General features: G+C 35.5%; 5 protein-coding genes across 6 annotated transcripts; 2 read left to right on the forward strand and 3 right to left on the reverse strand.

Moving 5' to 3' along the window:
• Positions 1–13,569: 13,569 nt before the first annotated feature.
• On the reverse strand, positions 13,570–14,994 carry LOC141685289 (protein FAR1-RELATED SEQUENCE 5-like). Its single transcript, XM_074490400.1, has one exon. It carries the CDS (start codon positions 14,992–14,994, stop codon positions 13,570–13,572), a length of 1,425 nt encoding a protein of 474 aa, XP_074346501.1.
• A 22,456-nt stretch (positions 14,995–37,450) lies between these two features.
• LOC141683889 (putative methyltransferase At1g22800, mitochondrial) lies at positions 37,451–44,580 on the forward strand. 2 transcript variants are annotated; one of them, XM_074488681.1, is made up of 11 exons: positions 37,451–37,951; positions 38,920–39,000; positions 40,965–41,043; positions 41,728–41,869; positions 41,966–42,035; positions 42,111–42,175; positions 42,253–42,331; positions 42,767–42,854; positions 42,949–43,105; positions 43,515–43,579; positions 43,679–43,748. In XM_074488681.1, the coding sequence occupies exons 1-10, from the start codon at positions 37,847–37,849 to the stop codon at positions 43,549–43,551; spliced, it is 903 nt and encodes a 300-aa protein (XP_074344782.1). In that variant the 5' UTR covers positions 37,451–37,846; the 3' UTR covers positions 43,552–43,579; positions 43,679–43,748. The 2 variants fall into 2 exon arrangements, with proteins under 2 accessions (XP_074344782.1, XP_074344781.1); XM_074488680.1 differs by lacking the exon at positions 42,949–43,105 and adding an exon at positions 43,983–44,580 and having other exon boundaries at positions 37,470–37,951; positions 43,679–43,768.
• Positions 44,581–44,857: 277 nt separating this feature from the next.
• Positions 44,858–48,724, forward strand: LOC141683890 (psbP-like protein 1, chloroplastic). The gene is made up of 7 exons (XM_074488682.1): positions 44,858–45,202; positions 45,559–45,639; positions 45,778–45,860; positions 46,039–46,161; positions 46,303–46,374; positions 47,264–47,360; positions 48,292–48,724. Exons 1-7 carry the CDS (start codon positions 44,986–44,988, stop codon positions 48,402–48,404), a joined length of 786 nt encoding a protein of 261 aa, XP_074344783.1. The 5' UTR covers positions 44,858–44,985; the 3' UTR covers positions 48,405–48,724.
• Positions 48,725–48,797: 73 nt separating this feature from the next.
• Positions 48,798–50,209, reverse strand: LOC141683891 (germin-like protein subfamily 2 member 1). Its single transcript, XM_074488683.1, has 2 exons — positions 50,088–50,209; positions 48,798–49,462 (listed from the first exon to the last, which is right to left on the reverse strand). Exons 1-2 carry the CDS (start codon positions 50,197–50,199, stop codon positions 48,927–48,929), a joined length of 648 nt encoding a protein of 215 aa, XP_074344784.1. The 5' UTR covers positions 50,200–50,209; the 3' UTR covers positions 48,798–48,926.
• Positions 50,210–50,987: 778 nt separating this feature from the next.
• LOC141683892 (protein THYLAKOID ASSEMBLY 8, chloroplastic) lies at positions 50,988–51,751 on the reverse strand. Its single transcript, XM_074488684.1, has one exon. It carries the CDS (start codon positions 51,621–51,623, stop codon positions 50,988–50,990), a length of 636 nt encoding a protein of 211 aa, XP_074344785.1. The 5' UTR covers positions 51,624–51,751.
• Between the last annotated feature and the right edge of the window lie 20,338 nt (positions 51,752–72,089).

Below are 72,089 nucleotides of genomic sequence, written 5' to 3' on the forward strand. Positions count from 1 at the left end.
ATCTCAACTTACTGAAATCCAAGCCTCAGTGGAATTGATTGTCTCTCTTCTACTACCTGCTGATGCCAAAAAGGGGGAGAAAGTAATTAAGTCCAAAAGCAAGACTGACAAGACACTGAAAGGGAAGGATGATGAAAAGGATGATCAAGGAAACTCTGGAATGGGTAGAGGTCATAGTCAAGGTAGAGGTTTCTCATCAAGAAAAGCTGAAATCACAAGTCACAGGACAAGTTCTGATACTGGAAAAAGAATTAGTTCCGCTACTAGTAAAAGGATAAGTTCTGATGAACTTTTAGATCTTGATGAAAAAATGTCAAGACAGTTATTTCTTCAGGAAAATCCAGGAATGGACTTGGAGAGTTTAATGGAAGAAGAAGCCAGACTTAAATCAGAAAAAGTCACATCTAAATCTGAAGCTTCTGGTAAAAAGACACTTCCAAAACTCAAAGGCATTGTGATAAAAGAAAGGACAAATACTGAAGCAACATTGGTTAAATCACAACCACAGATAGATCCAAGATCCAAGGGTAAAGAAAAGGTTGGTGAACCTATCAAGGTTTATGTGCCTCCTGAGAATGAAGAAATCACTTATGAAAAGGATGATCTTGCTCTGACTTCAAGAAAAGTTCTTAAAACAACCTCTGACATGGCTCAAGTTATTCAGAGTCAAGAGACAGTAAGTTCTGATATTCTAAAGAAGCAAGTAACCTCTGACATAGCTCAAGTTAACTTGATATCAGAAGATAGACCAAAGACACTCCTACCAGAATTCACTAAAGCAAAACAGACTCAACCTTTGAAGACTGCTGCAAGTGGTTTTGAAGCAAGAGTAGTTACTGGAAAGGAAACAAGAGATAAAACTGGATTGGAAAGTGCTGATGAAAGAAGAATACAGAACACTACCAATGATCCAACTTCCTTGAGTGAACCAGGTATTGGAGCAACTCCTGAGAGATTGAATCAACTGGAATCTGTACAAATGGTTTACCATACCTACTTGAAAGAACACATCTTGTTGTACTTCATGACAGATGGTAGGGTTTATCATATAAGGCAAAATGCCATTCCATTGAAGTATTTTGAAGAATTGGAGCATGTACTATTCTTACTTCAAGTGGATGACAGATTGACAGGAAGTGCTGTAAACTATTTGAAGGATCAGATTCAGAGACAGAAAAGGCTTTATTCTGTTAAGTCTGACAACACATATGTTCCAAAGTACAGAGATCACAAGGGTGATATAGTTGAAATGAAGCCCAATACTGCTAAGATTATAACTACCTTTCTGGGTTACAGGGCTGTGGAATTCAATCTTGAGTCTGATAAAGCTTATTTGATCAGACTGGATCAGGATATAAGAAAAGAAAAGATTAATGATCTCAGAGCTGCAATATTTCAAATTGGTGAAGATAATGCAGAGCTTAAAGATGCTAAAAGGAGGATGATTGATGAACTTAGATATGCTCAGAGATGTTTGTTGAAGAACTATCTCAGAACAACTCCTGACATCAGAGAGATCAGAAGATGAAGCCAAGTCAAGATCTACAACTGATTAAATTCTGATATTTGTATAGACTGAAGCTGTTATCAGAAGTTAAATATTGGTAAAGCTTTAAGGACTGTAAGTTGTAGTTATCTAGTCTAATTCTCATGCATTTGTACTTAATGTTTTTGACATCATCAAATATCTGTTAAACTTGTATATTATGCTAATTTACAAGTTGGGGGAGATTGTTAGATATATTTGATAATGTCATGGTTAATATGATTTATGTTTAGTTTTCAGATCTTACTTAAACAGGATAAATCAGTACTTACTGGAAGTCAGGACTTAAGGATATCAGTACTTATATTATCAGGAGATAATCATCAGAAGATGGATATCAGAACTTAAGTGCTGAAGGATATTCCGATAAGGACAGTAGCTGATTAAAGGAAAGAAGATCGAGATAAACATAAGAAGAGATATGCATGAAGAAGGAATTCTATGAAGAATAGAATACTTGGAAGAAAAGATATCTGATTGATATATTTTAGGAAGCAGAATTATATTCCATATCAATTAGCGATTATCTTGTAACTGTTTAGTATATAAACACATACATAGGGTTTACACTATAAGTGTTATCATATTCGAGAAGATTATTCATTGTAACCCTAACAGCTTTCGTGATATTTGTTCATCACTGAGAGGTAACAGTTCCATACTGTAACAGAGTTTATTGTTTCAATAAAGTTTGTTTTCTGTTACTTGAGATATTAAATTTCGATTTGATTATACTTTACACTGTATTCACCCCCTCTACAGCGTGTATGACCTAACATCTTCCAATTCCAGAATGACTTGTTCCTGTGAATCATTGTTTTTTTGCTCACTTGTTGAGACAACCGGAATTTGGGATCCTCACTCATCATTAGAGGTCTAGCGTTCATTGACAATTAGAGCACTTCATCCATCTACAACATGCCCTTGACTAGTTCTCAATGATTTCTTTTGAATCATTTCTAATTCATATATTTTTAGGATTCCATATAGAACTTCCAGTGTTATTTTGCTCAAGTCTCTCCCTTCTCTGATTGCTGAAATTTTCTGTTACAAACGGTCAGGAAGTGTAAGCAAAAACTTCAAGTTCACTTCTCCAACTTCATAGTATTTTTCATGCAGCTACAAGTCATTTATCAGCTTATTGAACCTTTCAAACATATCAGTGATACTTTCTTTTTGCTTAGCCATGAAACCCTCATATTTTGAAATCAGTATCCTTCTTTGATTAGATCTAACTTCCTCAGTTCCTTCACAGAGTATTTCAATCTTTTCCTAGATCTGCTTAGTAGTGTCACAGTTGACAATGTTATTGTACATTACATTGTCAAGTGACTCTATCAATATTAGTTGCAATCTACTATCTAGGGAAACTTTTTCTTTCTCAGGCTCAGTGTACTCAGAAGGATCTTTTGGAGCATAATGAGCTGGAATGACCATATCACCATTTGTGGATTCCTGAACTCTAACCATAGAAGTGAAGGGCCCATTTTTGAGAATCTGAATGTATAGTGGATTGGCCATCCTGATAAACAGCAACATTTTTTTCCAAAGAGTGTAGTTAGATTTGTCAAAAGTAGGAATTTTGATGCTACTGATTTTTTGTGTATTCATTATTCCAAGATCTTGAATCTGTTTACTTTTAGATTTTGCTCTGATACCACTTGTTAGGTAATGAATTACACACAGAGGGGGGTGAATGTGTTTTAGTGTTTTTATGCTTTTCTTGAAGTATTTATGGTTGTGAACAAAGTGAATTAAATCTTGTAGTGAAATGTGTTAATACTGAAATTAAACAAGCAATGACAGTGTACACAGATCTTTCAAAACTCACTTAATTTTATATAAAAGTTAAGAATGTTTTGCTACAAAATTTATAGGTCCTTTGTTGATAAAGAGCTTAGTTTCTTCCTTGAGAGAAATACAAGATTTTCTTATCTTAGTTGTTACTCCTAACAAAGGACCAGTGTTAACTTTATATCACAGTTAACTAATAGTTTACACAGTGTATAATAAGAGATGCTATTCATTTTAGTAAATTGTCACTTATCATTTCCATTTTAGGAAAAGTATATCTTCCATTTCTGGCTTAGCATATCTTTGCAAATTGTGTTAACTTTGATCTTCCTTTGTCAATTAATCTTCACCCTTGATCTAGCACACTCTTCAAACTGCTTTTTGTAGACTGGTCAATCCAACTGGTTGGATTATTTGTTGATTGTTAATCTTGGATATTGAACTGGTCTGTAATTTGTACTTTGATATTTTACCTCGAGATCTCCAGTTAGGCATATAGAGAACTTGGCATCTCGATAAGTATAATGGCTTATCGACATCTCTAATCCTCCGTAGGTGATTTGACTTATAGAGTTCTCAGAGTTCTCTATAAGAGAATTTAGTTTGTCGAGATCTCTTCACTTCATGTCTTCACTTTGGCTTATCGGTATCTCTGAGTTCTCTAGTGACTTGTTGACTTGTCGATAACTCAGAGTTCTCTAGTCAAATTTAACTTGTCAATAACTCAGAGTTCTTTAGTGAATTTAGACTTGCCGATATCTCTGAGTTCTCTAGTGAAATTTGACTTGTCGATAACTCAGAGTTCTCTAGTAATATTTGACTTGTCGATAACTCTGAGTTCTCTAGTGAATAAATGACTTATCAATATCTCTAATCTTCATGTCTTCGATTTGTCTTGTCGATATCTCTGAGTTCTCTAATAGCTTTCCTGAGTTCTCTATAAGTCATTTTGGAGTTCTCGAATGACTTCTCTATAACACTAAATCTGTGACTTGTAGAGATCTTGACTTAGAACATTTTTCCCAAAACAAATTTATTCAACTCCAAGCTTCTTCATAATTATCCTGAGGCATGATCTTCTTGATCTTCTTTCAGATAGAATTCTTAGGCTTGATATTGTTTAAAGAAAAGACTCCAGTCTGCTCTTTTGACATTTTTACAAACTTTAAATGTTACAATACAAAATGCAAACTAAGATTACAATACAACTTACTTAGGGTTGTCAATTTGACTTAGTCTTGTTAAAGTACAAGCATGTCTTGCACAACAGGTTCCTTTAATATTTATATATTTTTATTTAATATTATATAAATTTTATTAAAAATTTGATGTAAATAAATATTATTTTAATTTAAATGTGTATAGTTTCAAAATTGTATTAAATAGTATAAAACAGTCAATGATTGAAATTTGAATTAATAACTTTATTTTTAATATTAGAAATAATAAAAATACTCGTTAGTTGTGTAATTCAAACATGGAAAGTATAATATTTTATCGTTGGAATGATTCAAACTTGGAAGTTTTGGGATTGCATTATTTTAATATTGAATAATGTTTGTTAGTTGGTGTGATTCAAAACTTGAAACTTATTTGTATCTGTGTGAATAATAATATAAATATTTGTTGTTAAAAGGATTAGAACCTATGAGTTTGACTATCATATTATTTTAATATATAAATCTTTAACAATATCTTCTGATTATTATAATTTAGTATAAATTTCAACGCTTTTAAGAGGAAGCCCAATGCAATGTTATAAGTGGTGTCATTTCCATAATTTGAAACCAAATGCTAAAAATTTCAACTCCAAAGGAGTTCTATCCTTGGATGCAAATATGGTTCTAAATTTGAAACCAAGGATGCATTTATGCATCCATGCCACATCATCAAGTAACCATAAATGACATGCATATTGGTAAATTTTAATTTAGATATAGGAGAGAAAGACAAAAATGAGTTAAATTTGGAATTATTTAGTTTCAAAATGCAACTAGGATTGGAGTTGAAGTTCTATTATAACACCTGATATGCCTTAATATTATTAATAACTAAGACTAACTTTGAGGATGTGTTTTCTTTACTTATTTTTCCAACCCCTTTACATGAGGTTGTTGTCTTATATTTATACCAAGTCCCAAATGGGCTTTATCTTACAAAATGGGCCTTCTTGGGCTTTACATTATGTTCCACAATTATCCTAATTATAACTCCTTTGGGTCGTCTTGTCTTGGTCCAACATTTGTCCCCCTCCTGGTTCGAGCAATTATCTTTTAGATTTGCGCTTTATTTGTTTCGAGACCTGGGGATTGGGAACCTGAGCAAAATTTTGAAATAAACACATATATAAAAAAGTGTTAGTAAAAAGCGGGAAAATAAAGATGAAGATAAAGAAAATAAGAGTGAATTTTTGTTTGCGTTGTCTGTTGTTTTTATTTATTTTTATTTTATTATTTTTAAACTGTATAAGTACTTGAGAAATAATCTTTTTGGCTTATTTTGCATTTATTTTCTGGGAATTATTGATTGGAGACTTGGTTGTTCAACTTCTTCCCCCTTTATCAAAACTGCAGCGTCTGCCCGGACAACTTCACTCAGCCTCTAAAACTTTCTGTTTTTGCATTTTATTCTTGATTAGCTGCTTCAATTTCCACTTTCATTTATCCATGGATCAATATAGTTTATCTTTAATTCGTACTATTTCTGATCGAGATCCTGGTAAGCAGCCCCTCGAGGAAGGTGATCAAAAATCCTTCTTGAATCTGAATAATTTGGCGATTCCCGACTTAGAGCAGTGTGGGTCTTTTGACTTTATGAACGAAGATGAGTTCTTAAGGGTATTCCTATGGGACTCCTTCCCTCGCCTCCCTTGAGGCCTGGAACGTTAGAGAAGAGGCGATGAGTTGTTGAGGATAGTCTTCGTTTGGGTATGGAAGAGTTTGAGGGTAAGACAAGTCTGAACTATTTAAGCTATTATATTACCAAGGACCCTCCGCTGAGTAAGTTGAAGTCGTATGTGGATTTGTCGAATGGTTACCGCTATCGAGTGCCGACAGCTGATGAGCGGGTGTGGATGATGCCAGAATTTAGGATGTACGGAATACCGATAATACTTTTCCATTTCGGACTCCGGTTGCCTACGCATCCGTTTTTCTTGGCGATGTTCGAGGCTATTGGATGTGGGGTTAGTCAATTGACACCCAATTCCCTTTCCCAGCTTAGTGGGTTCGTCGCTTTATGTTATGACAGAAACCTGGTTCCCTCTTTGAAACTTTTCTTCTCGATCTATGCTGTTAGGTATCACGACGGACAGGTTTATTTCGATTGCCCTTACAAAAGGATTAAGATCGTCAGTGTTCGATCCTCTAATTCGGGATATCATTCTAAGTGGTTGTATTTTGGAGGACCGGATTTAGAATTTGTAAAGCCATGTGGGAAAGTAAATCAGCTTATTATCGATTACTTGAATAACCTCGAAAAGTGCGATGCGGGGTATTTGAACAGGTTTCACGGATTGAGGTCGATGTATACTCATTTACAGTTAAAGGAACCTGATTTTTTTGGAAATGCATAATTGTAAGGGGGGATTTCCAATGATTGATCTTTTCCGTTATCTCTTATTATCATTACATTATTTTTGCTCTCCCCCCTTCTCTCTTCTTCTCTTTTTTTTTATATTTTTTTTGTTATTTCTTGTGTCGATACTTGTTTCTTTCACTATTTATTTACTTGCACTGAGCTTTTCTTTTCCCTTGTTTTGCATTAGTGGCGGGAGCCTCGTTGCAAAAGATTTTGAACAGCGGGGTTAAGGAGGAGATGGATAAAGCTATGTTATTGCTCGTTCAACATGCGTCGAGGAAAAATGCTGACGGCACACATGCCGGACCCTCGAGAGCTGGGGCTTTGGGTGTTGGTCATTCCATGTCGATTGAACTGTTAGATGATCAAGGAAATAAAGTTGTGGAAAACCCTGGGAAAGTTGTGCCTGATGTGGAGCCGGCCGGCCTGAATCCTCGCAAGAGGGGTCGTCGGGATGTTGAAGATGTTAACTTAGGGAGCAGCGAGTTTGTGGAGCCGGTCGTGACGGGTAGCGGGGTGAATAAAACCATCACCTTGGTTGGCAACAAGGCGATAATGGCTAATACGGTCAAACCTCGATCCAAGAAAGAGCCTGTGAGGGTCGAGATTCAGCCTAGCGAGTGTTGGACGGGAGGGACTACTGTGCCGTTAAGGGTTTTTGATCTGTTTCACCTTCCCCAAGATGCGGTTGCTTTCGATGGCCGATGTCGGGGCGATCTTGCTGATCGATGCAAGAGTCGAGCTGGGAGGGTATGTGAATTTTTCCTTGGTGTACCGTCTTGTTGGGTTGTATTGTTCTGTATTTAACTGTTCTTTTTTTATTATTATAATATTTTGAATTATGACTGTTCCTTGCGGACTTCATGCATATTGTGGAAGAATTCCGGGCTGATGGTAACGACGAGGCTCGGGCGAGGCTGGAGGCTGAGCTGACCGCTCTCAAGGCCGAGGTGAAGAAACTTGGGGTGAAGTATTCGGATTTAGAAAAAAGATCGGCGGATTTGGATAATGAGAATACTGCATTATCGAAGAAAGTGACTGAGATGGATGTTATGGGTCAATCAATGAGTACGAAGGTGTCGGAGCTTGAACGGAAACTTCATGAGGCTGAGAAGGAGCGTGATGACCTGAGAGGCAAATGTGAAAGTTGGGAGTGCCACGTCGATGGAATGAATTCATCGTACCAGCTGATTGTTAATGAGAATACTTCTTTGAAGGCGAAAGTTCAGAAGGGGGTTGAAGACATCGCGAACGCTCTCGGAGATGGCTACGAGCGTTATATCGCGCACATACAAGGGGCGGGATTCGATACTATGGCACATACTTTTGAGGAATATATTCATGACCTCGCGTCCTCTCAGCCCGATGATCCGACGGGAAATCCGTGAAGGCGGGGTATGCCTCGTTATTGATGTAACACTTTAAAATTCGACTTTGGAATTATGGTCTTTATGGTTTTGTGAACTTGGGTTTTTCTGCTATTGTTCCTTGAACCTGTGATATTCTTTGTTCATCATGACTCAGTTTTTATTTTCTAATGGATGATACTCTGTTTGTTGTGTTTAAGGAAATCTTTCTGACTTAGACATTAAAAATGCTTGTTTGATTTTTATAAACTTTAAGCCGTCTATGTTATGTTATCATATTTTTTGCAATTAAAAAACATGCTTTCCAGTAATGTATTTTGCCATGGTGGTATTGTTTAAACTGATCGAGCTACTTTCCTATTTAAAATGATCGAGCTACTTTCCTGTTTTAAGGAGCTATTTTCCTGCTTTCCAATAATGTATGATAGTTTGAAAACCCTGGGTTGTGACAGTTAAATTGTGTTCCCTTCATATACGCCAAGAGTATTTGTTTCATCTGGTAATTGCTATAACACTGAGTTTTTCACGTGATCGAATTTATTAAAGATAAAATATAGAGATAACTACACTTGGTGTTTCTCAAAATAACTTAGAGACTTTCATTATCATAAATTAAATATCCCTTAATGGGGATCTCATAACGACCCTCATTGCATCGAGGGTTGGTTTTTGATATGGCAGTTGTAGCCTTAAGTTTTAATCATTACACACAAAAGCTAATCATTTATAAAATTTCTTGAGGTGAATGCCATTTCAGGCATTTTTGATTGGTTGGCCATCGAGATGTGAGAGCTCGTAGGTTCCTGCGCTGACCACTTTCAACACTCAATAAGGGCCTTCCCATGTTGGCTTAAACTTTCCTGAAATGGTGGGCCGTGATTCCGCAGAGTCTCGAAGGGCGAGGTCTCCAACCTCGAAGCGCTTGTTTTTGACTTTTTTGTTGAAGTATTTTGCAGTCTTCTCCTGTTATGTGATCATGCATAGTCGAGATTCCTCTCTCATTTCTTCAAGCAAATTATTATGAAAACACAATCCCTCGAGCGCGAGGGAAGGATCGAAGAATTCTACCCTTGGGGAAATTAAGCTTATCTCGACGAGTAAGACGGCGTCGACACCATATGCGAGGCGGAAAGGAGTTTCGCTGGTTGCGCTTCAGGGAGTTGTCCTATAGGACCATAACACATTTGGGAGTTCATCAACCTAGCAGCGAGGAACTTCTTCAATTCTTTTCTTCAATCCTTATAGGATGGTTCTATTCGTCACTTCTGCGAGGCCATTGGCCTGTGGATACGCGACCGAGGACTTAATATGCTGGACTTTTAAATCGTTTAGAGCCTTCTCAAACTGTGCCCCCACAAATTATGTTCCATTGTACGAGACTAAAATCCTTCGGATTCCAAATCGAAATACTACATATTCCATGAAGAACTCAATCAGTTCTTTCTCTTTGATCTTGGAAAGGGGTTTTGCTTCGACCCATTTTATCGCATAATCGACTGTAACCACAATATATTGGCATTGATTCTTAGATTTCGGGAAGGGCCCTATGATATCTATCCCCCATTGAAAGAAGGGGCATGGGGGCGAGAATGGAGTTGAGCTTTGTCTTGGGTCGATGACTCACGTTTCCATGTCGTTGGCATGCCTGATATTTTCAAACATAATTTTCACAATCTTTTCGGAGTGTGGGCCAATACACACCCCGTCTCATGATTTTAAGAGCTAAGTTCTTTCCGTCGAGATGTTCGCCACATATTCCTGTATGAACCTCGAGGATTGCCTGTTCGGCGTCTTCAAGGCCAAGACATCGAAGAAGTGGTTCAGTTACGATGTGTTGATACAACACTGAGCCTATCATGCAGTAGTTTCTTGCTTTAAACATGACCGCTCGGGCTTCATTTTTTTCTATGGGATGTTTATTTTCCAGGAAATACTCGAGAATGGGCTTTCTCCAGTCAAGATTGTTCTGAATGTGGTGGATTGCTGGTGTATCGACGGCTGGGGATGTCAGGGTGTCAACATATACTGGGTCGAGATTGATTTGCAAATTAGACGAGGCTAACTTGGCGAGGGAATCTGCCCACTGGTTTTCTGCTCTATCGACATTCGATAGTTTCCATGAGGAGAATTTTTTGAGCATCTCTTGTGTGATTGCAAGGTACTTAGCCATGTTTTCATTGTGAGTTTTAAATTCTACACTTATTTGTTTAGCCACCAGCTGGGAATCGCCAAATATATCGATAATGTCGACCTCCAGGTCCGTTGCCAGTTTTAATCCTGCAATTAATGCCTCATACTCGGCTACATTGTTTGTTGCTTGGAATTCGAACTTGAGGGCTTGCTGGATCTTAAATCCTTCTTGGCTAATAAGAATTATTCCTGCTCCCCCCGAATTGGTGGTTGATGATCCATCGACAAACAGTAACAATGGTCTTAGCTGAACTTCATCGGGATTCGAACATTTGGCCTTGAATTGGCATTCTGCTACGAAATCTGAGAGGACTTGGGCCTTTATGGTGGTTCGAGGCTTATATTCGATATAGAATGGCTTAATTCGATGGTCCATACCGCGAGCCTTCCTGTCATATCGGGCTTGTGCAAGATTCTTTTGAGAGGTGCATTTATCAACACGTGTATTTCCCTTGCTTGGAAGTAGTGTCGTAGCTTCCTGCTAGCGATGATCAGGGCGTATATGAGCTTTTCAACCTGAGGATATCGAGTCCCGGCATCTCGCAACGAGTGACTAATGTAGTATACTAGAATCTCCTTTCCCTCGTCGAGCCGAACGAGGACAACTGCGACTGTTTCATCGGAGGCCGACAGTTAAACACGTAGAGCTTCGCCTGGTATGGGCCGAGTGAGGATGGGAGGATTTGTCAAAAATGCTTTGAGCTCTGCGAAGCTGGATTTGCACTCATTGCTCTATTCGAAGGGTGTTGATCTTGAAGCCTTTTTTATGATGGCAAAGAAAGGGATTCACCTTTTGGACGACTGAGGGATAAATCTCCAAAGAGCTGCTATGCATCCTGTTAGATTTTGTAGATCTTTGATGAATTTTGGATCGTCCATCTTTAGAATTGCCTTTGTCTGCGCGGGGTCAGCTTCGATACCTCGTTGTGTAACCAAAAATCCCCGAAATTTGCCGGCGGCAATTTCTGCCATCAACTCCTTTACCTGAGTTGGTCTGGCTGTTCCTGGATCAATCTCTTCAACAATCATAATCCGGTTGGATCTGTGAAGTAAAGCTCCTTCTAGCGCCAAATGATATGCCTTTATCTATACTATATTATAATAGCCGAAATAGAGATAATTTGGTTCAACGGTTTGGTTCAATGATAATTCCCTAATTTTGATTATTACAAAATAGATAAATAGTGTTATATACCTAATAAACTACTAAATCATTAAACTACTACTAAATATAGTATACCTATCCTACTAAACTAGGAATACAACTTATCATATTATTAAAAGATATAAATAATAGTGTTACATATCTGCTAGACTACTAAATTGTTAAACTACTAGAAATAGTCTATTTATTCTACTAAATTACGACCACATGTTATTTTATTATTTTTATTATAAATTTATAATCATTATATATTTATATAAATATTTTAAAAATATAATATAACTTGATAAATAAAAATTTAAAATATTAATAAAAACCCGTGGATCGCACGGGATTTATGCTAGTAATATTAATAACTAAGACTAACTTTGAGAAAATGTTTTCTTTACTTAATTTGCGAACCCCTTTAAATGAGTTTGTTGTCTTATATTTATATCAAGTCCCAAATTGGCTTTATCTTACAAAATGGGCCTTATTGAGTTTTACATTATGTTCCCAATTATCCTAATTATAACTCATTTCCGCCGACTTGTCTTGGTCCAACAACACAAAAAAAACACTTTTTGATGCCAAAATAGCAACGAACGCGTCATTTGAAGGAAGAAAGTAAGTTACAAGTGAAGCATATATAGGAGAGCTTATTCTATCCTGGCCCCATTGGGCTTGTATTTAAATACAAGCAAGTATTCTGTTGTGGGGGCCGGTCTACAACAAACGTTTGTTGTAGACCGGTATACAACAAACACTATTTCCACCGTTGGATGGTGGATCTAACGGGTGGAAACTAAATCTGCATAAGCGGGACCGCGGAAAATTTCAGCGGTCTGGTGTAATTACGGAAATATCCTTAGACACGGACCGCGGAAAATTTCTGCGGTTGGGCTCGTTTTTTGTATACCTACTCCCTAGCAAACACAGACTCTCAGCAAAACACAAACACAAAACACAGCCACACAGCCGCAGCAGTATATACACACAGCAGCAGCAGCAACACCTCCAACAGAAGCAAAACACCCACAACAATCAGCAAAATCATTCTCCTTTTTTCGTAATTAAGGTATATAATCGATTTCTTTATGTTATTTACAGTTTTATTGATATAAATTTATGCTTTTTTCTTAGTGTAGATCTGATTTTATGTATGCAATTCAAATTTTTAGGATTAATTAATGTATGAATCCTTGTAATGAATTTTCATATGAAATATAGTATGATTAAATTCGAATTTTTAAAATTTTTAGGAAAATATTTAGTTTTAGTTTAAATTAGTGTTTAGTTTAATTCGATTAGTTTAATTTAAATCGTTTTTTAGGATTAATTTGATAGATTTTTAGGATAAATTAGTGTTGATTTCGATTAGTTTAATTCATTTTTTAGGATTTATTTAATTAAAATTTAATTTCTATTTGTTTAATTCGTTTTTAGGATATATTTAATGAAAATTTAAATTCGAATTATATTTAGGATAAATTAGTGGTTAAAATTGAATTTAATTAGTGAATTAAATTGGTGTATAAATTTGGTAAAATCGAATTTGCATAATTTGGTAAAATCAAAATATTTTTGAATTAATTTAGTTAATTTCAAATTTAATGAAAAAAATAGTGTGAAATTCGAATTTAATGAAAAAATAGTGTGAAATTCGAACTGAATTAGTGTTAATTTCGAATTATTTAGTGTAAAAATAGAATTTATTGATAAAATTAGTGTTAAATTCTAATTATATTAAGAATTTATAATTTATGAAATTAGGGTTAATTTAGGTGATTATATATGTGGTGATTGTTTTTATTGTGTACGTTGTGGTATTTTTATTGTGGTGATTGATGAATTTTGTTGGCAATATTTTCAGGTATGGATAATTTTGATGATTTCGGGAATATGTTGTCGGGTCCTAACGCGCATTGTCCACCTATGGGCATGCATTGTCATGCATTGTAAGGCACACCATCAACTCTATTGGCATGCATTGTCCACCTCCGGTTTATGTAATACGGGGGAATTTCCGAAACTCGTTTCTTAGTGAAGACCGCCAATAGGTGTCTACAAGGTAGCCCCGAATGTTCAAGCATTCTACACGTACACATTCCCAAAGAGCTTGCTTTCTCGAATGCCACAAAATAAACATTTCTTCTCGTAGGCTCGGACATGGGCCTATAACAACTATAGTACGTATAAACATCCCCCATTCTCTCCCCTTCTTCACTAGCTCGTCGGTCTTTTTCAACAAAGTATTTTGAAGACTCAACCAATTCATCTTGAAATCTTCTAAACATTTTCTTAGTGTAGATACAAGAAGCATGATACTCCAATGTGGTATGCAATTTTATGGGACGCTTTAGATTAATGGTGACATAATCTTCTTCCTTCTCCCTCATGAATTGCCTTGCCAATGCTTTTTGGGCATTTTCAATGAATTCCTTCAAACCCGTTGCCGGACTCACATACTTATCAAATAAAGAATTCATCCCCTCACTCCTTGATGTATTATTTTGAAACACCGAAAATTTGTTTCTAGTATATACAGGAATCCACTTGTGCTTCAACTCATATAACCCATTTAACCATTTATGATCTTGCAAGTGATACTTTTCCACAAACGACGCCCATCTAGCTTCAAAAACACATTCGGTGAGAGATTTATAAATGCAATTGTTGAAGTCCGTCTTGAATTCCGGAAAAGCCGAATAATAATGAGCTAATTTCTCCGGGAATTTTTGACTAATGTGCCAAGAACACAATAAATGGGTAGTATTCGGGAGTACAACCGCAATAACGCTTGTCATGGCTTGATCTTGATCCGTGATTATAGTCAATGGAGGATTATTCCCCACACCTTCAAGCCAAGTACGAAGAATCCACTCAAAAGTCGACGCATGTTCATCCCGCATCAATGCAAACCCGAAAATTACCGATTGATAATGATGATTGACTCCGGTAAATGGGACAAATGGCATTGCATACCTATTTGTACGATAAGTGGTATCAAAAGCCATAATATCGCCAAAATTTTGGTAAGCCATTATATATCTCGGATCAATCCATACTAGACACTTCAAGCGATTCTCTTCATCGACTTCGGTCCTAATAAAATATTTAGAACCACTTTCTTCATTCAACCTATGCAACAAGTCCAACCCCGTTTGGGCGTCACTAATCTCAAACCTTTTCTTCCTCTCATCTCTTAACACATTCCTAACATGTTGAACATTGAAACCAACTTTGTCATTACCTCCATGAATGTTACCAATCACATTCATCACTTGACAATTACGAACCCCCGAACCATAAAGTGTTTTAATCAAACTACGGGTCGCGGTGTTGACATGTCTTTCTCGTTGTACCAAATTCATCTTACTAGGGGAAACAAGACCGTGGTTGTGTACCAATTCAAGGCTAGTTACCTCCCAGTGACGTTTTTTCTTTTGATAATTGACATACATCCTCACCTTGCACTCGCTTTTAGGAAGAACCTCTCTACGCCGTTTATTTTGACTACTCTCGGCGACGACACTTTTTCCATAAAGCCTACAAACATATAAACGACCATATATCTCGTTGTCTTTATTACGATGTGTAAGTCATATGTCATAGCCTATTTGTATATTCGAGGATTCAACTCAACTCAAATAAGAATGTAATAAGTAAATAGTGGATATACCGTCAAAGAGATCTCGCAAAGTAATATATGTCAAAGGATTCAGAAACAAGGTTCATCTACAGACTTGAGGAATTAATTCACTGGAAGAAGTTCAAGAAATTGATCATGCCTCAGTGATATAAATCAAGAGTGTGGATTTAATCAAGTGACAGAGATCTCGTCAGAGTATCATTAATTACAAGGATTTAATCTGAAGAAAATCAAAGTATCAAAGTCAAGACATGAAGAAATGTCACGGAAGTTAGTCACTCATGAACCAGACAGTACATCGAGTGTCAACGTTGAAGTGGTGGAATTGATTCATAATTCTCAGTGATTTTCAGAAGATATTCAGAAGATTGTTTGCTGCTCAGGGTTAGTATTAATTCTCTATTAATTAATTAAGTCATATAATTTAATTAAGAAAATAAATTATATCTGCAAAGATTAATTTATTGATTAATTGAATTAATTGATTAATTAATTCAGAATTAATATTAAGGTTTTTCAGAATTTTAATTGATTTAAAATCTGTTATTAATTCAACAAAACAACTGATTGTATTAGTATGACAATCGGTATGACAATCAATAGTCATACCGAAAGTCATGCTAATTCAGTTGATTGTCTTATCAGAATTATTATTAGATTAAAATCTGTTATTTATTCAGTAAGACAATCTGGTTTGAACTAATATGACAATCGGTATGACAATCAATAGTCATACCGAAAGTCATTGTAGTTCAATCAGATTGTCTTGCTAGTTCAACCCATTGTCCTACCGAAAGTCTTGCCAGCTGTAGGATTGTCATTCCAGTGCAATTCAATTATGTTGAATGAATTAAAAAGACAGAGAAGCAGCAGAAAGAAATTATCATCCAATCCAAGACAGAACAAAAAACAAGAACACAGAAAGAAAAAGCAGCCGCCTCTGAAACATTCCATTTTTCATCTGCTTAATTCAAGATCAATTTCTAGATTGTAAAGTTAAATCCAATCAACTAGAAATCTTTATCTTGTTCTTGTGTAACAATCTAGCGGATCAAAATCCCTAGAACTTAATCTCAAATTGCGTTTAGCATTTGAATCTTTTTATTACAAAAATAGAAAAAGTTCATGTCGAATTTATTCTAGATTTGTGATAATTAATTTGAGATTAATTCCTTGTAATTGATACAGTTGTTGTAACACCTTTCAAGTTTAATAATATTTTTATTTAACTTGAATTTTGTTTCACATTTTTTATTTCCGCATTTAATTCGATTATTCGGTACTGTTTGTATTCAACCCCCCTTCTACAAACACATTGGGACCTAACAATTGGTATCAGAGCCTTCTGATTAACGAACAAATCAAGATCCTAGACTTTTGTGATTTTTCAACTCCTTGAATTTTTATTCATTCAAAAATTCATAATGACTTCATAAAAAGTTGGAACAGTTAAAATTCCACAATTTGATAAAGAGAATTATATTATGTGGAAGAAGAAGATGCTCTTGTTTTTACAAGTGGCAAATCCCAAATATTCAAACTTGTTAAAGAAGGGGATAAAAACTCCGATGGTTATTGAACCGGAGGTGATAGTAGATGATGTTGTGATCACCAAAGCCAGAACCTATCCTAAAGATCCTGAAGATTTTACTCATGATGAAAAGGAAGAAGCCTCCTTGGATGCCAGCCTTCAATTAATTTTAATTGATTCCCTTGATCCCTTGATGAACAGACATGTGATGAACTGTAAAAATTCCAAACACATGTGGGAAACTATTGAGGTGATCAATGAAGGCACAGAGGAAGTTAGGGAGAACAAGTTGGAGATCCTAACCTCTGAGTATGAATATTTTAAATCAAATCCAGGAGAAGGAATTACTGAAGTGTTTGAGAGGTACAATGCGTTGATCAACAACCTGAACATAAATGGGAAATATTATTCAATCAGGGAGGTCAACAAAAAGTTCCTTTTAACACTGCCAACTCATCTTGAACATAGAATCACTGCCATTAGAGAAGCTAAAGATCTGAGTGAGATTTCTTTGGACAGGCTCTATGGAGTGTTAAAAACCTATGAGTTGGAGCAGATTCAACAGAAGGAAGTCTACGGGAAGGATAGAATGGTCAGCACATCTACTGCACTTGTAGCTGAAGGTCAACAACAACAGCAATCTCAACAATTGGATAGAATGGTACAGTGTTCCAAGGCTGAGGAAAATATGTTAGTAGCAGAATATGATCCTCCTACTACAAATCAATCAAGTGATGATTTTTATTCCTTGGAAGAGCTGGAGCAATTGGAAGACAAGTCAATGGCCCAAATTGTCAAGAGATTCTCCCATGTCAGATTCAAGAGGAATCCCAAGCTTAAGTACAAGTCCAACTACAACAAATTCCAGAAAGGTGGATCTTCATCCTCTAACACCAGCAGTGGTGGATATAAAATAGGGATGGTTGATCGGAGCACCATCAGATGCTATAACTGCAATGAGTTGGGACACTTTGCCACAGAATGTAGGAAGCCAAAGCAAGTAAGAAAGAACTCTGAAAGGGCTTATCTGGCAAAGGGAAGAAGCTGGGATGATACTGACAGTGAAGATGAAGATGAAGGAAATCTTGCTCTTATGGCTATTGATGGAAAAGCTTTATCGTCAAGAATAGAGGTAAAACTTTCCGATTTTGAAATGGTTTATCATCTAAGAGGCAACTTAAATAATGCACATCGTGATAATGAACTGTTAAGTTTACAGATCAAAGACCTTGAGAAAGAGGTCAATGAATTAAGACTTGTGCATATTAATCAAGACAAATTAAAAGAACAAGTATCTTTTCTAGATAATAGAGTTGACTGTTACAGAAAACTCGAAACTATTCTCAAAGACAAGATCACCAGTCTTGAGACTAAGGTTAGAGCCTACTTCAATTCTTGTTCGAAGGCTAAAGAGTTCTACAGTAAGCAAGCTGTTAATCAAATATCTGGAATAGGTTATGATTACAATGTTGCTATTGGAGAATTAGGCATAAACTCCCCTCCTCATGTCTGTGCTAAAGGGAGGGAAGTACCACATGTGCTTAAGGGTGTTGATGAACCCCTCTATAAACCATCAATTGCTAAACCATTTGATGCGACCTCTTCTGTTATTCAGGAAGAAATACGTGCTGAAGATCATGCTAATGAGAAGGTTGTTTCCTAGTCAAGTGTGTCGAAAGTTCCAGTCAAAGTTGTGAAAGCAACTGAGACTAACTCAGACACACATGAGTTGGATAACAAAAATGCCATGTCTGCCATGCATAAATTGCCTACTATTAATCACTCTCATAAAGCATGTGGTGTTTCTAATTGTATGTCTTGTGCTTTTAATATGATATATGCTTATTTTAATGGTAAACATATTTCTAATGATAAGACTACTCCTCGTCAGCATGTGAATAACAAGAAGCATGATAGGTCTAAGACTGCTAGTCCTTCTAAGGCTAGAAAGGAAACATTTGTGCCTAAGCTTAAACAGAAATTTGTTAAGGTTGTTTACAAGGTCAAATGTTCAGTCATTGAGAAAGTTGAGGCAATTAAAATTAAAAATGTTGTTTTGCCTGACAAAGGACAGTTCTACAAGTATGCCGGGCCCAACCAAGTTTGGGTTCCGAAGAAGGTCTAATCCATTTGTAGTGCAGGGCATTAAACAGGTGTAACCGGTAGTAAGGATTCTTGACAGTGGATCATCAAGACATATGACCGGAGATAGAGCCCTGCTATCAAATGTGGATTGAGAAAGCTGGCCCCCTGGTTACCTTTGGAGATAACAGCAAAGGTTTATCTGAGGGATATGGCTGTTTGCAAGCTGGGAATGTTATCATTGTAATTTTGTATATTGTGCTAGGTTATTATCAGGAAGCAGTATCCAACATATAGCACCAGTGACGAGACTTGGGAATATTACGACATATCAAGCACCTGCTGCACATTACACTTGGAATTGTACTCTAGTAAGATGTGTACAAGTGTACTCCTGGTTGGTGAGTTAAAAGAGGAAGTCAGTGCACCACAGTTCATGGACTTTGCAGCTGCAGATCTATTGGACTATGCAATCTCTTCTTCACAATCTCACTTCAGGTTGGTATGAACTAGTATACTGCTCAAGCAATCGTCAAGGACATGGTATGGCACTCTAACAGAAGTTATAATTTTATATGAATAAGTAGAGTCGTCATATTAATAACTATCTTATCAATAGGCACAATCATATTGTTTTATATGTGCAGTGGTATATTGATTATGCAACATAACAATTAGTATCTAAAGTACTTGACAAGTATCGGTCAATGATATGTTGTTAACATTATGTTGCAGATATTTGTAAGCTTTTGACATGAATGAGAATTACTTAGACTTTACCCTAAGTGATCAATGTTTTATCAAAAACTCATTCATATTGAAAAACAAAATCAAACTTCTTTCTACATTAGTGATTTCTTATTTCATGTAAAATCCTTTGAAATCACTATTGTAAATCATTTTCTCTCTATTACCATATGTTCTGTGTTACAGGTTCAGTCTCCAATGACTTTCTTTCATTGACAGTCATGAGGTTGAAAACCCACAACATCTATCCCAGACTGTAAAGACAAACACAGAAACAGAACCAACCAACACTCTCTTACCACTAAATGTAGTATGAATGAGCGTGAGGGAGATAGTGCCTTAGTGCACCACATAAGGAAGGTTCTGTAGTCAACCCAGTAGCTCTGTCTCCTACATAGATGAGTAGCATTTAAACCGAGACAACTGCTAGCCCCCATACATCTTCTCAAAAAGATGTAATGGCTGAAAAGGCACAAAAACAGTTACTAGATTCATTCTCTCAACAGGGTGCGTCTATTGAATTTTTCCTGTCGGCCAAGGCATCCGATGTAGTGTCACCACTTCAAATATAAACAATTCTTGATGCACAAGGAAAGTTTACACACACAAAGGATGAGTTGACGGAAACAAGAGTTTCGACCATTTTAAGGTCAGATTCGATTGTTCAAGGTTCGTTAGTGGACCAATTGCCTTTACAGGTGTTAGGAGAGGATACTGATCCAAAAGCCATATGTCAGTGGTCAGTGTCTACCTCCCCAGGCTTAAATCCCCTGGATGCATCTTCGGATAGTGGATCTGACATAGGTGCAGATCGGCAACTTGTTGACAATGATTCAGATATTACCTGATGAGTCAAAAGGAAATGTCTTCACAGACATTAGAAGGGAACTTTGATCTTTATGCTAAATTTGTTGGATCATTGTTTACCTTCCCAGAATTCAAGTCTGGAACCCTAAAAGGGAAACTAGCAACTTGTAGATTATGACTCAGATTCATCTGACGAGTTTAACAAGGATAGGGATTTGCGAACTCCCATTGCACCACCTGTGACCTCCTTAAGGATGGCTAAGGTGATTTTCCTTGCAGGTACAGCTGGAATATGGAGCTATGAGAGGAGTGATACACTTGTGAGAAAGAGTGTAAACACGAGTGGAGAGAAGAGTGAAACACATGTGAGGTACACTAAACAGAATCACACACTCACAGTGAGGAAGAAAGAGAAACTACTTGTTATTTCTTTTCCAACCAAGTGAAATATGAGAACTCCTTCAGACGATGGCATACATTCCTTCTTTAAGGGGAGATAAAAGCTTAAGTAATAGTTTGGAGGATTCCTCAACTAAGGGGGAGAAATAGCAGGGAGTAAGAAAAAGATCCTACATATGTACTTTAACACCCTCAGATCCGGGGTCGGGGATCCGGGTCGTCACGGTCTTTCTTTCCACAATATCACTTCACTTAATTAATAATAAATAACCTTATGCTGTGACCCCATACTAACACACACCACAGCCCGTTATAGTCTCAGAGATGAAATTTAATTAAGTACAAGTAATTTAAAAGTTATTACAACCCAAAATGATTACTTGATAAATTTACAGTTAATTGCCATTATCTGCCACAAGTTATAATTATACATAATTGATTCTCAAAAGTAGATGGTCTGATCTACAATAGATCTACCTCTGCAGTTATAGCAGCTACAACATCAACGGGAAGACGCGGGACGCTTCCCACGCGCTTGCGCTGGATCTGCTGGAGTCTGGCCATCTTTCCTAACTGTTGTTATGTGATGAAGAAATAAAGCAAGGGTGAGCAGCAAACCCACCAAAATAATATGTATAATGATTTACAATATATGAGCCTACTCATAATACTCATGAAAGTCTTGGTCAAAAGAAATGAACCAAGTTTGATATCTTAATGCGATGAAGTCGCAAAATATTCAGTATATATACATATATACTTTTCAAAATATTGGAAGTCCTCTTCCATGCATAATATACACAAAGTCCAGGTGTATAACTGTATAAAAAATTATCGTTGCAAGGTGATCTCATATATCTAACCTTGTCTCAACGTTTTTCTGAAAATCTTTGTCATGCATAAGATAATCATTTACTAGATATAAGTTAAAAAAAATGAAGTTACAAGATAATCCAATATACTTTATATCTTTCCCAATACTACTTGAACTACCACCGTTCAAGTTATAATCAGTTTCAAAAGTTCATCACATAGATGAGACTACAAGACAAGATTTGAATAGATTCAATCTTTGAAATATTATTGAATGAAATAAAGTTACGAGATACTTTATTTAGTCCCGATATATATATATCCACATATATATATATCTCTTAAACATTTCCTGGAACCTCTGTTATGTAAAGTATGAACAGAGTTTGAAACATCCAATGAATTTTGGAAAGGAAAAGAATTTTGGCATAAACCAGATATCTTGCTGATCAGGCAAAGATACCAATAAGTAACCTTTTCTACTAGTAGATGGATAAATCCCCCACCGGTCATCACCCTGGCCACATAAGGACCTTGTGCTGGACCGCCACCCGGCCTCTTACGCGTTGATGGACTGCCACCCAGCCACTTACACTTTCATAGACCGTACCCCGGCCTGTCGCTTATGCCGACTCAATTAGATGGGCTTACTTCCCGAACATTGGGCAAGTAATCAATTCATTTACCAAACCTGCAACCTCGTTGCGAATATAAAATACACCACAGAGCCGGATTCTCCAGGTTTTGAGCGAGTATTTAAATCCCCTTAAAAAGGAAGATCTTAAATATAAAAATGAGTTTTGGGATCCGCTCTGACTTTAAAAATCATTTTGAAGACTCGAAAACACTTTATAGAGTGTTTGGAGTAAAGCTGATTTAATGAAGTAAATCAGTCCCCAGAATATTTAGAAAATGACTGAATATTATTATTTAAATAATATTCCTATAAAGAATAATCTTTATAAAAATAATTGAAGTAGAAGTATTAAAACTTATACTTGAAACGAGTATTAAATAACCAAAGATATACTTATATGAAATTATTATCTATTTTTGAATAATCGAAAATAAGTTTGATTATTGACACCTTATTCTTTAATAAAATAAAGAATATACCTCAGCAAATAATCGGAGTCATAGATCCTCAAATGAATATTCAAATAATATTCATTAAATAATATAAACTGAGTCATAAGCCTTCGAATGAATATTCAAATAATATTCAATAAATAATATAAAAGAGTCATAAGCCTTCGAATGAATATTCAAATAATATTCAATAAATAAATAAAAGAGTCATAAGCCTTCGAATGAATATTCAAATAATATTCAATAAATAAATAAAAGGAGTCATACGCCTTCGAATAATATTCGAAATAATATTCAATAATAAAATAAAGTTAAAGTTATCGAATAAACCTTATTCAATTAATAGTTTGGAAAACTATAACCATATATATATATATATATATAAATATATATATATATATCCATATCCATATATACAAAATCTACTCGGGATCCTCGACTCCCGGTTTTAGAAAATATTTTCACCTTTGGGTCCCTATACTAAGGGTATATGCAAGTTACCGCTATTCTCTAGCATAGGTATTATCAACTGAACCAACAGATATATATATGGAAAGAATGCGAAACAGGCATGCATATATATATACCATAGCATCATGCTTCTATATATTGCATCATTTGCTAATTAACCAACATGCATCTATCGCAAGATAATGCAAATACATATATTCATCACAACAACAGTTATAACGGGTAGAAAACTTGCCTGAGCGACTTGGGGTGATAAAAGGCTCGGGACGAGTCTGGTAACCTATAAACAACAAGTAAGTTGGAATTAAACCAAAATCACTTGTAAATCTATACTTTAACTAACTTAGACTCTAACGCTTGTTTTGCGCTCACTGATTCGCTTAAGTCACTCGGGTACCCTCGGCTCCACCATTTTTAATAATTTAACCTTTACGAGTTTTAAAGCGATTCCTTCGCGAGTGTCTTACCAACTGCCTAACACACTTACCATAAATGTTTCATACATTAATTAACCCTTATTGGTCTTTAACCTATGTTTCAAAGTAAGGCGAGGGGAAAAGTTTCGTTCGCGAAACGCCGTTACTTGAAACGGTCGTTTCTCCTAAACCGTGCATCGGAATCGAACGAACTACATATCAAAACGAAGCTCGTAACATGAGCTATCTAAACATGGCAGTGGTCATAATCTAGAAGGGGGTTCTCGAGTCCTAATGCTATGCACAAAAACAGTCCAAAGAAAATCGGACGTTACGACGGCTATATTTACGCGATTTCCAATATTTTAAACCATTCAAAACCATTCCAAATCAACCTCAAATCCAACATACAACCAACATCCATCCTCATCACATCATAACAACCCCAACCAATTCAATTTTATCATTCATACTTATGCCTAAGCTTAACTTTAATCATACTTAAGTTCTTTTAATCAAAACCACAACATTTACCATTCCATTTCACTACCATTTCAAATCCCAAACTCTAATCACAACAACAAGCTACAATATCATCCTACTAATCAAAATCATCTTATAATATATAGGAATCTAGGGTTTGGAGATGGTATACCTTCCTTGAAGTGGTGGGAGGAGCTAAGAAGCCTTAAGAAGCTTTGAGAAGTCTTAAGAATGCTTGGATCTTCAAGAAAACAAGAAAAACTTCAAGTTAAAAACTTGAAAACACTATTCATAGTCTTCTTCTTTGATTAAATGAAGAAGATTGAGAAGGAATTAATGGCTTAAACTCATGATATAGCCCTAACTAAGCATGAAGATGATTAGGGAATTAACTCACCAATTTAGGAGGCTTGGATCTTGAGTTTTTGAATTCTTGCCCATTTGCAATAGTAAAAAGCCGAGAGCATGATGAACCATGCCTTGGTTTCTTTTTGATTTTGATGAAAATGATTTTGCTTGGCTTGGTTGGCTTGTTTTTGTGTTTGATTTAGTTAATTACCTTGTTGCCCTTGAATTTGTGTGGTTAAAAAGCCACCACACCTCCTTCCTTCCCATGTCATGCTTGTGTCACCTTGCACATATCATAATGCTCCCACTTGTCCACACCTTGTGGTTTGATGATGTCACAATCCCTGGCTTCTTGTACAAGCTTGTCTCTTGGTCACTTATTTGTTTTACGGTTCGCTTATCTTTCGTTCTCGTTTATCGTTTGAGGGATCATACCGGGGATCTTATTACTTAGGTTCCCTTAACCTTTCTCAATATATTGTATTCCTTCTATGATCCTCTCTTATAATCCTTTAATTTAAATCCTTTTTATCCTGTTACCTTATACTCAATTCTCTCCGTATCTTGTGGATTTCCGGGAAAAATCAAAGTGTTCGGAATTGGATTCTGACGATCTTTACATACACTTATATACCACATAGAGTACTAATAATATCCCATAAGATCAATAACAGAACCCCTACATAGCGTGGCATGAAAAGTTTTCTCGTTCAGCAAAAACACTATTCATAAGGGTTTCAAAATTTCTCCAAAATTGGGGTTATTACAGTCTCCCCTCCTTAAAAGGATTCCGTCCCGGAATCAGATAGAAAACAAATGGGGATACTTGCTTAGCATTACACTTTCTAACTCTCGAGTCAATTTTCCCACATTGTGGTTCTACCACCAAACTCTGCCTAGTTTGATAATCCTTCTCCTAAGCACTTGTTCCTTTTCACTCTATAACCCTTCCTGGTTGCTCCATATAGGTTACGTCGGGTTGCATATCTATGCGCTCATATGCCTCTATTTATCTGGCATCTGAATTACACTTCCTTAACATTGATACGTGAAACACGTTACGAACTTGCTACAGGTTCGGGGGTAGGGCTAGCTCATATGCTAACTTCCCAACGTCTTAATATATCCAAGGGTCCAACAAATTGTAGACTTAGCTTTCCTTTCTTTCCGAATCTCATCAATCCTTTCCAAGGGTTTCCAAGGGGATACCTTTAACAACACTAGGTCCCCTACTTCCTATTCTTTGTCCTTTCGTGTCAAATCAACATACTTCTTATGTCCATCTTGGGTTACTACCAGCCGTCCTCTGATTAGATCTATTATATCCTTGATCCTTTGGACTACTGCGGGTCCGAGCATCTTGCGCTCTACAACTTCATCCTAACATAAGGGAGATCGACATTGTCTTCCCTCAAGGATCTCATAAGGCGATATCTCAATACTGACATATGATCTATTGTCGTAAGAAAACTCAATCCGTGTTATGTGATCATTCCAATTTCTTTTAAGTCTATTGCACAGACTCTCATTATAGCTTCTAGCATTATAGCTTTTGCTTCTTAATACCCATTCTTTTCCAGTTCGTAATCGCTATTACCTTCCGTTCCTAATATTATACTGGTTATACTTTTGCTCGCTAGCGTTCTATAACCTTTTAATAACCACGTCAACCTTAGTATTACGAATGTGTTTCCATTCCGAATGCTACCACAACTTTATTACTCTCTTTTTTTCAGCTGTTTCTATTTCCCAAAGTTGATCAATCATATAGAAGTAAAGGAATTTGTTGAGAGATCACTATGATCATGAACACTTGTTATATCGCATAGTTAGTACAGAAGGTGGCCAGCCTTTAGTACTTGACAAGCAATTAAACAATAGATGGTATCCTACTAGGCTTCTATCACACAGATAGATAGTCATTCGGCAATACCTCCCATTTCTGGAAGGGTTGTTCTTCTCAGCTTACATGAAATGAAAAGAAGAGAAAAGAAGGAATTGAAGAGAATTGTATATACGAAAAATATACTGCCACAAAATATCTGGCTTGGAACTTACCTCTGAACTATAGAGGTTTGTCATAGGAGAACAAAACATAAACGTATTTATATCAACATCAAGTATTATAGCATCGTATTTCCCATGCCTAAATATTTTCGCCATTCCGTCCATCATTCTATGGACCCATGCTCTTCCTCGAGCTTATACATAATCACCTTTGAAACTCCTTCGACATCGAAAATCGAATCTGGGACCTCCTTCTATATATCACCGTTACTCGGATTCTATGCTTGCACTGCAACCTTCCTCGTATAGTAATACGACTCTCTATTGATAAGAAAGAATAAATATTCAATAGGTAGATACTCTACTTAATTAGTCTATCAATGATAACTTATACACTACCACGACCCGATTAGTGGTACTCAATCTCAACACCCATTCCAATACAACTCTCACGGTTGTAATCAGCTCATTACTCGCAGAATCATTGCTGCCTTACTATGGTCCACCACTGACCTACTGTAGTCATTCATTTTCCATAAAGTCTTAATAGCTAACCATACGGAGTCCATACATCTCGTATCTAATTCTCTTAAGGAGTTAACATAACCACCAATCACAATTCATGAAGAACACTCCAAACTCTGACGTACTTTCATGACATGAAGTAGATAAAAGTGCAGAAGAGTTTTAATCAAAGCAACGATAGCAGGTTAATACCATTCTTAATCATATGCCTTAAATAGAAGACTTAACTCAAAGGTTCGTCTAGTCCTTTTTGAAACATGGTCCTGGCTTATCTCAAGATAGGACCTTCTAAGATAGATAGCCCGTTCATGGCGATTACACGAATTAAACCTTTACCAACTACTATTACGGTTGGGTATTGCACAGTCATCAGAAGGAATGTCAATCTTCCAAACCATAATTCAACCTTCACATTTTTAACCATCATCACTGTATTCTTTTGGCACACGCGCCTATAATTATCCACTTACCTTTAAAGTGTCGGCCACCTCTTTGGCCTTTCCTGATAGTAAAATTTCCTTACAGTCAATGTCATTTTAACCACCTCCAAATAAATTTTCTACCTTATTTCCGATCACTGCTTGAGTGAAGATGTTTTCCTTAAAATCAGATGGGAAAAAAAATATCACCATTTTTTTCCATAAGTTATTGCCTCAGTCTTTAGAGGCTAATCACTGTCAAGACTGACTCTCAATCATACTTAGAACATTTTTTTTTTATCTTAAGTCCTAATTACCCTGAACAATTTCGACCATTACTGGTTCGATCCATAATTTCTCGTGGTTTAACACGTGCCCCACTTGGCATCATTATAATTACGTCATTTTTCTTTTATCAACATTTTTATTCTTGAGAATTTTGAATATTACCTTTCTCCTTGTAAAACCTCTAAGGTTATCCTTCAATCGTTCCTCCTGTATTCCCTAGATACAGGGCATATCAAAATACCATTCACTATTACTAGAACCATTGTCTATATACTTCTGAAAAAAATTCTCCACTGATCCTTAAAGGTTGTTGTTACCTTAACCCTTTCCAATTCATCCTGTCAAAACTCATACTGTCCCTATTAAGGGTGAAATGCCAACCTTTATGCATTCCCCTAGGATTCATTTTAAGTTACCGATGTTCTATCCTTAATTCCACCTTTAAAAGGTACCTGCATCCTTCCATGGATAAATCAAGTCATATATCCTTGATAAGGGTGTCTTATTCAATCATTCCCACCTTGATAGTATATGTCTAATTCCACCATAACATCTGTATTCAAAATGGGGTCAATCAATATGGCCTCCAAAAGATAGCAACGGTTATCCGCTTGTCTTGCCTAATTTGGTAACGATAACAAGGATGTTCTGGAAGATATTGGTCGTGTTCAACGTGAACCTCTTCTTAATAATTCCTTATTTACTTTCGTTGTTTATCTCAACAGTCACCTCAATGTTGGGATATCTCTCATACCTGGCGCCTCCCTTTCTGGGTATCGAGCCACCGGTCTTACATTTCACATTATTGAAGGTCACTTCCTTCATCCAATTTTCTTAATTTCTTACTTTCTTGTCTCCTCAGTCTATCCGCGTCTCATTATTTATCCTTCGAATTACCTCAAGGTTTCCTCGAATCCTCCCAACTTAAAGGGGATAAAATATATATAACTCTTATGCCTTCAACCATCAATTTTAACTCATGGTGAATCACCCTCATCCTGACGATTACATACTCTTCTATTTCTATTTCTACGAGTCTTTAGGGTTTCCTCATACCCAACTCCCTTATCATTCCTCAAACTCTCTTGCCTTTATATTCCTTTCTCTTATCATTATTTCATGAACCAACACAACATAAGCATTGATTTCAAACATCCCGTCATTCTGGATTCGTGTCTTCAGAACGAATCTTGATAACTTTTACAACTTAGATTCATAATTCATCATACTCGTCTGCCTTTGTTCTGGCTCTAAAGCTTTTACACTATTCCATAACCTTGGGAATTACTTTCCCGAAAACAATTGGCTGAACTTTAATCAGTTTATTATAATCTCTTGCTCCGTGCCTTCCTTGGCCTTTCACCAGCGGGTGGTCTCTCTCTTGGGAGGGTAGGTGACAAAAACAGTCCTTTTGAGATTCGTCAATCATTTAGAATCTCAAATGATTCCTATATTTCCTTTAGCCAGGCTCTTGCCTCGGCTGGGTCAGCTTGTTCCATGGAACTCTGAGAGCTTAGCGACTTAAAGGTCCTGAAAGAATTTCTCACCGCACTGTCTCCTCAGGGTGGTGGTTGGGGATAATAGTCTAAGTTCTTTTTAGACAGGTCCATGAATTGCCGTATAGGATTACCGTCTCGGGTCTCCTTTCCTTACTCGACTTTCTGTTTCCTTAGTATGAAATGTTTCATCCTACTCCCCATAATTGGGGTCATCTTTTAATTTAAAATCCTCATTTTCCACTCCATTATGTCATGGGTTCCTTCTATCTTGATGGCGACCTCCCTGACTATCACGTTCAGGGTTTGCTCTAAATCTTATTCCTCAAACTATGGCTCTCATCTAAGTTCTCATCCTTACGCTATTGAACTTTCGGAACCCAAATTCTATAGGAATACCTCATTATTCCCTTATCATCTCTCTCGGTATTAATCTTATATCTATTTGTTGGCTCTCTGCCTTCATTCATCACTTTTTCTGGCACAATATGTTCCTTTCCAATAATTCGGGCTGTATTGCAATCTCAAACAACTTTTCGGTACCGGCTCCGGTTACCTTCATATCTATTTCCATTTTTTTTTTTCAAAATCTCTTATCAACCCTCCCAAAGTCATTATCATCTTGAGTCTCTCCTTTTTACTAAGGGCATCAGCCACCACATTGGCTTTCCCCGAATGATAACGAATCTCCCAATCATAATTCTTGATTAGCTCTAACCGCCTCCTCTGGCGTATGTTGAGCTCTTTCTATGTAAAAAGGTACTAGAGCTCCTATGGTTTGTGTAAATCTTGCACTTCTCTCCATACAAGTAGTGCCTCCAATCTTTAGGGTAAAACTATTGCCACGAGCCTAAGCTCATGGGCGGGGATATTGAATTTCATATTACCTTAATTGTCTTGACATGTACGCGATTACCTTACCGTGCTGCATAAGCACGCACCCTAAGCCCTTGTGCGAAGCGTCACTACACTTCACAAAATCTCCTTTTCCATCCGGCAATGCCAGCATAAGGGCCATCACCAACCTCTGCTTCAGTTCTTGAAAGCTGTTCTCGCATTTCTCTGTCCATTCGAACTTCTCAGTCTTACGAGTAAGCCGCGTTAAAGGGGCTACTATCTTTACAACTTGAACGAACCTCCGGTAGTGACCGGCCAATCCTACCTCTGGTAGTCGACCAAACCATGGTCATCAATTCATCAGTGGTCCTTTATCCAATCCTGTTAGGATCCTCCATGGGATCCTCCTCAACAACTATCCCTTCTAGGATAACATCCTCAACCGCTAAATCCTCAATATCAACATCATTCGGTCCTGCATTAGGACACTCTATCGGATCCACAATCCGATCTCCAATTAGTAATAAAATATCATCGCGATGTTGCTCCTCAACCTCAGGGTTCGGAGTCCCGCTACCATATACGATAACGAACTACGCTCCTATCACGATATTTATAAGGGTTCCTATAAGGGTTTTAACTGTCAGTGCTACGTTAGGTAGCCCGACTAAGAACTTGGCAAGAGTTCTTATTATCTTAGTTAACTTATTATCTTAACGTCCCATCATCTCTGAGGTTTATAACGCTTAGCTCTGATACCATTTCTGTAACACCCCCAGATCCGGGGTCGGGGATCCGGGTCGTCACGGTCTTTCTTTCCACAATATCACTTCACTTAATTAATAATAAATAACCTTATGATGTGACCCCAAACTAACACACACCACAACCCGTTATAGTCTCAGAGATGAAATTTAAATAAGTACAAGTCTTTGAATCCACAATTTAAAAGTTATTACAACCCAAAATGATTACTTGATAAATTTACAGTTAATTGCCATTATCTGCCACAAGTTATAATTATACATAATTGATTCTCAAAAGTAGATAGTCTGATCTACAATAGATCTACCTCTGCAGCTATAGCAGCTACAACATCAACGGGAAGACGCGGGACGCTTCCCACGCGCTTGCGCTGGGTCTGCTGGAGTCTGGCCATCTTTCCTAACTGTTGTTGTGTGATGAAGAAATAAAGCAAGGGTGAGCAGCAAGCCCACCAAAATAATATGTATAATGATTTACAATATATGAGCCTACTCATAATACTCATGAAAGTCTTGGTCAAAAGAAATGAACCAAGTTTGATATCTTAATGCGATGAAGTCGCAAAATATTCAGTATATATACATATATACTTTTCAAAATATTGGAAGTCCTCTTCCATGCATAATATACACAAAGTCCCAGTGTATAACTGTATAAAAAATATCGTTGCAAGGTGATCTCATATATCTAACCTTGTCTCAACGTTTTTCTGAAAATCTTTGTCATGCATAAGATAATCATTTACTAGATATAAGTTAAAAAAAAATGAAGTTACAAGATACTCCAATATACTTTATATCTTTCCCAATACTACTTGAACTACCACCGTTCAAGTTATAATCAGTTTCAAAAGTTCATCACATAGATGAGACTACAAGACAAGTTTTGAATAGATTCAATCTTTGAAATATTATTGAATGAAATAAAGTTACGAGATACTTTATTTAGTCCCGATATATATATATATCCACATATATATATCTCTTAAACATTTCCTGGAACCTCTGTTATGTAAAGTATGAACAGAGTTTGAAACATCCAATGAATTTTGGAAAGAAAAAGAATTTTGGCATAAACCAGATATCTTGCTGATCAGGCAAAGATACCAATAAGTAACCTTTTCTACTAGTAGATGGATGAATCCCCCACCGGTCATCACCCTGGCCACATAAGGACCTTGTGCTGGACCGCCACCCGGCCTCTTACGCGTTGATGGACTGCCACCCAGCCACTTACACTTTCATAGACCGTACCCCGGCCTGTCGCTTATGCCGACTCAATTAGATGGGCTTACTTCCCGAACATTGGGCAAGTAATCAATTCATTTACCAAACCTGCAACCTCGTTGCGAATATAAAATACACCACAGAGCCGGATTCCCCAGGTTTTGAGCGAGTATTTAAATCCCCTTAAAAAGGAAGATCTTAAATATAAAAATGAGTTTTGGGATCCGCTCTGACTTTAAAAATCAGTTTGAAGACTCGAAAACACTTTATAGAGTGTTTGGAGTAAAGCTGATTTAATGAAGTAAATCAGTCCCCAGAATATTTAGAAAATGACTGAATATTATTATTTAAATAATATTCCCATAAAGAATAATCTTTATAAAAATAATTGAAGTAGAAGTATTAAAACTTATACTTGAAACGAGTATTAAATAACCAAAGATATACTTATATGAAAGTATTATCTTTATTTGAATAATCAAAAATAAGTTTGATTATTGACACCTTATTCTTTAATAAAATAAAGAATATACCTCAGCAAATAATCGGAGTCATAGATCCTCAAATGAATATTCAAATAATATTCATTAAATAATATAAACTGAGTCATAAGCCTTCGAATGAATATTCAAATAATATTCAATAAATAATATAAAAGAGTCATAAGCCTTCGAATGAATATTCAAATAATATTCAATAAATAAATAAAAGAGTCATAAGCCTTCGAATGAATATTCAAATAATATTCAATAAATAAATAAAAGGAGTCATACGCCTTCGAATAATATTCGAAATAATATTCAATAATAAAATAAAGTTAAAGTTATCGAATAAACCTTATTCGATTAATAGTTTGGAAAACTATAACCATATATATATATATATAAATATATATATATATATAAATATATATATCCATATCCATATATACAAAATCTACTCGGGATCCTCGACTCCCGGTTTTAGAAAATATTTTCACCTTTGGGTCCCTATACTAAGGGTATATGCAAGTTACCGCTATTCTCTAGCATAGGTATTATCAACTGAACCAACAGATATATATATGGAAAGAATGCGAAACAGGCATGCATATATATATACCATAGCAGCATGCTTCAATATATTGCATTATTTGCTAATTAACCAACATGCATCTATCGCAAGATAATGCAAATACATATATTCATCACAACAACAGTTATAACGGGTAGAAAACTTGCCTGAGCGACTTGGGGTGATAAAAGGCTCGGGACGAGTCTGGTAACCTATAAACAACAAGTAAGTTGGAATTAAACCAAAATCACTTGTAAATCTATACTTTAACTAACTTAGACTCTAACGCTTGTTTTGCGCTCACTGATTCGCTTAAGTCACTCGGGTACCCTCGGCTCCACCATTTTTAATAATTTAACCTTTACGAGTTTTAAAGCGATTCCTTCGCGAGTGTCTTACCAACTGCCTAACACACTTACCATAAATGTTTCATACATTAATTAACCCTTATTGGTCTTTAACCTATGTTTCAAAGTAAGGCGAGGGGAAAAGTTTCGTTCGCGAAACGCCGTTACTTGAAACGGTCGTTTCTCCTAAACCGTGCATCGGAATCGAACGAACTACATATCAAAACGAAGCTCGTAACATGAGCTATCTAAACATGGCAGTGGTCATAATCTAGCAGGGGGTTCTCGGATCCTAATGCTATGCACAAAAACAGTCCAAAGAAAATCGGACGTTACGACGGCTATGTTTACGCGATTTCCAATATTTTAAACCATTCAAAACCATTCCAAATCAACCTCAAATCCAACATACAACCAACATCCATCCTCATCACATCATAACAACCCCAACCAATTCAATTTAATCATTCATACTTATGCCTAAGCTTAACTTTAATCATACTTAAGTTCTTTTAATCAAAACCACAACATTTACCATTCCATTTCACTACCATTTCAAATCCCAAACTCTAATCACAACAACAAGCTACAATATCATCCTACTAATCAAAATCATCTTATAATATATAGGAATCTAGGGTTTGGAGATGGTATACCTTCCTTGAAGTGGTGGGAGGAGCTAAGAAGCCTTAAGAAGCTTTGAGAAGTCTTAAGAATGCTTGGATCTTCAAGAAAACAAGAAAAACTTCAAGTTAAAAACTTGAAAACACTATTCATAGTCTTCTTCTTTGATTAAATGAAGAAGATTGAGAAGGAATTAATGGCTTAAACTCATGATATAGCCCTAACTAAGCATGAAGATGATTAGGGAATTAACTCACCAATTTAGGAGGCTTGGATCTTGAGTTTTTGAATTCTTGCCCATTTGCAATAGTAAAAAGCCGAGAGCATGATGAACCATGCCTTGGTTTCTTTTTAATTTTGATGAAAATGATTTTGCTTGGCTTGGTTGGCTTGTTTTTGTGTTTGATTTAGTTAATTACCTTGTTGCCCTTGAATTTGTGTGGTTAAAAAGCCACCACACCTCCTTCCTTCCCATGTCATGCTTGTGTCACCTTGCACATATCATAATGCTCCCACTTGTCCACACCTTGTGGTTTGATGATGTCACAATCCCTGGCTTCTTGTACAAGCTTGTCTCTTGGTCACTTATTTGTTTTACGGTTCGCTTATCTTTCGTTCTCGTTTATCGTTTGAGGGATCATACCCGGGATCTTATTACTTAGGTTCCCTTAACCTTTCTCAATATATTGTATTCCTTCTATGATCCTCTCTTATAATCCTTTAATTTAAATCATTTTTATCCTGTTACCTTATACTCAATTCTCTCCGTATCTTGTGGATTTCCGGGAAAAATCAAAGTGTTCGGAATTGGATTCTGACGATCTTTACATACACTTATATACCACATAGAGTACTAATAATATCCCATAAGATCAATAACAGAACCCCTACATAGCGTGGCATGAAAAGTTTTCTCGTTCAGCAAAAACACTATTCATAAGGGTTTCAAAATTTCTCCAAAATTGGGGTTATTACATGTACACTACACCACACCATTGTTGTTTGTAACTACGGATCCTATTGTACGGGAGAGGTGGTAAACACAAGGTGATTTTCTAGTAAGGGAAGAAGCTGTTTTCAAAAGGGGAGTACCATTGGTTTTTATCTGCGGATCCTATTGTACGGGAGAGGTGGTAAATGAAGGTGATCTTCTTTAATCAGTTGATTCTCATAGGGGGAGAAGCAAGAGAGATATGGGCTTCTCAACAGGAAATGTGGTTGTACAAATGAAGATGGAACTACTTGAAGATATGTTCAGTCTAGAGGAACATCTACTTGGAATCTGGAAAATGTTAAATCTAGTCCAGAACTTTTCTACTATTTACTTTGCATTTCTTTTTATATCTTTTTCTTATTTGTTAGTTGAGTTATCCTCTAGGTATTTGTGTGTTATTGTCTAACAAACAAATAGGGGGAGATTGTAAGTCATATGTCATAGCCTATTTGTATATTCGAGGATTCAACTCAACTCAAATAAGAATGTAATAAGTAAATAGTGGATCTACCGTCAAAGAGATCTCGCAAAGTAATATCTGTCAAAGGATTCAGAAACAAGGTTCATCTACAGACTTGAGGAATTAATTCACTGGAAGAAGTTCAAGAAATTGATCATGCCTCAGTGATATAAATCAAGAGTGTGGATTTAATCAAGTGATAGAGATCTCGTCAGAGTATCATTAATTACAAGGATTTAATCTGAAGAAAATCAAAGTATCAAAGTCAAGACATGAAGAAACGTCACGGAAGTTAGTCACTCATGAACCAGACAGTACATCGAGTGTCAACGTTGAAGTGGTGGAATTGATTCATAATTCTCAGTGATTTTCAGAAGATATTCAGAAGATTGGTTGCTGCTCAGGGTTAGTATTAATTCTCTATTAATTAATTAAGTCATATAATTTAATTAAGAAAATAAATTATATCTGCAAAGATTAATTTATTGATTAATTGAATTAATTGATTAATTAATTCAGAATTAATATTAAGGTTTTTCAGAATTTTAATTGATTTAAAATCTGTTATTAATTCAACAAAACAACTGATTGTATTAGTATGACAATCGGTATGACAATCAATAGTCATACCGAAAGTCATGCTAATTCAGTTGATTGTCTTATCAGAATTATTATTAGATTAAAATATGTTATTTATTCAGTAAGACAATCTGGTTTGAACTAATATGACAATCGGTATGACAATCAATAGTCATACCGAAAGTCATTGTAGTTCAGTCAGATTGTCTTGCTAGTTTAATCCATTGTCCTACCGAAAGTCTTGCCAGCTGTAGGATTGTCATTCCAGTGCAATTCAATTCTGTTGAATGAATTAAAAAGATAGAGAAGCAGCAGAAAGAAATTATCATCCAATCCAAGACAGAACAAAAAACAAGAACACAGAAAGAAAAAGCAGCCGCCTCTGAAACATTCCATTTTTCATCTGCTTAATTCAAGATCAATTTCTAGATTGTAAAGTTAAATCCAATCAACTAGAAATCTTTATCTTGTTCTTGTGTAACAATCTAGCGGATCAAAATCCCTAGAACTTAATCTCAAATTGCGTTTAGCATTTGAATCTTTTTATTACAAAAATAGAAAAAATTCATGTCGAAGTTATTCTAGATTTGTGATAATTAATTTGAGATTAATTCCTTGTAATCGATACAGTTGTTGTAACACCTTTCAAGTTTAATAATATTTTTATTTAACTTGAATTTTGTTTCACATTTTTTATTTCCGCATTTAATTCGATTATTCGGTACTGTTTGTATTCAACCCCCCTTCTACAAACACATTGGGACCTAACACGATGGTTAGCTTGAATTTTAATAGCAAATCCATTTCGTAAAGCATAATCCCTAAAAAAATAACCAGCCTCATCCACACTTTGAAAAATTTGATTCAAATATGGAACCCCCCATCAACATTTTCATACAAATTTGCATCCTCTACATTATCATCTTCATCTTCCTCCTCACCCTCAACATTATCACTATCATTTTCGACCTCGTTTACAACCTCATTTTAATCATTTTCATCTTCAACATCAACCAAATCCTCATCTAAATTAATAAATTCCTCATTTCTATCAACAAAATCATCATCTTCAACATATACAGGAGTTTTAGGTTCTTCACTAGTATTTAAATCGTCAAGATGTAAGCTGTGATCAATAGACTCTTTTTTTTCATTTTGACGTTTATGACGAAACATACGAGCAAATAATTTATCCGCCATGAAAATGTGAAATTTAAGAAAAGAAATATACCTTCAATTGACAAAACTACTTGAATTTCTTGATGAAAATGCCCCAAAATCGCCTAAAATGTAAACTTGGAGAGAGTAGAATTTTTCTTGAAAATTTTGGTGGTTTTTGTAATGAAATGAGCTGCTGTTGGGATGCTGGGATAAGGGAATAATACCCAACCGCGGATTTTTCGCGGTCCGTCCACGCCAACCGCTGAAAATTTCCGCGGTCCGGATACAATCTCACCCGTTAATCCCCATCCAACTGCCGTTAAACTTTTTGTTAACAACCCGTTAATAGCAAAAAGTTGCTACAGACCCTCCCCTTCTGTTGTATATTAGCAGGTCTTTCCAACAAAACATTATTACCCTGGTAAAGTGTTAACATAACTGTGGTAAGCTGTTCAATTCATTCTCAGCTGAATTGTAGATGATTGAAAGGGGGGTTTATACAAAAACCTATGTTTATATACATGTGTGTATGTAACACAATGAATATCTTTTAGATTTGTACAATCTTTTTAAGCCAAGACAAATAAGATATATACACAATCTTGAAATGTTAAGAAAGGGAGGAACTTTACTACTGAGAAGATCATTTTGTACAGATGGGCCTTCTCAATCCAAAGTTAAAATCTTTGATCGACATCTCAAACGCAAACAGGTTTCTTTAATTCATGTATTATTTTGTTGGGGTGTTTTCTCGGTTATCTTTGTTAATGTGTTTGTATGATGCCTAGTTATTGATGTCCTGTTATGATCTTTAGTTACTACTAATTTATAATGTTTAGTTTACTTGTGTTAGTAATGTAATTAGTGATGTATAATCTTTGTGATGTGTCACTTTTCCGGACATTAGTGTTTTGAGTTGAAGAAGTCTTGATAATCCATGGAGATTTGCTTTTTCTACACATTTATGTTTTTGGTCAATACACAAATCTGTTGATCCTTTCTTGTTAAACAACTAGTTAGAGCATTCTTAATGGCATCCCCATCCCCAAAAACATAATAAAAATAGTAATTTCCTAAAAAAATTCTCATATTTTATTTACCTACATCTCAATCCCCATCCCCATATTTATATTCTTTTTTATTAATTTTTTCTCCCACCTTTTTTCACAACTTTAACTCTTAACTATTATTTTATTATTTCTCACTGTACTTTTACTCTTAAACTTCTATAAAATATATAATGGGGAATGAATAACAAGTCCCCAAATATGGGGACTCAAATATTTGCCCCTAAAATTTTCTCTAAAATGAGGAATCGGATGTAGGATGATATTTGAGCTAAATTTCATAAATTCCCTAAATTATGGGGATTGCGGATAAATGGGGAATGGGATGTGAATGCTCTTACTGGTAGCTATTTCATTTTTTATATCCTATTTTGTACATAACTAAAGCCTGACATTCTTGAACTAATGCACTTAGTACGTGACAACCCTAATCTCAATTAATGGTATCCTGTAGATGATAATTGGTACAGCTTAGTTTGTACATTTTCCATCCTCTTCAATGTCGCGTCTAATCTTTGGCAGTAGCTTATTTGTTAATTTAAGTTGTCTACTTGATATTAGTGAATTTGTCTTTTTCACATTCTTTATTGTAATGCTAGCTCTTTATTGGCAGCGTGATAGGGCTGCATGGTTGATGAGCCCAAAGGATACGTTGGTTGATACTGTGGCTGAGAATATTCTGGATCGATTAGAGGTTGTGAATTTCTGAATTATACTTGATACATTCCCTTTCATTTTGTGATGTATCAAACAAACTGTAGTGCAACTAAAACAGATGCAAGACCTCTCATTTTTTTAGCTAAATAGCATATATCATAGAATGGGCAAAGCCGTATTAGGCGTAAACACAGGTCGCAAAGGAGACATAGAGTTAAAACCTAAGCCCTTAGAAGCTACAGGATTAGTAAAAAATAAAGCCTAGTTTAACTTAGGAATACGTAAACTAAGAAGGGCGGAATAACCCTCAATAGTTCAAATGATACATAGTCTGGATATAGGGCAGAGCAACCTCAATAGTTCAATGACAGGCATAGATAAATATAAACATTGAAGGCATGATTTGACTAAATAATGCTTGGGTGGCCTAGCCGGCCACAGGACTCCTTTGAAGAGCCTCCAATAGGAATAAAGCCTTGTAAGACTCTAGTTAAAATGTCCTGTTTCTGCAGTTGTTCGAAATGCAATGCATGCTCATGCGTGTTCAAGTGTATTTCATGGGTATGCTGCTTCTTGATCCATGAACAGCTAAATCAGTGGTTGGTGGTTGGTGGTTGGATATCCCGGTTATCTTGGGAAGTCATCATGTTTCTGCCACAACATGTGGGGCAGACCTGGAGAAAGAGTTAAAAGTTCCTTTTCCAAAGACCAGGAGTGTAAACAGCCTAAATTGACTTCCATCATTGCTGCAACACGAAACACAGTCTGCTTGAATCCCTTTTTAACCTCGATTTGTTTGTCTTGGGTGCCCCAGAAGCATTTACAGCCTCCCTGTACCCAGATAGCTTTCCTTTTTTTAATCAAAATCATACTAATCCAGGACTGAACATCTTAGGTAATCAGTTAGACAATTGGATTCTAAATACAAACACCCTAGAATCGCAGGGTAGTTAGCTGCAACGGGAACACCATTGTACAGCAGGGAAGCAGAAGAAGACCAAAAGAAGCAACAGCAGAAGAAGGAACTATCATGCAAACACCATAGAAGTAAACCCAATAATATATTTTGTCAAACAACTCATTTGTGGTTAGAACTTAAAAAACAACCAAAATCTCAATATTTGTGGAAAAAACCATTGTGCAGGATTCATAGGAGCAAACCAGTAATTTTCTTTAAACCAAATTGAATAGGCAGTTATAAGAACAAATTCACAGTTCTCTTGCATATTGGATACATACACATTACCAGATTTAAAGCAAGGAATCTAAGCATAATCTGTCGTCAATAAAATAAGTGAATACAACCAGGACACCTTGTACAATCTTTTTGTTATGACTGTCAATGATTTATTTATTGTCATTATTGTCACATTGGCTACAAGTGCTGCTTATCTACTTTTTATGTTACTTGCTTCCTAATGCACGCACTTATTGTGCATCTTTAATTATGGTTTTTTGTTATAGAAGTGTGTTTGCAATCAGAGACACCACACCAGTATCCCAGATCGTTTCCGAAAAGTTAATAAGATAGAGCAGTGATCCTCACTGTAACAGGAAGTGATGTCACGCGCTGAAGAAAAATAGGGAAATCCCTAGTCTAAAAAAGATTATTCAAAAACAATTAATCTGTTATAAATTCGATATATAAATGTGATTATCTTCCAAATTACCAAAATGTCTTCAAGTTCCAGCTTGAGCTAAGTTAGACTGTTCCAAAAGCAATTTTCTTTGTCAGGTCTACGTTTGTGGATTTTAACTGTGGAAAGAGGGATCTTGTCAGAGTACCACAAAAATCAACTGTTGATAAACTACAAACAATTTGCACCAGTCATGCTTTTTGGGAGCCTATGTGCATTTCACTATTTTAGGATAGAATTTCATCTAATTATTAATTTGGTTTTTCCATAATAAATATTATTTAGGCCGCTTTGAAAGTCTTTTGATGTCATTCCAATGTTTTCATCAGTTATTATTTTTAAAACTCTGTTCTTGCTCTTTTAGGATTGCAAAAAGACATTTCCTACAGCACTATGTTTGGGTGGTTCCTCGGGAGCCATTAGGCGTTTGCTACGTGGCCGTGGTAAGCACCCGATTCAGTTTCTTTTACATTTATGCCTTCACATTCGAGAGCTAGTAAATAACCATGATAACAGTACAACTGCACTGAATGTACTGTTTATATTATTCATGAATCTAATCTGAACAACGATGTGAAGCTGCAAACCAATCGGGGATGTTGAGCAATATGGAGGATATAAAGGTGGCATAACCAAGATGTCATGATTAAGATAGAAGAGTTAAGTAGTTTACAAACAATCCATACAAGAATACTTGGTGAAGATAAAGAAAGAATTTCTGATATTTAGTCAAGCAAGTCCCAGCAAGCGTGAAAGCTTTGCAACATATAACATATAAAAGGATAGAAATATGTTTTCTATCACCTCAAGCGTTTAAATAAAAGAATTATTTCTAGCTTCTAGACACGCATGTGACGTTAGCTTGTATCGTTGTATGTTTTACTGTTAATTCCTATAAATTATTGGCAGACGATTGTACATACATATTTCAAGCATTTTAGTATATTTGGTAATTATAATTAATTGGCAGACGACTATGTATGAACATTTCAAGCATTTTAGTGTATTTGTTACTTAAATTAGCAAAGTATTGCTACGGATCGTTCTGGCAAAGAACTTTGATGATAAGTTTGTTTAGAATAAAATAGTCAATTGATATGTAATGAGATGTCTTATCTTTATTTTAGGTGGCATTGAAAAGCTGATCATGATGGATACATCATATGACATGTTGAAATCATGTCAAGCTACTGAGCACGATGAATACAACTATAACATTGAAACATCCTACATTGTTGGTGATGAAGAGTTTTTGCCTATAAAAGAAAGGTCTGCAAAGTAACTTTCTATATGTTCTATTTTGATACATGACCATTATATCGAAATGCTTATTATCTATTCTAAAGTATCCCCGTATGTGTGAAGTTCTGTAGATCTTGTAATAAGTTGCTTGGGACTTCATTGGACAAATGATCTTCCTGGAGCCATGATTCAGGTATGTGTGACGTTTAAAGAAATCTTTTAATTCCATAGATGAAGATGCTCACGTGTAAAGTTTTACTTGTGACAGAGTAGATTAGCACTGAAGCCTGATGGATTATTTCTGGCAGCCATTATGGGTGGAGAAACGTTGAAGTTGGTATCAATTTTTTTTCAGATGTCTTGTCGAGAATACAATGCACGTGCCTTAATATTTTATGGTTTCCTTGTAGAGAGCTAAGAATAGCATGCACCATAGCACAGATGGAGCGGGAAGGGGGTATCAGTCCACGAGTATCACCACTTGCACAAGTACCTACATTTTCCTCAACCTCTGTTTTTTATAAAGAGATTGGACACTAAATCTGTTTTAAATATAAAATTTTGCAATAATTGTTTATATAATTGCTTGTTGTAAAACAACAATTTTCTTCTATGCGTATAAAGATGCGTTCTTATTTATCTTCATAAGCATGATAGGTGTATAAATGTGTAGGCACCTTGTAGCTTCTAACAAAACATGTGGTAGATTTTATTTCTACCAATTAACCGACTAGCTAAAACACACACACACACACACACACACACACACATATATATATATATCCGTTAGGTCAAAACTAATGAGTACTAAGAGTTTCCTATTGTGTGAATGAATAGTGAGAAAATGTTTGCTATCATGTGTACAGAATACAGTTCCTATTACTTTTCTGGCTGGTTTCCTAGTAATTTTTGGATTTGTCATAGGTCCGTGATGCTGGAAATCTTTTGACAAGGGCAGGCTTCACGCTTCCAGGCGTTGATATGGATGAATATACGGTTCGATATAAAAGTGGTGAGCGGTTGCCCTGTATCTTGCAAGTGTGTATACTTAAGACGCTTTAATTAACAAATATAACAATAAATTTGTAACCATATAACAATTTCAGGAAATAGGCTCATCTTGGACATCAAATTGTTGTATATCGGTAGAAAGCATTCCTGTCTGAAACTTAAAATATATACTTCTATATGCTTTATCTCCTTGAGAGAATCCGAGTCCTTTTTTCTACTGGTTCTGGCCATGACAATACAATCATTGGTAAAGTAAGTATTAAATTTCAATTCACTTGAGCAATAAGAGTATGTAGCAAGTGTTCCATAGTTTTGGTGCCTGAACTCAACTTTGGAGTTTAAGATATTCCGAAGGTTGCTATTAAATCACATATGCATAAAAGGGGAACTGTCACAGCTTTCTTGCTGTATGATATGTAGTCTGTACAAGAGTGGGTCTCCCGTACTTAAAGTGCCTAAACTTGACTTCAGAGTCGAAGATACTGTCATACTTAGTCATTAATAGTATTTTATGATTTTTTAGATTGAATGTCATTTCAATGCATGAAGGTAAAATGTTATCTGAGCATGCAACCCGTGTGTGGTTTTTATTAGTTATCTTGATGCAAGTCTAACTATGCTTTCCCCATGGCCGCTGCCTTTTAATTTGCTTGTTGTCTAGCTCTGGACTTGATAGAGCACCTGCGTGCAATGGGTGAAACTAATGCTTTGGTACAAAGACACAAGGTATTCCATTGTTAAATTTATAGCTTCATTTCAATCTTGATATTTAAGTACTTGCGTTATATATGTTACCTTGTTTTTTTTTGGTTTCACAATATCTAGATCTTGAAGAGAGAAACAGCTCTGGCTACTGCAGCTGTTTATGAGTCGATGTTTGCAGCAGAAGATGGCACTATCCCAGCTACCTATCAGGTGAATCTTGTACTAACTACCAGTTCCTCTGTTGGTCAGTTGATTGAAGAATACTGTGATTGACTGCGAAAATCTAGAAAGAGAAGTTCAACTGTTTTTTTTTGTGTGCACACGCACACTATTGGTGAAGCAAAGAATTGGGGTGACATAAGCTTTGTTGATTTGATTCATGTGCAAGCTCTTAAATGATTTTTTTTTTTAAATGTGGTCATAGATTATATACATGACCGGGTGGAGGGAACACTCCTCTCAACAACAGCCTAAGCGAAGGGGTTCTGCCACAGTATCATTCCAGGACCTTCAGAATCAGTTTGGCAGCAATACCAGTACTAGTTGAGTTCTCTCACCTTTTCGTTTATCACTCAAAAGAAGGTTAAATGTATCCTTTCTCAACTGCAAGCACGCAGCAAACATTTAAATACTTCACTTATGGGGGGTGAGGAGACGATAGTTTTTTTATATGCACACTGCGATGATGTTTAAGGCTTTTCTTTGAATTGTCTGTAAAATAGAAAGGCCCGGATTTGGCACAAATAAAGGTCTTCGGAAAGCATATCGCAGTGGAAGTTAGAACTATATATTACTTTCTATATAGTGTTGTTTGATTCTGACCAAAGAAGATCAACATGTTGATGAGACTCGTTACTTATGAATGTTCTGCTGAGATGTTTTGTTCTGACCCCATGACAAAATGACAATTGCATGGGAACCAAAGTTATCTTGTATGAATTCATCAGCAAAGTTAAATTTATTCTTCATAGATCACATTCGTCTTTAAATTTGCTAATCCACTTGATATATACTTTTGTTTTGCTAGTATTGTCACAGGCTGCGAGCTTTGCTGATTATACTTGTTTTGTTATGTTTGCTGACACTTCAAAATTTGTAAGAAAATAATATTGTTTTTTTTTAATAAAATCTACAGGCACTAAGATAATATGTGATAAACATATAAAATTTGTGTAGTTTACTAGCGTACAAGAAAAGCCGCGAATTATTAATAAAAATTTATACTAGAAGAAAATGCGAGACACAACACTGCATAAATGACAAGACCAAAACCAAGAACGACACATACATACTAGTTTGCTTTATCCTATCTAAGAAAAAGACTTGAAATACAAACCACATACTTTTCTACCATATATATTATCATGCTCCCCAACTAAACTTACAGTAGTCCCTCAACAATTTTAAGACATCCATACTAAACTGTAATGGAAGTAACAATCCAGTCTCTCACTGCTACAAAGTTCCCATTTTTTGATTATAGACCCTCCATTCTTGCTAACCATTCTTTTACCTTTTCTGGGTTCAAAAAATCACCCAAAGAATGCCAACAGAGGAAGCTTAGAGGGATTGTGCATGCTTCTGTTGATGAATGCACTTCTACAAATGATGAACAAGGAGAAAGATGGCTTCTTCATTCACTAGGTGTGTGCGCGCGCGCTTGTCTTTTATATGAATTATGGGCTTTACTGGTTGTGATATAATTCATATTGTGCTTACCATGCTTGTGATATATATGATTGAGTATTGATGTTAAAATTGGTGTATGATTAACGGGTATAATGAAAAGTTACAAGAAAATCAGCATTATGATTGTGGATTCATATATGATGTACCACTTAGCTTTAGTTCATTATTTCACTCTTTGTGAGGATTCCTATTTACTCCAATCAGCAAACAGACATACCAGTGTATCCTCGTTAGCTTATAACAAATCAATTTATCAAAGCACTATTAGTGTTTCTTTGTGGGATCTATTACCATTGGATTATTTCCTTTAGATAAGCCTGGAAGGCGTCAATTGCTTGCTGTTGGGACAATAGCAGCCCCTTGGATGTTGCTGTCGGACCAAACAATTTCATGTATGAATCTCTCTTCCATTAAAAAGTTCAGTTGTAACATGACTCTCCTAATGCAAACTTATTTATTTGTATTAAAATCACTCAAGAATGCATATGATAATAGCTGATTTTCTAAGACAACCCCTTGATATGGCTCAGTTGCTGCAGAAACGAAGAAGGGGTTTTTAGGAGTTACAGATAAGAAGGATGGGTATTCCTTTGTCTATCCATTTGGGTGGCAGGTAGTTGTTACTACAATGTTATTTTTAATACCGCTGAAACTTAGCAAGTTTATGGTCTATTCGGCTACTTAACCTTTCAGCGTGCCCATAAATAGTTGGTCTTCGGATCGGGTCTTTGTTGTACTACCCTTACTTTTTCATCATTTGATCTTTATCATCTTTTCCTTTATATGAGCAGGAAATAGTCATTGAAGGACAAGACAAAGTATTCAAAGATGTTATTGAACCACTGGAAAATGTCAGTGTAAATGTATTCCCAACTAGCAAAGAGGACGTTCATGACCTTGGCTCGCCTCGAGATGTAAACTGTACCTCCTACTTTTCGTTTCCATTCTAATTGCAAGTATCAATAAGATTTAACCATTATCACTGTATCTGAAGCAAGGATGTCTGATCTTTTATTTTAGCCATAAATTTATCATGAATGATCCATTATGTATAGGTTTCTGAAGCTCTAATAAAAAGGGTCTTAGCTCCTCCGTCACAGAAGACACAACTAATTGACGCAGCAGAGGTGAACTTACTAAATAAACTTCTTTATGCAGTTATCTTATGAAATTAAAAGTGAATTATGGTTGATTCTAATGTCTTGCAAGGACATTTTTTTTTGCTAAATTACATTTCATGTGAATAGCATAGTTATTTACAATTTTATCCCTAGATGGTACACCATGATACCTAAAATAGTTAAAAATTCCTTCCCCTCTCCGCTTCTCCCTCCCTCCCCCTCTGTCTCTTTGTCTCCCCCGCCCTCTGCTTTGTTTTAATTTCTTCAGACATGATAGTTCTAATGCTTGTGGTTAGGTGGATAATTATGATAGCAGTAAAATAGCCGCAATTTGAATACGTAATGGTGCTCCCATAATCCACTAGGTGAATTTTAAACATCTGTACATACAGTGGTGGAGGCAGGATTTTAAGTGAGGGTGATCTAACTAGGCTGATTTAATCATTAAAAAGTTGAGGAAATGAATTCTGACCTTTAAAAGTGTTGTAAACATACTCAAAAATATTAAAAAGTTTTGTAGACTTGCTCAGATACAACCTGGACAAAGCAAAAGTTGGTATAAAACCCTGTACAAGCATCATAGCTTCCTGAAACATCATTAAAAAACTTAGTTTGCTAAAGTTATTTTGACTAATTAACAATGTAAGAAATAAAAACAGAACTATAGTCAAATTGAATTTTATAATTTCAAAGCTAAAGCTAAGCTTCAGAGATTGAGTTTTTACAAGAGAGATCAAGAGCAAAGTTAAGCAAAGACACCCGAGAGCAATTGTAATGTTAGGGTTATATTTGTGTACTACTGATAAACAACGTTTTGTGTTTTATATTCCAATAGGTGCTTTTATATATCTGTACAAACCCTTGACTCTGTTGCATTATCCTCTTCATGTTACAGCATGACGTTGATGGAAAAACTTACTACACGTTCGAGTTTGTTGCCAAAGCTCCAAACTTTACTCGCCACGCTCTTAGTGCAATCTGTATTGGAAACGGTAACTTATTTAATTTTCTGTTTACTGGAGAGTAGCGGGTGTGTGTCTGTCCCCATAATCAGAAGTTTATTTCCTTCAGAAGACTATTCATGAATAAGTTCCCGCTGAAGCCTTTTGAACACCTTGTTTGGATATCGTGAGCTATTTTTCCACAGAGATACACTTGACCCAAAAAATGACTAATAACAACAAAGTGGAGCATGTCAATTTTGTGTATCCTGATAATTATATTAACTTCTGATTGAAAGCGAAGGACCTTTTTCTCTGAGCACGTAGCAGTATAAACAAATGTATTTAGGAGTTCCTGTTCTCTAGAACTACTAGAGGACACCTTCAATCCTGTTGAACAAAAGACTGGAGTCTTTTTTTTAGGAATAATTCTAGATGTCCCAAATTGGTACCCAAAATGGATCCAAATGCCACGTGTCGTGGTCTGATTGGCTACAAATCAATTAATAATAATAATGGGTATTCACATAAATTCCATCAATAAAAACATACCAAATTGCCAAATCATCAATGTCACATCATTTAGGACCAAATTTTGGTCTTCTTTATTTTTTGAGTTAAGAGCCTAAATAAAGAGGTTATGGGAGTGCTCTAAGCCGTAACATTAGGTATTGGTTTCCTTAAAACACGTCCTCCACTCCTACAACACAAATTCAAAGTGGGACTATGTTACAGAGGCAGAATACACAGGAAGTAGGTTACAATAATTGGGTGGATCACTGACTGGTTAAAAAGTTTATATTCATTACTTTAGTTGCTCTTGTAGTTCCAGTAATTAGTCCTCAATTCTCTAGTGATGTTAGTTCTCAATTCTCGAGTGATGTTCTACCGTAATACTTGTCAGCGAGCATCTTCTATCTCGAAGCTTCACATTTTGTATAAACTTTAATTACATATCATTGGCACCAACTCTCTCATGCAGGAAAGCTCTATACTGTGACAACGGGAGCCAACGAGAGGAGATGGGGGAAGATGAAAGACAAATTGAACACTGTGATTGATTCCTTCAAAGTCTTCACAGTCTACGAAACGTAGTTTCTCTCTGCAGATGTCCACTGGTTACAAATCCAATTGTCTCAGTGCTTGAAAAAATTAACTAGAGGCTACTTGCTCTATATTACATGTGAGCATTTTTTTGTCATGTAAAATTTGGTGCAAGCTGTTTTTCTTATATAAAAGAAAATGGTAGGTATATACATAGATTGGTATAAGCACAAATCTTTCACTGGTCATACAAAATTTCAAGAGAGATGTGATTATAATGATTATTGTGTCTTGATCTTGACTGCAAGCTCAAAAAAATAAGAAAAGAACGTTGTTTCACTTGTAACAGTGATGATAATTTATTTCTTGTAGATATTAGTCTTGCCCTAATATATTTGCACCCATCTTAGTATAAACTTTATGTAAATCTCTGGAAAAAGTCCAAGAACCAAGGCGAAAATCTTATGTATTACATATTATTGCTAGTGTATCAAGAATATTTCTATATAACAATGAATAAAAATCTCCGGAAAGAAAATTAGAAATAACATGACCTCTTACATGAGATCGGTTCTATTTCTTAGCAAACTTTCCTTTTATATTTGTCACCACCGGTTGGTCAACTTGGAATGCCATACTCAACACATTATCTGGCACAGGCGGGGTAGCGCCAAACAAGGTGGGCGCAATGGGCTGCGTTCCAGGGAACTGACTATTAAATGCCACAAGAAGAGCTGCAGGTTCCTTCTTATTGTTCTTCTGGTAATGGACTAGTCCTTTTGGGAACACAAACAGTTCACCTTTCTTCATGACCTTGGAGATGAGTACATCTCTTGTGGTAACGAATCCCATCTCCAATTCGCCTTCAAGCACATATGCAAGTTCAGAGGCCCGAGGGTGGAGGTGGGGCGGGTTTAGACCGCCACCTGTATAGTCAATGCGTGCCATGGAAATACCAAGAGCATTGAGTCCAGGGAGCTTCTGAACACTGGCTGGAGTCACCACTGCACCCATTGTGGTGTTGATAACTCCTGGAGCAGCCAAGCCCGCAAAGAAGAAATCCTCGGCTGTGAATGGCTCTCTGCACGGGTATCCATTCACCTTGATACCTATTTTATACGCAAAAAATGGTTTGTTACAATTCAAACAGCTGTAGCTTTATAACATGGACAAATCAAATAATAAACCTTTTATCGTCATTCTAACACTTCTACTATTTGAAGATCAGAAAATTCTTTTTTTTTAAAGGCCGGGGTTACATAATCCTAGATAGAGTCAACTTAAGCAAGGCATTTAGGCAAGCAATTCTTTGATACCGATAAAAAAAACATCTCAGGCCATGTTAAGAAAATCTAATTAGTCTGTGTATCATCATATTAGAATATACTTATATCATAAGCTTGAATCGTAGTATCCGCACCTCACCCTGAGTCTTACCACATAAACTGTAGAAGGTAATCACACTAAATATCACTTTATCAATTTCATATTAACAATGTATAGTAGTTTCAGTATGGCGTATACATAAAAGGTAGTGACTAATCAGAAAATCTTGAATCACATAGAGGTGACAGAATGGAGTTGACATAATAATTAGCAACATTATAGTGACAAATTGGAGAATCTTTAACCAAAGGGAGGTCATATGAATGGAGTTAGCACATCATAAATCAGAGAGAGAGGTGAGGTGACACATCCTAATATTTTAAAGTACGTGTTTGTGAAGATACATACTAGAGGTCAGATCAGCCACGCAAACATCTTGAAGCAAATCAGGATCTGCAGAGACTGAGTTGTAAAATATGGCTGCCATCACCATCAGCATTGACAATTTATTGAAAGCCATTGGAGGAACAATATATCTGTTGATCATGAATGTAAGAAAATGAGTTTTGTAATAAACACCAAAAGGGATGCAATACAAGCTCAAGTAAAAGATGTGGAGTAAAGAGACAATAAAGAAGGAAATGTGGAGACAAAGTAGGGCATTCAGAATTAGACAACAAAAGCTATTTACAAGGGGGGTAGACCATTTCCATTGAGAGATAAAAATGGTGAAAATTTAAGCAACAGAATAATCCTCCTTAACCATGTAATTTGTACACATAAACACAAACAATTTATGTATTTGTAAGTGATTTCGAATTGTAGAGAAAATACTCACTCTCTGCTTTCAAATATACTGTAAATATGTATATATATATTTAAGAAAAACATACCTTTTATACCCGTACAACTAATAAAAGTAAGTGTATATCTACAAATCATTAAAAATTATACAAGTGTTATTATCAAGCTTGTAAACTCTATAAATATTTCTGAATCAAAATGCTCAAAACATGTAGCATATCATCCACAGTTAAAATGAATTAGAGTGCCTAAAGTAAACATACATGTTAGGATTGTACAAGATTTATATCAAACTTGCAACATCTATAATCTATTACAATTCATCAATCAAAAAGCACAAAACACATATTTCAAAATAGTGTGGATATCTAAAAGGACTATTTGTATAGAACAATTGTTTTCAAACATAAGCTCTCCGACTAATTGTATCACTGATTTTGCAAACGTACGTTATAAAGAAAATTGGAATAGAGTTGTACTAGAGTGCGGAGCCTATATTAAACATTAGGGTGTCCCGAACTCTCTAAACACCTCGTTAGCCACACTCTCCTCCCCCAATCTTCTCAAGCCATTAATTAAAACCCTAACCACATAGTCATCCGCAGCACAGCTGGGTCCCCACCCACCACTCCTCATCAACCGATAAATCCTAACTGTTGAATCCACTCTTCCAGCATTAACCACAGCTTTAATCAACAAAACCAGTCTCTTGTCATCACTACCCAATTCCTCTTCACTCAAACCACGTATTAACCGGTCAATCTCCTCTCTCTTTCCTTTCCGACCCAATGCGGAGACTAAACTAGCGTACATTGACAAGTCAGTAGTGTACCACAACTCTGATCGAATAGCGGAGAACACCTTGACAGCTAATTCAGTCTGGTCTTGTCGGAGAAGCTCGTTGAAGGCGGCGATTAAGTCAGATTTGAGGAGGCGAGAAAGAACGGCGTCGTTTTGAGGGGAGCGTTTGAGGGATTGGACGGCTTGGATTGCTTCGATGCTGAGGATGCGGCCCTTGACGAGGGGACCGCGTTTGTCGCGTGGGCCGCAGTGGATTGTGAAGGTGGGTTTGGGGTTGGGTTTGTGGGTCTGGCGGAGAGAGGATGGTAAGGACAGAATGGAGCGGAGAAATGAGGCCATAATAACTTTACTTCAACACCCACGGATAGGCGTTTGGGAAATTGCACACTCACACGTTAACCGGGGAGGGGACTCAGAGTAGTACTGTTGAAACTAATATGAAAAAAAATATATATACAGGGGCAGGGGCTATTCAAATAGAAACGGTCTTAAAATAAAGATTAGAAATTAATACTCAGCCCACCTCATTTTATTATTATCCACCCACCCGACTCTTCCCCAAAACTCCACAATTCAACTTATTTCATTACTCCATCCTATCAGAGTCATCACCTCTACCACCATCATCAGGCCCCGTTATCACCGTCATCCATTTTCGTTCCTCTCCATTTAGCCCATATATTGCTTCATTCATATTTTATAAACTTTTTTTCTTCTTTTTTATGAGTTTTTTCTTTTTCTCACCTTTGGCATATGATAATCAATGTATTAATAATTAAAATTAGTGATTTATGTTTGATATTATGGACACGGTGATGATGGTGAGATAAGTGGTTTACCCCATATATTCCTCCATTCATATTTTCTAATTTTTTTTTATGAGCTTTTTCTTTTTCTCACCTCTCTATACATGATAATCACTGTATTAATAGTTAAAATTAATGATTTTTATTTGATATTATGGTTGTTACAATCATGGTGATGAATGTGAGATAAGTGGTGGTGTTATAATGATTGTGTTTAATGATCAGTATAAATACCATATGTGCTATATTCCGGCGATAAATCACTAATTATATTTACGAGAATCACTAAAATTTAGCTAATTTAACTATTAATATAAAAGGAACAGAGAGAGATATTGAACTTTGTTGGGCCTGGTCCACTTATGTGGGTTATGGTTTTATTAAGCCCAAATAAATAAATGGAAAAAAACACAAGAGAAGGTCCAAGAGCAGAAAAAAAAATTAAAAAGAGGGAGACAAATCATTGCTGTGAATATGATATTCATACTGATATACTCTTCAATCACTAAATCGTATGACGACAATCACTAAACTGCACATAATAATCACTAAATTACATATAGTAATCAATATATTGTACATAGAAATCACTATTTATATGGTCTGGTTTTTTGGGTTTAGGGTCTTAGGCCCCTAAACCCTAGACTAAGTTAGGGTTTAGGGCCCTAAACCCTACATCCTAAACCCTAATAAATCGAATGTTTATCAACTAATTTCTTATTATTAGAAAGGACTAAATATTTTTAAAACCTATTTAAGGAATTGGTGAACCCTAAAAACTTAACAACTACTAAATTAAGTTCCAATATAAATTTTAGATAGTAATTTCTAGATCTTGAATCACTAATTATGCTTACGATAATTACTGAAATTAAGAAAGTTCTGAAATTATAGTAATTCCGATTTAGTGATTTTGTTAAGTATAAATAGTGATTATCGTCGGAATATAGCAAATATGGTATGCAAATTGATCGTTGGGAGATAGAGAAAAATATAGTGAAGTCAGATTTTAAAAAAGTTTGTCGATTAATGAAAAAATTAAATTAAAAACATGAATAAAATTATTCACGCAATTGTACAGGGTACACAGAGGAGTCACGTGAAATTGGAGGGAGGAGAGGGAATGAATGGATAAAATTTGTGTGGTGGAGATTCAATTCAAGCTATAAAATTAGTGGTTGTCATTGATTTCTAGTTTTTAGAATAAGGTTGGGTTCTATTTGACCATTTCCCTATATATATTTACATTATACTAAAACAAAGTCATCATAACTTATGTCTAAAATTCTCCTTTTAAGCGCTTAAATCATCAAATCCTATGTGTCAAACTCTAACTAATTTTGCTTTTAAGCGCTTAAATCATCAAATCCTATGTGTCAAACTCTAACTAATTTTGCTTATGTTATCTTCCACTAATAATTTCCTCCTCATTTAATTTACCGTCAATCTCTCTCTCTCTCTCTCTCTCTCTCTCTCTCTCTCTCTTTTTCATTTATTATCTCCACCGATTCTCTCTCTTACCCATTTCTCATTTTTCTCTTACCTATTTATCATTCTCTTTCTTTCTCATTTTTATATTCTTAAATCAATAACTTTTAATAGTTTCATTTTCTTCACTAATTTTATATTATTCAAAATTTATTGTAGTTACACAAATATTAATTATTATATTTTTTGTATTTACTAAAAGTTGATAATCAATATTTGTAGTTTGGGTAATGTCATTTTTTAAATTTTTATGTTTATATTTTCTTCTATTCTCATTAGTATATAATAAAAATATTGTATTAATATATATTATTTAAATTAAGCTATTTCAAAATAACTTTTTAAAACTAATTATAATATAACCGGGTATCGCCCCGGGAACTAATCTAGTATATATATATATATATAGAAAGTAGACCGATAATCAAGGGAGAATAGAGAACTAGGGAGAACCATCGTTTCGTCCATTTTTTAACAGCTAAGATGTGGTGGCATTTTTGTAATTATAAACAAGTTTAAAGCTTAATTTGAAAAAAAAAATAAAACTATACCCCAACACGACCAAACTTTGCGGTTTGCACGCAATATACACAATTGAGAGTAAGAAAGAAGGAATAACATATTCAATGAAAATTAATAAGAAATCAGCGATTTGAGTTTGATAATCGAAGAATTTATCAAAAGGAGGTTCATAAATAGATCTATTTAATCTTCAAGAAGATATTCATCTCAAATTAAAGTTTAATATAATAGGTAAGTTTTTTTATATATTCGACACTATATTTTAAGTTTGTAGAGTAAAATGTGATTTCGATTATATAGTACACATAATATGCGTGTTTATATCATTTGATTTTATTGTAAAAGAATATATAAATTTTATTTTTATTTTTATACGTCTTCTACAGTAGATTAAGATGTGTAGTTAACATATATGAACTAGATATGACTTTTAATAATGTATATTTATTTTTTGCAAATATAGGTTTTATACTAGAAAGCAATTATAGTTTAGATTTTCAACTGATAAAAGCTAATTTATGTTTATGTTGAAAAGTAGTGTTATGGTTTTATAAAATAATAAATTTGATTTTGTGTTTAATAGTGGAAGTATTATTTCTCCTATTATTTTTGGCATTTTTTGTTACGTTTTTATACGGTAGATGCATAATTAATAAGAGTTTTTATTTTTAATATTTGGTGTATTGTAATGGTTCTATAGTAGATTATATATTCTTCTTTAATAGCGTGTTTTTTATTCTGCAGTGGAAGCACATTGGATCCAATTCTAGTGTTTATGATATTTTGTTGTTATGGGTTCCGTAGTAGAAGCATATGGTGTTGCCACAAACAATTCTAATATTTAGCATATGATAATTGTTTTTCCTTGAAAGAAGGTGTGAATTCACTTCTGATGCAAGCGGAATCCATGTGCCATCACACGAGGGTGAACCTATCGGTGCTTCTTCACACCCAGACAATTCTGGTTTCCGTTCCACTATAACAGTCCTCAAGCGCGCATTTGATATTGCCACAACATAGACACAGGTGTGCATATCTTAATTTTATGTTAACAGAAGGGAAGTTTGATCCTGACAAAATCCTCATTGACATGTTACTGTAATTATAAATGTTATTTTTTGTGCGGGGGAGTAATTTTTGGAGTTGTAGATAATTAGCGTGCATATAGTTTATATCACATTCTATATGTGCTTATCCTAAATTTATAACCAACAATACACCGGAGTTAGGGGTTACAAATCAAAGAAAAATATAAAAATTTTCTGAAATTACACAAATCAAATGGCCAAACCCAAATACAACTTCGGGGCCTTGTAATAAACAACACCCCGGACTTAGGAGCTATAAATAAAAAAAATTCAAAATTTTTCTTATTTTACACAAATCAAAGGGACCACCGAAACACAAATCCGGGGCCTTGTAACCAACAACACCTCGGAGTTAGGGGCTACCAAATCAAATAAAAATACAAAATTTTTCTTTCTAAACTACAACACTACCCCCCTATCCGGGAAACCCGCATAAGCGAGTGAGAGGTAAATGATAGGTTGTTAGGTAATGAATACAACACAAGGGGGGGGGGGGGTGAATGTGTTTTTGACAATTTTAGTGACTTTTATTTTTTTTAAGCTTGGTGAACAAAGCAGATAAGAAATATAACTTATAACGATAGTATGGTTTGAATGAAATAATAAGACATTCAAAGGAACACACTATCTTTCAAAACTTCACTTATTTTATATTAAAATCAAGTATGTGTTTTGCTACAAATTTCTGAGTTCTTGTTATGTTAAGAACTCAGCTTCTCTCTTGAGAGTTACAAGAAATTTTAGATCTTTTTGTTATCACTAAAAACAAAGCAACCAGTGTTTACTTTATGAAATAGTAAACACTGGTTATTACACAATATGCAATAGCATGTACTAAACCCTATTTTTGGATATTCAAATCTTTCTATTTCTGGCTTAGTGTATCTTTGCTAATCTTGCACGCCTGTGACTTTACTTTGCTAGTTAATCTTGGCCTTTGATCTTGTACTCTTCAAGCTGCTTTTTGTAGATTTGTCAATCCAACTAATTGGATTGTTTGTTGATTGATAATCTTGGATATTGAACTGGTTTGCACTTTGTACTTTGAGTTTTACCTCGAGATCTCCAGTTTGGTATATAGAGAACTTGACATCTCGATAAGTATAATGACTTATCGAGATCTCTCATTACTCTTTAGATGTTTTGACTTGTAGAGATCTCTGAGTTCTCTATAAGAGAATTTAGCTTGTCGAGATCTCTCATCTTCATGTCTTCACTTTGGCTTATCGATATCTCTGAGTTCTCCAGTGGCAAATAGACTTATCGATATCTCAGAGATCTCTAGTGATATTTTGAGTTGTCGATATCTCAGAGATCTCTACTGATATTTTGACTTATCGATATCTCAGAGATCTCTAGTGATATTTTGACTTATCGATATCTCTAGAGTTCTCTAGTGAAGAAATGACTTATCGATATCTCCAATCTTCATGTCTTCAATTTGGCTTGTCGATATCTCTGAGTTCTCTAGTAGCTTTCCTAACTTCTCTATAAGTCATTCTGGAGTTCTCGAATGACTTCTCTATAACACTAAATCTGTGACTTGTAGAGATCTTGACTTAGAATATTTTTCTCAAAACAGATTTATTCAACTCCAAGCTTCTTCATAATTCATCCGAGGCATGATCTTCTTGATCTTCTTCCAGATAGAATTCTTAGGCTTGATACTGTTTACATGAAAAAAGACTCCAGTCTGCCCTTGAACATTTTTACAGACTTTAGAATTACAATACATAATGCAAATATATATTATCATACAACTTACTTAGGGTTGTCATATTGACTTAGTCTTGTTATTGTACATACATGTCTTGCACAATAATCTTCCCCAATTTGTGAGAAGATTGCTTAACACAAATTCATGTCTGTTAACAAGACTAACCCCAAGCTACAATGGAAAATAAGACTAATACATAAAAAATAACCCAATTACAACATTTATACATTAGGTAAAGACTGTTTTTGCTTCTGTTTCTTCTATAATAAGGTCCTTTAAGTAAACAAGGATTTTCAAGTTCTTCTATTATTGGTGTCCCTTCTAGAGCTTCCACAAGTTTGAGTCTGTCTGGCTTTGGATAACCATTTAGTAAGTCAATCCTAAATTTTGTGAATTTGACAACTTTTACATTTAGAAATTTTCCATCATTAGAAATTCTGCTTATTCCTTTTGCCTTGAGTTCTTCTCATCTTTTAATATAAAATTCAATCTCTTCATCATACTTCCTTATTCTCTCCTCATATTCAGCTTCATTCCTTGCTCTTCTTTCCTCCCTTACAATCAACCATTCAGCCAAAACATATCTCCATGCTCTTGTAGAAGTATCCTTATCCTTCAGTAAACTTATCACTCTCTTGATTTCTGTAGAAGAGAGAGAGTCCATTAAGCTACAACCAAGAAATGTGAAAGACCCATCTTCATAGTAGATTCTTACTTCCCTTAGTGTTACAACCCAAACTCTGACTATCTCCTCAGCTAGTTGTTGAAAGTAGTCTTCATCTGAGCTGCACCAGTTTAGAGGTAGAAAATCACTTTGCTTGAAATAATTTCAGATGGCCCTCTCAGTAACTTGTACTTTTTCAGTATGCTATGCTTTCTTAGGTTTCCTCCCAACAAGCTTGAAGTAAGTTTTGAGTGATGGCTTGTCAGAAGGTAGGTTTGTGATTTTCTTGAGAAATGTTTGGCTTGTGGTGATTGGTATTTTCAGAAATGTGTTAGTAGTTTGTTTGTATAGGAATTCGGGCTTAGAGATTTGAGGTGGTTTGATGTTTGAGTTTGATGGCTTTGAAGGTTGAGCTTGAATTGTTTGGATTTTTAGGGTTTGTTGTGGTTCTGAGCCATCTTGCCTTTACTTGCTTCTTCTTTCTTCTCTCATTTTCTTTTCACCATCCTTCTTCCCATTCTGCTTCTTATCCTTGCTACCAGTTGCCTTAGAGGATTGACTTGGATTTGAGCCAGAAGGTTTTTGATCATCTTTCTGCTCATCATCATCCAGGTTATCCTTATTGATTTGAGTTTTAGGCAAGTTGGCTTATGGACTTCTTAGATATCTCTTCAACAACTTAATCATCTCTTCATCTTCAACAGTCTTATTTTGCTTGACCTTCTACTCAGTTTCCAGAATCATGATTAGCCTTTTGTTGGCCATGACACATTGCTTAGGGATTTAAAAATGTTTGCAATGTTTGGTGGTAGGAAAGATGTATGCCACTCCTTTGCTTGGTTGCAGATATGCATTAGGAAAAGCAGCCACTTGAGCATTTTTCAATTCATTTAGCAATTGAATGTCTTCAGGAATCACCCTCTTACCTTTGTTTATCAGGATGCCCAACTCAGATGCCCTTTTAGAGATAAGATAGTTAAGGGACACCTGCATACACCTGTCTACCCCTGAGTCATTTATGTTTATCACAATTATTTTCTCCTGAAAATTGTCATTAGTTACTAAGACCACCCTTATGGAGTTTATTTTCCTGTCCAAGGCCTTTTTGTAGGTAAAGAAATTGTTATTGAGATAAGCCCTGAGAGCCTTGAGCAATTCATCAAATTTTCTGCTCAGACTAGGTTCCTCATCTGCTCTAATAAGCCTCTCCATTCCAATATAAACTTCTTGAATTTTGCTCTTTTCAGCAGCTTGGATAGTTTGAGTAGATGATCTTAAAAGCCTGGCCTCTATCTCCCCCTCAGCCTTGTTGTCAGGCATGAGAAGGGGAGTAGGAATTTCAGGCCTCACAGCTTCAGGAAGTGCAGGCAATGGTATGTTGAGCTTGCCCATGATGTAGGTGCTTGTGGGAGTCTACCAAGGCTGGAATGTCAGCCTGTTGACTTTTCACCAGTGTAGTGAGAGCATGCACCTGAGCTGTGAGCTGGTCATTTGAAGTTTGTAGAGTGGAGACTTGACCTTGAAGTGCTTGGATTTGAAGATTGGAAGATGTAGAGGCAGGTGGATGAGAGCTTGAGGAAGTAGAAGGTCCAAATATGTCTGTCACATCCTGTTTGATACCCTCCATTAGCAGTGCAGAAGACTCAAATCTACTTTGGTGAAGCTGGTTCAACTTTAGCTTTGTGTCATTTGAACTTGTAAATTGTTCTTGAACCACTTCATGGAGATCAATGAAAGACTGTCTGAGATTCTTGACATCTTTTTCCATAGTAGTCAGATCTATCCTTGCCATTTGATCAGCAAAATGTTTAAACTTGGAAGTGATCTTGACTTGTGAAGGTATAATCTCATCTATCTTCTCATTTATTAGTTTCCTTATAGTAGTCAGATCCATCCTTGCCATTTGATCAGCAAAATGTTTAAACTTGGAAGTGATCTTGACTTGTGAAGGTATAATCTCATCTATCTTCTCATTTATTAGTTTCCTTACTTAGTCTTGATAACCACTTAGTTTGAGTTCTAGAGCTCTTCCAAAGAGATGGAAAGCTTTGAGTTGGGCTTTGAAAACTTCACTGATGGCATCATAGACTTCACTAGGGGTTAAAGGTTTAACATTTCTTCCCAAAATAGTCAAGTAGTCTTCCTTGAATTTAGCTAAGACACCCTCCATCTCCAGATTGTAGTCATTGCTCAGCCAAGCATCACAGTTGCCATCCTGTTCAGCTTCATTAATAATTTTTTCTTGTTGTTCTTGGACATCTGTTTGATATGAGAGCATGATGGCTTGGTAATCCTGGTTGGACATATCCGAGGTTAAGAGTTGTTGAGAGATCTGAGCAAGTCCAGCTAGCTGATCAACCCTGAAATCTTCAAGATTAGATGGAGGTCCAGCTTCTTGTAGCCAGTTTGAAAGGAGGTGTGGTTGTTGAGGTTGTGAGGTTGAAGGTTGGTGTGAGGGATCAGAACCACCTGTGACAGAAGTCACAGTTTGACTCACAGATTTCTCTTTATTTGTGACAAGTTGTTGTTCCTCACTTGTGGTGGGAACCACCAATTGAATTGCAGGGGATTTGACTGGGTTATTGTCATGTACACCAGTCTCAAACCCTTGTATGACTTGCACCACACTGTCACTTAAATGTGCTATTCTTGCCTCCTCTATGACAAGATCATTGGAAATTATACTCCCAACTTCAATTGTCAAAGCAATTTCAGCCAGGGTTTTGAGGGGAGTTGTTCCTGAAACAGGAACCTACAATTGAATTGGAGAGGATTTAGATAGCTCCCCCACAAGAGTACTACCCTCAAACCTAACAGTCTGTGAAGACTGATTTGCACATAAATGTGCATTTATGATCTCTATGGGGTCTTCAGTAGGAACTGATGAATCCCCCATATTTATGTTGGTGTCATCAAGGTCTAACCCAACATGTAGCCTCTCACCAACTAATTATAGTTTCTGGGTGGTGAGCAAGGTTTCTTGAACCAAGTCACTTGATTGGGGCAACACTTGAGGATTTGATTCAAGTTTTTCAGTATTGGAAGAAGAAATATTAGATATAAGAGTGTGAAGCTCAGGACTAAGTATTGGCAGCTCCCCCTGAATGGATGAGGGATTTCAAGGGATGTGCTCTCCTTGTGTGTGCCATCCTTATTTCTCCTACCATACACTTGGATTTGTTCAAGTGTTGGTTGTGCAGACTCTGTAAAAGATGCATTGGGGAGAATGCTCTTTTCAATAGAAACATCCTGTTGAGAGGATGTCTCTAGAATCTGTTTTGGTCCCATTTGTACAACTGCATCCTTTTGGGAGGATACAGAGGTGTCTTGCGTGGTCAGCTCAGTTTTCTTAGCCTTATTTGTTTTTCTGACCAAAGGTGACTCAGGTTGTACTTGTACCTCACTACTCTCATTCATAGAAGTTAGGGTTATCTCCTTTCTCTTCTTTTTACTCACTTCACCCTTTTGAGAGGATGAAGTGGTTGGTTTCCTAGCTGCTGATGGTTTTGAAGAATTAGGATCAACATGGGTAGATTCCTGTGGGTGTGCCTGTGTTTGTGCTTCCACAGACTCAAGAACCATTGTTGCACTAAATAGAACTACATTAGGCCTCATGTCAGGCATAAGATAAGGGTAGGTCTTAAATCTTTCAATCATGAAAGGTGTTAACTTAAGACCCACTGAGACCTTATTCTTAGTAATAAGTGATCCAAATAAAATTTTGGACACTTGAATACAATTGCCTATTTGTGATCTATCTCCACCATTTATCAAATGTATGTCATTCACTTTACAGTTCAAAGCAGACATAATGAATCTAAGAAGAAAAATTTCCTTACCTCCTGACTTCAATGGAATTGTTAGCCTGGTGCTCAATTCCTCCAGTATGTAGTGTCCTACATTGATCTGTTTGTTGTGAGCCATTGAGTAGACCAACTTTTGGACAACACTAGATATGTTGTCAAACCCTGACTTTCTGCAAGTGAAAGCCCTTATCATTGAATCAAACAGGAAGGACCATTCTCTCCTCAGGTGCTTCTTGTTCATGCTTGTTAGATTGATCTTCTCAGAATAGTTGATGAAGTCCATGAATTCATACAACTCATCCTGAGTTGGAGCCTCCACCAGCTTGTCAGTAGGTATTCCTAATGTTATACTGACATCATCCTCAAAGATCTCCACCTGTTGGCCCTTAAATGTGCAGTTTATTACAATTGATACAGCCTGGTTCTCATGCACAATTGTCCTTATTTTTGCTGTGTTCCAAAAATCCCCTAATATATCCAAGTAAAGCACAAGATTAGCAGTAAGAGCCCCTACAAAGTAAGTCTCAGACAAGAACTTGACAAAACTTTTGAAAGTTTCAGAAGCTTGGTTTGCATCTAAGAATGCAAGGAAGTCAGTCTCCTTTGAGATGAAGGGTACAATATTGTTTGCTGCCATTGCTATGAGTATGAAGTTTAGTGGGTAAGAAAAATTAAAGAGAAAGGATTGAAAACGAGAGAGAAATCGGTTTTGGATTGAAAAAGCTAGGTCACTTGGAGTTCTCGAAGGCGTAAGTATATATGTATTTATAGTAAAAGCAGATGACTTGTCGAAAACTCAAAAATAGATATTTGGAATTAGTCTATCGAGAAGTCATTTTGAAATGTGAGAAATATATCGATAAGTAATTTTATTTATTCTTGTAGAGAACTAAAAATAAGCTTATCGAGATGTCAAATAAATACCCAGTTTGTCCAAAATGGACTGAATTTGATTCCAATTCTTACTTGAATAAATCAGAATAATTTTGCCAAAAGTATTTTACCAAAATAATTTATTGAATTAAAATATTTTAGTTCTGAGTTATCTATAAGTCTAAAAATTATACTTGTAGAGAACTCCGTAAGTTATCACTTGTAGAGAACTCTATAATGACTTATCGATAAGTCATAATAAAGCTTACAGAGAAGTCACTCGAGAAGTCAGTAAATTGACTTATCGAGAACTCACTCGAGAAATCTTAAAATGACTTGTCGATAAGTCAGTTAGACTTATGAAGAACTCAGTTCTCTATATACTCTTGATAACTTTGATTCTGCCTTGTGTTAATTTTACATATTAAACATGTAAATTAACATCTAAACAGTTTTCTTAGAATTTAAAAAATTCCAAGCTGAATTTTGAATTTTGGAAAAATAAAAATGCAGAGATTTCTAAAATATTTATGATTCATATTTCAGTTAATTTCTAATTAAATCAAATTAATTTTGATTTATTAGAAATTAATTTGCTGCAAAACATTAGCTGAGTTTTTGCCTTAGGATGAAGAATTAAGCATTCCAATTTCACCTACAAGTCTGGTGAAGTTGCTTCATCCAAATGTTTAGTAAAAATGTTAGGCAATTTTTTTTCTTTTGGAACAAAAATGAGCTCAATGATACCATTTGGAGCATATTCTCTAATAAAATGGTACCTTACATCAATGTGCTTTGTTCTAGAATGATTAACTAGATTAGCCACTATATATAGCACTAGTATTGTCACACATAATTGGAATTTTATGCAACACTAGGCCATAATCCATTAGCTGATTTCTAATCCAAAGCACTTGAGCACAACAACTTCCTGCAGCTATGTATTCAGCCTCTGCTGTAGAAGTTGACACAAATTGTTGTTTCTTGCTATACCAGGATACAAGTGTCTGTCTAAGAAATTGACAGCTGCCACTAGTACTCTTTCTGTCAACCTTGCATCCAGCAAAATCTGCATTTGTGTATCCAACAACTTCAAAACCAGTTCCCTTAGGATACCATAATCCCATGTTTGGAGTTCCCTTCAAGTATCTGAAAATCCTCTTCACATCCATTAAATGTGATTATCTTGGATTGGCTTGAAATCTTGCACACAGACATGTAGTAAACATGATATCTGGTCTACATGCAGTTAAGTAAAGCAATGATCCTATCATCCCTTTATAGCTTGGAATATCTACTCTTTTGCCCTTTTTATCTTCATCCAACTTTGTTGCTGTAGACATAGGTGTAGATGCAGGTGAACAATCAACCATGCCAAACTTTTTCAATAAGTCTTTGACATACTTAGTTTGGCTGAAGAAGATTCTATCACTTCTTTGACTGACTTGAAGTCCAAGAAGTAACTTAATTCCCCCATCATACTCATTTCATATTCACTCTGCATAAGCCTGGAGAATCTTTGACAAAGCTTTTTATTGGTAGAACCAAAGATGATATCATCCACATAAATATGAACTAGGATCATATCATCACCATGCTTCTTGTAGAAGAGAGTCTTGTCTATGGTACCCTAGTGAATCCATGTTTAATCAAAAATTCTGATAGTGTGTCATCCAAGCTCTAGGTGCTTGTTTAAGTCCATAGAGAGACTTAAGTAGCTTGTATACAAAATTTGGAAATTATGGATCTTCAAAACCAGGTGGCTGTTGCACATAAACCTCTTCTTCCAACTCACCATTAAGGAATGCACTCTTCACATTCATTTGATATACCTTGAAATTTGAATGTGCAGCAAATGCTAGGAAAATCCTTATTGCTTCAAGTCTTGCAACTGGAGCAAAAGTTTCATCATAATCAATTCCTTCCTCCTGTGAGTAGCCTTTTGCAACCAACCTTGCTTTGTTTCTGGTAACAATTCCATTTTCATCCATCTTGTTCCTGAACACCCATTTTGTTCCAATAATACTTCTGTTCTTTGGTGCAGGAACCAATTTCCAAACTTTATTTCTTTCAAACTGATTTAACTCTTCTTGCATTTTAGATATCCAATCAGGATCAAAAAGGGCTTCTTTAGTTTTCTTTGGCTAAACTTGTGACAAAAAACATGCATGAAGGCATTCATTTGCAGTTGCACTTCTAGTCCTCACTCCAGCAATTCGATCACCAATATTTGCTTCTCTAGTGTGACTTCTATCTCACTTCCTTGTGTGAGTTTGTTGACTTGAGCTTTCTGTTTCTTCTTCATTACTGGCATGTGTTAGGTCCCGAAATATCGTAGAAGGGGAAGTTGAATATGATACTCACTAAATTAAAAAATTCTTTCGAATCTATTGCGGATATAAAATATAGTGCTCAGTTAGTGGTTTCGTGTTCTTGAGGTGAATAGTGTTTGGAACAATAAAACGAGGAACACAAGATATTTGGGGAAATATATATTCATATATAAATCCGCGAGGGGTGTTCCTACACTCCGGTAAATAAATTAACCGGCTACAATCTAAGAACAACAAAGTTCTTAGCTTCTACAAAGATCAACAAATTAAATCCTATACAATGTTCTAGCTTTTGTTTGTCTAAGTATTTAATTACCGGGTAACATTTATAATGCCCCTAAGAACATATAATAGTTAAACCGGGCATTATAACATTACTCTGGTGTGAAGTATAATTGATATGGATTTGTGTGTATATCTCCTCTGTATCTCTTTGCTACAAATTTTCAGCTCTTTGGGAGAGAAGAAGATGAACAGAACAACACAACTTCAATTGCTACTACAATCTTGAATACTTCATTCACTGTTCTTCACCGATGCTTGAACATATAAATGAACTCTTGTCAGTGAGTATAACTTCAAGACTGCAGTTGTCTTCTTTAACCTCTGTTTATACCTTGTCTTCGATTTTTCAGATTCCTATGCTTCATACACTGTCTATCTTTAATCAATGCTAATACACTGAAATCTTCTAGTAGCACTTATACACTGAATCTTCATCATTTCTGAAACCCTGAAAGTCTTTAACCTTTATTTTTTACTGAGGCATGATCATTTTAATGAACTTCTTTCAGTAACCTGTAAACAGACCTCAAGCTTTCTTATAATCTTTTGATTCTTTGTGTTTGCCTTGTTTTCATTTCTTCTGATTTCTTGTGTAGACGTAGTATTATTAACCTGTCCTGTTCTAGCGTTGTTTTCATATTGAGTTATCACGTACCTGTTCATACAACTACGCAGTCTCACCAACAATCTCCCCCTATTTGATTATTAAACCTAACAAACAAATTAAATAGAGAGGATAACTCAACTAGCAACTAGAAATAATAAAGAGCCAAGACTTGTAAATAATGCTACTGGTTTTCTGGATCAAATATTGTATTTCCAGATTTCTTGAGTAATTGAAATGAAAGATGCTTGTTCCTCTAGTACTGAACTGATCTTCAAGTAGTTTCATCTTCATTTCCTTGGTTCTTCAAATATCTTCCAGATAACACTTCTCAGTCTTGAAGTAATCATCAGTAGCTTCCTTTGTACAACCATATTTCCTGTTGAGAAGTGCATATCTCTCTTGCTTCTCCCCCTATGAGAATCAACTGCATAAAGGAGATCACCTTCGTCTACCACCTCTCCCGTACAATAGGATTCGTAGATAAAAACCAATAGTACTCCCCTTTAGGAAAACAGCTTCCCCCTTATGAAGAATAGTGATGAACCAAACCACTTCTTCTAATTACTAGGAAATCACCTTCATGTTTACCACCTCTCCCAAATAATAGGATCCGTAGTTACAATCAACAATGGTGTTGTGTAGTGTACATATGCTTTACCTTTTTCCTCATACCTGCTATTTCTCCCCCTTAGTTGAGGAATCCTCCAAACTATTACTTATGCTTTTATCTCCCCCTTTAAGAAGAAATGTATGTTGTTGTCTGAATATTTTACTTGGTAGGAAAAGAAATAACAAGTCAGAGTATGATCAACCATGTCCCTTTAAATGCTGCAGAATGGCTTCACCGTTGATCATCTTGTTAACCAATATTCCCAACTCCTTATACCTCCCAACTGTGAGATCACCAATTGTTACCAATTGTCAGCTCCCAACTTGTTAGGCCTCGAAGTATTCTAATCCAATCTGTAAATTTTAGGTCCCTAAGAGTTAGGTTCCAATCATAAACAGATTCGAGACCCGAAGTATCAAGAACCATGTTTAGGGATAGGGAATGTGATATGGTGTTTCTCTTTTTTCCTCACTGTGAGTGTGTGATTCTGTTTCGTGTACCTCACAAGTGTTTCACTCTTCTCTCCACTCGTGTTTACACTCATTCTCACAAGTGTATCACTTCTCTCATAGCTCCAAAATCCAGTTGTATATGCAAGGAAAATCACCTTAGCCATCCTTAAGGAGGTCACAGGTGGTGCAATGGGAGTTTGCAAATCCCCATCCTCGTTAGACTCGTCAGATGAATCTGTGTCATAATCTACAAGTTGCTAATTTCCCTTTTAGGGTTTTAGATTTGAACTCTGGGAAGGTAAATAATGATCCAAAGAATTTAGTATAAACATCAAAGTTTCCTTCTAATATTTGTGAAGACATTTCCTTGTGACTCATCAGGTAAATCTGAATCATTGTCAATAAGTTGCCGATCTGCACCTATGTCAGATCCACTATCCGCGGATGCATCCAGGGGATGTAAGCCTGGGGAGGTAGACACTGGCCACTGACATATGGCTATTGGATCAGTATTCTCTCCTAACACCTGTAAAGGCAATTGGTCCATTAAAGAACCTTGAACAATCGAATCTAACCTTAAAATGGTCGAAACTCTTACTTCTGTCAAGTCTTCCTTTGTGTGTGTAACTGTTTTTGTGCCTTTTCAGCCATTACATCTTTTTGAGAAGATGTATAGGGGCTAGAAGTTGTCTCAGTTTTAATATATCTCAATTTTGTAGGAGACAGAGATGCTGGGTTGACTTCAGAACCTTCCTTATGTGGTGCACTAAGGCACTTTCTTCCTCACACTCATTCATACTTCATTTTAGTGGTAAGAGAGTGTTGGTTGGTTATGTTTCTCCATTTTGTTCGAAAAATTAAAATCATCTGTAAAGCCTAAAGGAATCTCGAGTCTACCAATACTTAAGAAAATTTTAAATTTCCAAAAGTTTTAAATTTCTTAAAAATTAAATTAATCAAAAATAAATATTTATGAAAAATCTAATTTTCAAGAATTTTGAATTTTCTTAAAAATTTAAATAAAATATAAATTAATATTTAATAAAAATTTAAATATAAGAATTTTAAAGTTTCTGAAAAAAATAAATAAATCAGAAATTAAAAAAAAATGGGACTACAAAATTCAAGTAGCAACTGGCGACTAAGCAATTCAAGGACTAACTGGCGACTAATAAATCCTAAGCTGCGACTTGATTTCTGCCCAAGTGTACTAGATAAAAGATCATGGCCGTGAATTTGTTTAACACATAACTTGCGACTCAATCCTTAACTGGCGACCTATAATGCTGCATCTTGGTTTTTTTGGTTTATAAAATAAACACACAACCTGCGACTTTATGTTTTGTTTGTCTGTTCGTCGCAGGTTACCAATTTCCTGAATAAGTACACGGCTGCCGTTTTGTTTTTTTTATTTCCGCGCATGTAAATGCTAATAGCGCGTGTCCAACAAACCTAGACGCGTGGTTCGGTCGACTAAACAATTGCTGCCAATTTCTGTTTTGTTTCTTTCTATCTGCGCGGAATTGAGGTGCCAGTTTACAGAAGAGCTGCTTTGGTTTTTTCTATATCAATTAGCTGCCATTCTGTTTTAATTACTAGCAAGGTCACGAGTTTCTATTCTTTATACATGAACGAAAATGGCAGTTAAACAAACTGGCAAACTGAGTCTCACAAAACAAATAAACCGAATGGACAAACTGGCAGCCAGAATAATCGAAAATAAATTTAAATTAATAACTTTAATTTACTAAAAATTAAATAGTAAATTAAATTAGTTAAATTTATAAAATAAATTTATTTAAAATAAGTTCATAAATAAACTTATTTAAATTAAATTTATAAAATAAATTTTCTAAATCAAATTTACTAAATAAATTTATGTAAATAAAAAATTAATAAAATAAATTAATTTTAAGGATCCAGATTTGTGTATTAATCAGTCAGCTCTGATACCAATTGTTAGGTCCCAAAGTATCGTAGCGGGGGGGGGGGGGGTTGAATACGATACTCACAATATAGTTACTTTGATCCATTGATTATTGCATCTATTTTTAAAATGTTTAGGAATTTGCAAATAAGTATAAAAATTATTCTAAGTGGACAACGTATGGTTACTTTTACCATAGTTGTACTTAAGAAATATTTTTTACACCTTTTATATTATAAGTGACTGAGGATAAACATTGATACTTAGAGGAGTTCTAAGTAATGCCACCAATACTAATGCTTCACAATTAGTTCATAGTTAAACTTTTAATTAAATATCATTAACTGATATAAGTCAAGAATTAGCATACAACTAATTATGCTACAATCATGATTCTGATTTCAGTGAATTCTTGAGATGTGAACATTGCTAAATTCACTAAAACCAAAATCTCATAATTAACTTATAACATATAAGTTACAATAAATATACTAGTTATCAATTGTTGACAGATTTAGTTATAATCAATCATGCTGCTTATTTATTTTAAGTTAGTTTGAATTATGGATCAAATAAAATCATTGAATTGCTTCAATTTCCATAATCCAAACTATCCAAACTAAATATTAAATAAATAAATACTAAATATCTATGAGTTAGATACTATCACTTAAATATTTTCATAATTATCCTTGAATAATCACCAAAAGGATATATGACTTATATACATGGCAATCACTCTTTGGGTAATTAGTAATTTTAGAAATACTTTCTAAGCATATAAAATATTGAGAGTTTTATACACATAACTTAGAAAATACTTCAACTTTCAATATTAGTGATTCTGGAAATAAGCATTGACTACTTAGAACAAAAATTCTAAATAATATCACTAATACTAAAATTATCATAATTATTTATACAAGATACAAATAACTATGCTACATACTATTTTAAATCAATTAAAATAGTATTCAAACTTAATGCTATAATACTTAATTACCACAAATGTATATGACATTGTAATTATGATAATCAAGATAGTAGCACTAAGTACAAGGTTCTGGATTAATGATAAATTCACAAGTCCTTTAAATATTGAAGATTTAATACTTGTGATATAATCCTTACAGATGGGATTTCTAACTAATATGCAATGAATGATATCTCACACTTACAAACCAGTCTTGAGAGATTAACTTTAACAAGTGATTTAATAAGTGTTTCTGCAAGTGACTCTTTGACTAAAATACATGCTCTCTAAAGTAATGATACCTGGTGTGAAGGTTCCTTGTCATAGAGTGTTCCACAGAGTTGTTAGATTTGAAGTTATTTCTTATCATAACAAGAAATCAATCTTCTTCCACGAAGTTGACAACTTTCTGGGATGCTTCTCCTGTCACTTAAGTTGACAGCTTCAGAGATGCCTCTTTTGTCTTTCTTTCAACCTGCGTAATCTATATCTATATAGCCAAACATGTTAAGCACAATATCTTTAGGGTACGTTACTCCAAGAGTTGGTAGTCCCTTAAGATATCTAATAATCTTGTTAATAGCTATAAGATTCGATTCTCTAGGATCCACTTGGAACCTTGCACATTGGCATCTTGAGAACATTATATCACTACACATATATAACATTATGTTTGTGCCTAGTGATAAGAGAGTTATTAATATGACGACTCTACTAGTTCATATTTAACCGTGACTTCAGTTTGAGTGCCATACCATGTCCTTGACGATTTCTTGAGTGGTATACTAGTTCATACCAACCTAAAGTGAGCTTATGAAGAAGAGATATACATAGTCCAATAGATCTGCAACTGCAAAGTCCATGAACTATTATGCATTGACTTCCTCCTTTGACTCACCAACCAGGAGTACACTTGTTCATATTTACCAGATTCCAATTCCAGGTAGAATGTGTAACAGGTGCCTGATATGTCATAATATCCACAAGTCTCGTCATCGGTGTTTTCTATTAGATACTGCTTCCTGATGATAACTTAGCATCCAGTTTGGCATTGTCCCTCGTAACAATGCCATTGTCATCCAGTTTTGACTTCTGGTTATCCTTGTACCAATTACAAAATTGTTATTTGGTTTGGATATCAGCTTCTCTTCAATCTGCTTGCTGACTGATCGAGTTCATCTTACTTTCCAATCTCCCAATCAATCCGGATCTATCAGAGTTTCTGTAACTTTCTGATAAGTGGCATTTTATACCACTTAGAACGTCTTGTAATGGATTTAATTGGTGTCTTGAAATCAAGTATTTTGTGTATTTGATGCATTTTTCTAGTGTTTTTGCATTTCAGGGTATAACTTGCGTAATTAGGGGCATTTCATCATAATAAGCCTAGGGAAGTACTTGGAACCAGTCGCGGGGAGTTGTACGAAGAAATCAGCAAAATCAGAAGCAAGAAGTGGAATTTTCCAGAAGGTGTGCAGGCGCCCGCCTGGAGACTGCAGGCGACCGCCTGGAGAGCAGGCGCCCGCGTGGGATTGGAGGCGGCCGCCTGGGGTCGGATTTTCAGATTCTGGATTTTCTAATTTGAGTTCTATTGGGCTTCTGCAACTGCTGTTTCTTATGGACTCCTATATAAGTAATCTCGGGAGACGTTTTCACAATAAGTAACACGCAAGGAGCAAGTAATAAGGAGAGAAGATTAAGAAGACCGTTTTAGCACACAACAATGAAGAAGAGGAAACATACGTTATCTTGTGATTCTTTTAATTCATTGTAACAGTGGATGCTAGTTTTCTTTACTTTGAACCTTAATACTCTTGTGACGTACTCTGTTTTTATTAAGTATTTTTATTAGTTTATATCATTGTGTTATTATCATGTTTTCATATAAACCCATGGTGACGATGAGTTCTATCATGGGCTAATCATGATCATAGGGTCATAACGGATTTACTATGAATTTCTTTAGTTAATTATTTAATAACTTGGTATGTGATAATTGTATGATATCTAGCATAGGTTGTGCTTATTCATCTTACGTGCGTCGCGAACTTATAAGATAGCGTATTAATCTCTTGTGAAGCGACAGTGAATCTTGAGATTTAGAACTTTCCATGCTAGCATAGGTTCATGTATTGTATGCATGATTAGTGGGTAACTCTAACCATTTTACTTGCCCTGTGTAATCATAATGAATAATTTACGCTTAAATCGTTATGTTGTCCAATTCTGTAGACATATAGGGTCTCAACATAATTGATGCCTATTCAACTTCTATCTTAATTGTGGATTCTTGGTAGAATGGTACTTGTGCAACGAAAGTTGGCTTTTATCAGTTTCGTGTTGTTCGATTAATATCATCACCGTTACAAGTGAAGGGTAATAACAATGACTATTAAATGAAGTAGTAATGAAGTTATGATCTCATGTGTATTTAATATTGTTAATTCAAGTGTTAATTTAAGTGTTTAATTCTCGTAGTTAATAATTAGTTAATCAACCTTAAGTTTTATTGTCTTGACATTGAAGAGTAATCATACATTGGTGAGTAAGTGTTAATTAAATATAATTAATCAGAGTCTCTGTGGGAATGAACTAGAAATCATTCTATAGTACTTACGAACGCGTATACTTGCATGAATTATTAGCACATGCTT

The sequence above is a fragment of the Apium graveolens genome, chromosome 9 (genome assembly GCF_009905375.1).
Source record: "Apium graveolens cultivar Ventura chromosome 9, ASM990537v1, whole genome shotgun sequence".
Classification (NCBI taxonomy): Eukaryota; Viridiplantae; Streptophyta; class Magnoliopsida; order Apiales; family Apiaceae; genus Apium; species Apium graveolens.

Coding starts and splice junctions, on each gene's coding strand:
- LOC141683889 (XM_074488680.1), top strand. CDS start 37,847: ATGTTAAGAAAGGGAGGAACTTTACTACTGAGAAGATCATTTTGTACA. Junction 39,001..40,964: donor ATATTCTGGATCGATTAGAG/GTTGTGAATTTC, acceptor TTGCTCTTTTAG/GATTGCAAAAAGACATTTCC. Junction 41,870..41,965: donor TTTTTGCCTATAAAAGAAAG/GTCTGCAAAGTA, acceptor GTATGTGTGAAG/TTCTGTAGATCTTGTAATAA.
- LOC141683892 (XM_074488684.1), bottom strand. CDS start 51,623: ATGGCCTCATTTCTCCGCTCCATTCTGTCCTTACCATCCTCTCTCCGC.
- LOC141685289 (XM_074490400.1), bottom strand. CDS start 14,994: ATGAATTTGGTACAACGAGAAAGACATGTCAACACCGCGACCCGTAGT.
- LOC141683890 (XM_074488682.1), top strand. CDS start 44,986: ATGGAAGTAACAATCCAGTCTCTCACTGCTACAAAGTTCCCATTTTTT. Junction 46,375..47,263: donor AACTAATTGACGCAGCAGAG/GTGAACTTACTA, acceptor TTCATGTTACAG/CATGACGTTGATGGAAAAAC. Junction 47,361..48,291: donor TGCAATCTGTATTGGAAACG/GTAACTTATTTA, acceptor TCTCTCATGCAG/GAAAGCTCTATACTGTGACA.
- LOC141683891 (XM_074488683.1), bottom strand. CDS start 50,199: ATGGCTTTCAATAAATTGTCAATGCTGATGGTGATGGCAGCCATATTT. Junction 49,463..50,087: donor CGTGGCTGATCTGACCTCTA/GTATGTATCTTC, acceptor CGTATAAAATAG/GTATCAAGGTGAATGGATAC.